At 35.9% G+C, this 58,196-nt stretch overlaps 3 protein-coding genes and 4 long non-coding RNA genes across 11 annotated transcripts; 5 read left to right on the plus strand and 2 right to left on the minus strand.

The window, feature by feature from the left end:
* Positions 1 to 14,804: 14,804 nt before the first annotated feature.
* Positions 14,805 to 18,652, plus strand: LOC141703730 (putative nucleoredoxin 1). The gene is made up of 2 exons (XM_074507160.1): positions 14,805 to 15,976; positions 16,700 to 18,652. Exons 1-2 carry the CDS (start codon positions 14,828 to 14,830, stop codon positions 17,705 to 17,707), a joined length of 2,157 nt encoding a protein of 718 aa, XP_074363261.1. The 5' UTR covers positions 14,805 to 14,827; the 3' UTR covers positions 17,708 to 18,652.
* Positions 18,653 to 20,833: 2,181 nt separating this feature from the next.
* LOC141703731 (uncharacterized) lies at positions 20,834 to 23,270 on the plus strand. 2 transcript variants are annotated; one of them, XR_012567657.1, is made up of 5 exons: positions 20,834 to 20,926; positions 21,351 to 21,552; positions 22,662 to 22,786; positions 22,873 to 23,037; positions 23,167 to 23,270. It is a non-coding gene; the product is annotated as an uncharacterized LOC141703731 (long non-coding RNA). The 2 variants fall into 2 exon arrangements; XR_012567656.1 differs by lacking the exons at positions 20,834 to 20,926; positions 21,351 to 21,552 and having other exon boundaries at positions 22,394 to 22,786.
* A 4,340-nt stretch (positions 23,271 to 27,610) lies between these two features.
* Positions 27,611 to 31,366, minus strand: LOC141703727 (uncharacterized). The gene is made up of 4 exons (XR_012567654.1): positions 31,210 to 31,366; positions 29,094 to 30,824; positions 27,954 to 28,395; positions 27,611 to 27,871 (listed from the first exon to the last, which is right to left on the minus strand). It is a non-coding gene; the product is annotated as an uncharacterized LOC141703727 (long non-coding RNA).
* Positions 31,367 to 33,206: 1,840 nt separating this feature from the next.
* LOC141703729 (uncharacterized) lies at positions 33,207 to 36,419 on the plus strand. 2 transcript variants are annotated; one of them, XM_074507159.1, is made up of 3 exons: positions 33,207 to 33,615; positions 34,441 to 34,934; positions 35,094 to 35,231. In XM_074507159.1, exons 1-2 carry the CDS (start codon positions 33,212 to 33,214, stop codon positions 34,811 to 34,813), a joined length of 777 nt encoding a protein of 258 aa, XP_074363260.1. In that variant the 5' UTR covers positions 33,207 to 33,211; the 3' UTR covers positions 34,814 to 34,934; positions 35,094 to 35,231. The 2 variants fall into 2 exon arrangements, 1 of the variants encoding a protein (XP_074363260.1); XR_012567655.1 differs by lacking the exon at positions 34,441 to 34,934 and adding an exon at positions 36,053 to 36,419 and having other exon boundaries at positions 33,249 to 33,615; positions 35,094 to 35,316.
* An 820-nt stretch (positions 36,420 to 37,239) lies between these two features.
* LOC141703725 (uncharacterized) lies at positions 37,240 to 40,879 on the minus strand. 2 transcript variants are annotated; one of them, XR_012567651.1, is made up of 4 exons: positions 40,763 to 40,879; positions 39,284 to 39,646; positions 38,658 to 38,859; positions 37,240 to 37,298 (listed from the first exon to the last, which is right to left on the minus strand). It is a non-coding gene; the product is annotated as an uncharacterized LOC141703725 (long non-coding RNA). The 2 variants fall into 2 exon arrangements; XR_012567650.1 differs by lacking the exon at positions 37,240 to 37,298 and adding an exon at positions 37,644 to 38,052.
* A 6,151-nt stretch (positions 40,880 to 47,030) lies between these two features.
* On the plus strand, positions 47,031 to 49,594 carry LOC141703728 (putative nucleoredoxin 1). The gene is made up of 2 exons (XM_074507158.1): positions 47,031 to 48,182; positions 48,905 to 49,594. Exons 1-2 carry the CDS (start codon positions 47,031 to 47,033, stop codon positions 49,592 to 49,594), a joined length of 1,842 nt encoding a protein of 613 aa, XP_074363259.1.
* Positions 49,595 to 52,731: 3,137 nt separating this feature from the next.
* LOC141703726 (uncharacterized) lies at positions 52,732 to 54,620 on the plus strand. Of its 2 annotated transcripts, none has more exons than XR_012567653.1 (3): positions 52,732 to 52,824; positions 53,249 to 53,450; positions 54,562 to 54,620. It is a non-coding gene; the product is annotated as an uncharacterized LOC141703726 (long non-coding RNA). The 2 variants fall into 2 exon arrangements; XR_012567652.1 differs by lacking the exon at positions 54,562 to 54,620 and adding an exon at positions 53,807 to 54,018.
* Positions 54,621 to 58,196: the final 3,576 nt, after the last annotated feature.

A 58,196-nucleotide genomic window follows, 5' to 3' on the forward strand; every position in this document is an offset into this window, starting at 1 on the left:
CCGACCCAATTAAATCGACTTGAATTTTTTTAACCCAACCCATAAAATATAATTTCGTTACCCAACCCTACCCGTCGTACATCGGTTTGGGTCGGGTTGGGTTGGTTTGGATGTGTTGAATGATCCGATAAAAAAAGTTCTAATACTATTTATTATCACTCATCTTGAAAATTTAGATAAAAATGAAATTTGTATAATTATAGTTAAAGTACTAATATTTAAATTTGATTAACATCATAATTTTAGTAATGTATATCATATCGTAAATTATATGCATAACTAAATGTTTTAACGATACATCTACAGATGAAAATGAATATGCAAACATAAATTGAACAAATAAAATTATTACCCAGGAAACTTAATATGATATTGGAGATGAGAAAATAATACACAACACATTTAAGATACTATAATAGTTACGTGAAAACATACGAGAAGAGGCGTAAATATATGTCAAACTTAAAAAATTATATAAAATTATGGAGAATATATTAATGAATCGGGTTGGGTTGGGTTATGGTAAAAATATTTGTAATCCGTACCCAACCCATTTATGTCGGGTTGATAAAAAACAATTCATCTATAATTCGGTTTACATTAGGTGGGGTTTTTCGGGTTGAAAAAGGGTTGAGTTGGGTGTCGTTGATCGGTTTGTTCAAACCCATGTGCAGCCAAATAAATAGGAAGTATACAGGCAGTAGAAGATAAACGACCTGAAGCCTATATTATTATATATATACACACAGCAAAGGAAGATTTGGGGCAAGACACACACAACAAGTAAAACCCAGAATAATACAGATATTAAAATTAAACTCAATCAATCAATCGATGGATCCTCCTGGGAAAGTGGATTTTGTGTAAACATGATGATGATGATGATGATGATGATGTTGTCGAGGAGGAGGGGAAGAATAAATCAAAATCATCAACCATCAACAACAAGAGGAAGAAGATGTGGAGTGATTTGGGCACCTCAATCCGTTGTGCCGTTGTGAAGAAGAAGAAGAGGAAGATGAACAATATGTCTAAACAAGAAGAAGAAGAGGAGAAGATATCTAATCTTTACGCTAAATCATCATCATCATCATCTAATAAGAGAAAGAGGAACCAATCATCATCATCTAATAAGAGAAAGAGGAACCATTTAACTTCTCTTAATAGGAACAAGAGGCGCAACAAAAAGATGTTCAACTATACGACTAGAGAACAACATCATAACAAATCATCATCATCATCCAGTAGTAAAAATAATGATGATGTGTATAAGGCCATCAGATATGTTAGAAAGAGAAAGATGAATTGTGACCAGGACACAATCCTATCCAAGAATAAGAGGAACAATCCGGGCAAAGCAAAAGCAACTCAAGAAGACAATGCAGGGGCCGAGATCTTATCTTCAAGTGCTGAGAGGTATTTATCGAAGGACCTTATATTCAACATACTCTCTCGCACTTGTGTCATTTCGCTGTTCAGATGTAAATATGTTTGTAAGTTATGGCATTCTATCATTTCAACACCTAAATTCCACATTGCTCACCACCTAATTTCTGTAAATAAATTACCCTCTATTATTATGATTACTTCTAGAGTAGACGATAATGAAGGCTGTCACGCTGCCACTATTCTCTACCCCGATTCTCTCAAACACTATTCGGTGAATATCCCCTTGATGCCCCCTTTTGATTTATTACAATTTGTAAGCTCTTCTAACGGTGTTGTTTGTGTTTTTCATAACTTTAAAGCTGATTTATATCTATTAAATCCCCTAACTAGGATGTATAAGAAACTCATGCTTCCACCTGCGGCTTTCACCATGACTGAGGAGAGGAGACATACAATATTCCACCCACCACCACGCACCCCTGTTATTGACAAACCGCACACACCCTTCACTGTTATCATCGACAACCCACGACCAGTCCTAAAAGCCTACAAATTTGAAGTTGGGTTTGGATTTGATTGTGTATCCTGTGACTTTAAGGTTTTATTTCTTGAATATCAGAAAATTGATAATAAACATGTGGGTTTGGAAGCAGCGCATTTGTATTCTTCAAATTCTGATTCCTGGAGGGTCATTAAGGTCGATACTGAGTTACCAAGTTTTCTCTATTACCCCCCATCCCCTGTTTTGAGGTCTGGTCCCGTTGTTGACGGGGTTTTGTATATGGAAGGTGTGGATTTCATTATAACTTTTGATTTGCATACCGAACTGTTTGGACTGATTTCGTACCCAAGCTTTGTTCATGCAAGGAAGTCCAACGTTTTGAATTTTGAGGGCTCCGTGGCTGTGGTCCTTAAAACTGTTCCTGACGGGTCACTTGTTGAAAAGGAGCTCAGTTTGTGGACACCAATAGCAGTTTCTGGTGAGGTGGTTTGGAACAAAATGTTCACTTTTGGCACTGGTTCGGAGGAGATAGATTGGTTGTTTCTCTACTCTGGTGCAAATCAGTTTTTTGGAAAAACTAGATTAGGAGAAATGTTGTACGACTACAGGAAGAAACAGACCAAGTACGTTGAATTTCCATCTCAAAGCTTCCTCCTAGGAGTTCTCAGCCACACGGAGAGCTTCCTCCCAGCTGAAGGACTCGAGGGATTCAATGAGAGTTGAATGCATAAATCACTTGATACTTTTGTTGAGTTGTGCTCTCGATGCACAATAATGAGTTTATGTTCCGACTTGTACACAGATTGAGGGCTTCTAAAGTGTTCCTTTTTGTTTCTTTTTCACTGTAAGATGGTGTATTTTTTAATCTAATTATGGGCAGGATTTATAAATTTGTCACTTGATTATAAAAGATTAGACATTGTGTAGATTGTGCTGGTTGCTTCATTTTTCTCACTACTGTTAATGTGATTTAATCATTCATTACTTCATTTGATTGTTGTAGAATACTTTCATGATGCAGTCGATGAGTCGAGTAGATACATTTCACGTTTCACAGCTAGAGAAGACAGTTGGTAACCACCTAGTTTCACTTACAATCCTTGAGCAACTAATGCGTGACTTGGAGCTGCTTGTAGTGTCAGAGGCTGTCTTGGACGTGTACGCAGCCAGCAAGACAATTCTCTACAAGCAATTTGGTCCAAGAATAACAGGACAAGGCTGATTAGGTAAGAAATCCTCGAGGGCCTGATTATCTAATTTGGCATTATGGGAATCATCCTATGCTTTTATTAATTTATCAGAGTGCATTGTGATTGATTGTTTTCCCTTCCTAAATGTAAAAGAGCTTTGTTTATTATTCAATTGGCGTACCTCTGTAATCAACACCAAATCTTACATTAGGGACCTTGTATTATTTTTCTAACATTTACACCAAATATGAATGCATTATGCTGCTTCTCATGAACACTGTCTGAAGGAAATACCCTATCCCTTTTATGCATTCTTTAATTTAAGAAATGTATATTGTCATTATAAATTTCCACCAGTTGCATGCTCAATTGGTAAAATCTAACCCCTCTGAATCTATGAAAATATAGTTAGCTAAGCAATCTGTCTTTGTGGGCTGGCATTTTACTCATGTAACAACCTAGATCAGCTATTAAATCGTAGAAAACACTACTCTGCTCAAATTTTTTGTTTCTATCTTGGCTATCAGTATATTTTAACTGGAATTTTTTTGGATAAGCGGACTTCTGTTAAGAATCTTGCTTCTAAGTCACATGTTACCAGATTTCATGGATTTTGCAATATATTTTTTCTGTTATAAAACAACGTTCTGATTTTGACTACTTCAATTATTATGTACTTTTGATGCTCATACTTGTGGCTTAAGATACTGTTTGAAATTAATAACAGTCTACATTCTTGACATACAATGCTGATCAGTCACTTTTATTGCAGTGTTGATATAAGTGAAGACAAAATTTCTGTATTTGACAATGGACCTGAGTGAAGAGAACTCTATTGTGAAATGGTAATATAGGGCGGGTTTTTTAATAGAGTAATAAAGTGTTACTTGAATGTTGATCATCAATTTCTTTCCTTGTGCCTTGACAGTGGAAAAAAAACGTAACTCTGTATTTGACATAGCATCGTGAATTGGCTTGTCCAAAGCTCAGTTTGATTAGTAGTTTTATCATCCAAAAATTTATTACAAAAGAATATCTGACTGCAGTTTGTGAGAGTTATTAACAATAGAGGTGAAAGACTAGCGAGTGAATGCAAATAGACGGTGCTCTTGGGAAATGCTCAATAGCTGAACATACTTCTGACTGAATGTACCTGTTTTAAGAAATAGGTCTCATGTCTCAAAGACCAATTCCTGGTCATGTTTTCTATCCTTCAGGAATTAAGTTGCATGAATATTTGTCCTGTCACCTTCACTTTCTATTATCAATTCATAGAATTCATGGAGGCCAGATCAACTCCTCCAAGATACTCCCTCCGTCCTAATTTATTTGTCTCTTTTGTACGTAATTTAAGGTGCATTGAACTCATAGATTTGAATTTCTATTCACAAAGCTTTAATAAAGGAGCTCACATTTTGGAGTTGGTTTAGAGTTACATGCTCACAATCTGGTGATTCCAAATATTGTCCAGCTGTTAACTCTACGTTTCTCCCACAGTTCATGTCACAACCCTGCATTACAAGAGTGTAACATATACATTGCATCGTGAGTTGAAATCAAGAACAAATTATCAGTTGGTGCCTCATCTAAGTTTCAGCAATATTTTAACAATTAATACACAATTTAGTACTAGCACTCACCACTTTTATCTCAAGTCATTCCAACATGGGCATACTTCTGAGCAAGCACAGAGCATTTGAAATCACATACACGTCATTAAATGCAACACTACATAATTTCAGTGTCTTCAAGTTCTCCATTGTTGAGGTTAGATAATTGTGAAAAGTTAAACCTGGATCCAAAAACTATGTATGTACATTATTAAATTAAAACACAAGAGACATATTTTAATTTAAGAAAAGGAAAGAAATCTAATTTGTTAAACTTTTATCCAGAGGCTGATGATATTGCCCTTAAGAGTTTCAATGCTAGGCATATCACCAAGAAGCCTGCGTAGGTTGAAGCTTTTCTTTATATCGGTACAAGGGTTGTAATCCTGAGCATAATGCTTAAACACTGACACAAGCAATACACCGAAATTATTGCCAAAATAACAGCCCAAGGAACGGTCTGATGCGAGTGATAAATACCAGACAATGAGCCTGAGAGTACGAGTAGAGCAACTACCAAAGAAATCAAGAAAAACAACTCGGGCCCAAAAACAAATTCCAGCAATAACAGAACCCAGCCAAAACCCCAGACAGAAGTCACACCACGAGAAACTTTGCACGAACAACTCCCCTATTCTGCAGACTTCGCTCGAAGTTACAACAGCACCACCACTTGAAACTACAGCATCACGACTTCGAAGCGAAACTCCACACTGAAAATGAGCAAAACCTCTCCAGCATTCGAAAAAAACCAGACCCTCTACACGACCTGCAACAGCACTACAGAACCCATCTAAACCTTCAGACCTAAAAACCTGCAAAATAAAACCCCCACTCCAGACAGAATCCACACCTCGGGCACTCCCCATGTCCCAAAACCACCCAAAACTCTGATCTACTACAACCCAGCATCGAAACCCCCAACCACCACACCAAAAACTCACTAGACCTACCCCTCGGACAAAGCTTTTAATTACATGAAAAGAGATGAAAAAAGGGAAAATATAGTATGTAGCCTGTGCTAACATATCAGCAAGCTAGAACACATAAACGGAGAAAACCATCAAATTCAGAATGGATGGCATGACAGATAGGTGCACCTCCACATGATACTCAAAAAGCTACTCACCCGTTAATGGTATGGATCCAGTATTGTAAACCTTATACGACAAATAACATCCAAAATAAGTTTAATAATAATGACACCACTATTGGTGGAATATTACCAAATATTGCACCTAAATTACAACTTAAGCAGTTCAGCAAAGCACATTTAAACCTAAAGAAATAGTATAAAGGGAAAATAAAAAGCAAAAATTGTTTATAATTACGCCTAAAAGAATTTAAATACACAATTGGGCTAAATTTAAGATCTCACGACAGCCTATTATAACTTCCTTTTTTATATGTAGACACATATTGTCAAACGTTTCTCTGTTAAAACAAATATGAAGCCACATGAAAGTACAGAAGTATTTATATCAATTTACAGGAAAAAAAACATAGCCACGACCTCTTTTGGGTTGTACTTGTTGACCTATGCACTGCACAGTTTCAGAAGGTCACATCCATGTGCAGTAATTTAAAGGTATTAATATTTTCATGTAAGGGAACTTTGAGCAACCTGAAGTTTTGAATCAAAATTTTTTTTGCCTAAAATCCACACATATTATTTGGAAGAGAGATAATAGAGCTAAATATATGATTTATGCTTTAAACAATCAATTTTAAATCGATCAGAGATTCAAGGAAAATATATAGTTACCTGGGAGGCTGCCATATCAGATGCCTAAGATCCTCCTTCATAGATTTCGTTACAGCTGCAGAGCCAAGTCGAGCACACAACCATTGGTCGCTACTTTCATATAACGCATAGGATATTTCAATTTAGTTCTTTGCTTTTTCCTTTAATTTCGTCTGTTTTTACAATACAACACCACCAAATCTGAGGGATCTGATAGGAAGCCTGGAAAAATGTGAATGAATAAACTTAATGTGGCTGTTGAATTCAATAGCATGCCTTTATGCATAACGCATTGTGGTCACAATTAGCGGCCTGAATACTTAACTAAAAAGAGATGTTCATAGGCATCCTACATAAATCAGAAAATATCTAAAAACAGAGAAGAACAAAGACGTACAAAATTAAAGATAAATTAATTATGTCATGCATCTTATAATGAACAAACAAAGCTCGGAAGAAAGTGATTATATATTTAAGGTCCAAAGAGAGTATGAGAGCTCAACATAAACTTCCATAAGATGGATAATCCGCAAAACCCAATTTATATGGAGCTCAATATAAACCTAAACCCCCACAGGATTAATATGTAAACTTAAAGATAAAATAAACACTGAAAGTAAGCATAATGATACCATGGCTATGGTACCTGGCCACTTCCTGAGAATTCCAAGGGCTGCCTGCCCATTTCCTAAGAACTGCAAGGACCTGCATACCCTCAAAATATATGCATAAAAAATTGTACACACATACACATACATTAATTCATTGAAAAGAATTTTAAAGTAATTATACATAAAATTTGCACGATAAAATCAATTGTGTTTGAAACGGAGGGCATTTCCATTGTTTTTTTCCTTCAATATAGACCTAAACCCCCACAGGATTAATATGTAAACTTAAAGATAAAATAAACACTGAAAGTAAGTATAATGATACCATGGCTATGGTACCTGGCCACTTCCTGGGAATTCCAAGGGCTGCCTGCCCATTTCCTAAGAACTGCAACGGCCTGCATACCCTCAAAACAGATGAATCAAAAACTGTACAGGTATACACATACATTAATTCATTGAAAATAATTTTAAAGTAATTATACATAAAATTTGCACGATAAAATCAATTGTGTTTAAAACGGAGGGCATTTCCATTGTTTTTTTCCTTCGCTCTACAACTTGATTTGAATCTGATCGAGTTTGGGAGAGAGAAAGCAAAGAGTCCGAAACCAACATATATCCTATATGAAAATGGTTTTCATTTTCTTTTAATGCACTATATTGCTTTAAACTTTTCCGGCAGCCAAAAAATTCCTGTGCCAAGATAACTTAATTGTAAGTGGATCATCCAGGAACATGGAGTATCACTGATAGCAGGTTTAGTAAAGCTTTTTTCAATGTCAACTTGCCTCCTACAGAAGGTCTGCAATTATGTTTCATGTTGGTTTGTTCATATTCAATTGCTTATTACCTTGTCATCACGTAATTCAAACTGTGGTCCAAATGACCCTCTTTCTGATTTTGTATACACATGTGGAAATAATGGAACATGAGATTAAAGGAATTTGGAAACTTGCAGCTTGGATCAAGATATTTCATGACACAATCTTTAGTATATTAATATTTCTTCTTATTTATGCCTAAACTCTTAAAAATCTTTTATTTGTATTATCTCAAAATTTTATAAATTTACATATTTGATTTGCGGCATACATGACTAAGAGGATCCATACTGTAGCTTCTTAATCCTTTAATATTGGATCAAAGATAAATTTTTTCTTTGTTTAATATCAAGTTAACCCTTATTCTATTAGTTCAAGAATGGCTTTGTTTGAGGAGTCTGCGTAGAATGGCGTTGGTCTTATGGCTCGTGACAGCAATAAGAAGTTGCAGATTTTCCGACATCAGAGTATCATTGTCATGCAATCAAAATTTGTATATGAAACGAAATTAAATCCTTCATATGTATTTGCCAAATAATGCTCTTCTTATGTATACAGTGTTTAATAGCAAGGCCAAAGAAAAAAGCTCTAAACAGAAAACTACCAATTTAAGCGCAACTAAGCAAGCATTCCTGATAATTTGTAATGGAAGGAGCAGTAAACACAAAAATTGAGCAGAAGATACAAACCTAGAATTCTGAATCAATTTTTTGTCCTCTTCTTGCTTCTCCAGCCTACAACCCAGAATTTTTTGATGCGAGTGATTAATAACAAATAATGAGCCTGAGAGTACGAGTAGAGCAACTACCATGGCCCCCATACTCGAAAGCATCAGTGGGCACCGTCCGACTTTGTCTAGCAAAAATGTTGATATCAGAGCAAAAATAGTTTTGCAGATTCCAATACCTATGGTGGCGAGTAGCTTGTGGTCATCTCTCTTTATCCCAGCCTTCTCAAAAATTCGAGGACTGTACAAAACAACAGCATCAACACCTATGACCAAGTATTACAGCTAAAACCATTTAGAATCTGTCAAGCTCGAATAAGTGTGTCATATCTTTTGTAACCCCATAACTTGAGTTTGTCCAATAGATCCTTATTTAAAATCACTTTGCACTCCCATTTAAAATTTATGCATGCCTTCAAGGGAAATCCCCCTAATCATGAGCTCTGAAAATTAAGTAAAAAAACGAACCAAGATATGCATGAATATCTTTATATTAGTATAAAATTAAAGCAAAAAGAGCTCAGTTTGTGCTACCCTGTTTTGGTTTTTGTAAAGGATTTTTTTTTGGGTAAATGAGGTCGAGCCTCGTAAAATCTAATAGACTAAAAGAATATACAAAGAGTTTGAACTAGCCACAAAGAAGACTTGAAACAAAACTCCAAGAATTCTAAGGACTAGCTTGAGAAAGAGAAAAACACTAACTTAAAAATAAAGCTAGTCTAAGCAAATAGACCAGCAAATTAAACAAGCAAAAGGCAGCATTCCAAAAGAGACCATGACATTCCAAATTAAACACCAGGAGAAAATTGCCAACTCCCAGCCAATAGATGAAATCCACGCAGCACTACCTATGCCTCCCATCCAAGAAGAGAAAAACATGCACACTCCAAACACCAACCACACACCAATCACCAACACAAAAAACAGTCCATGAGCTCGACAAATCCAGGAAAATGCAGACAGAAAAAATCTCTATCTGCTCCCAAGGACCATGTAAATCAAACGCAGCACAGCAAAAACATAAACCTGCCATACTCCAGCAAATTCTCTACACGCAGCTCGAGACGTGAAGCACAAAAACCCAAGACCCCTGAACTGCTATAATCCAGAAATTGAAAAAAGCAACAGCAGAACCCGAAGCAAAATCTTGCAGAAAAATGAAATCCCACAAAAAACATTGCACCAAATCCTCCCAGACTCGAGACAAAAATCTGCAGCAAATTGAAACCCCAGGATCGAACCACCCCCGAAAACAGAAAGCAACCTGCAGACCCATCTGCATAGCTTCAACATATAACACACACAAAACCAGAGAAACAGACCCTGATTCTGCAGACCCCACAGCAGCACTAAACAATACCTACGGCTTTCAAATTGCTCAGAAACCTCCAAAAACCGCAACTTAAAACTACAGCAGCTCAGCTCGAAGCGAGAAACCACAAAGAAATCAAGAAAAACAACTCGGGTCCAAAAACAGATTCAAAGAAAATATATAGTTACCTGGGAGGCTGCCATATCAGATGCCCAAAATCCTCCTTCATAGATTTCATTACAGCTGCAGAGACAAGTCAAGCACACAACCATTGGTCGCTACTTTCATATAAACGCATATACAAAAACCAGAATCCAGAATTACTTTCATCATCATTGTACACAGTACATATACAAAAACCAGAATCCAGAATTACTTTCATTATCATTATGTCATGTAGCAGTCTTCTGGGTCTGGCCCTTTATTTACACATTCTAATTTACATTTAATATTAATGTACTCTCTCACATGCAGCGAGACCTCGTTTTCCATATCTCCATCCTGATAAAAGGGAAATACCATATTTTGTCCAAGTTCAGGGTCTTTTTTTCATTCTAACAATCGATCCGTCCTGATCAAATGCAATAAGTCCACAATTTGTCAGAACATCGGGCCAAACACGGTTTATATACTTTCTTGCTTCTGAGCCCTGATCAAGATGAGCATGCATAAACCATGGGAAAGATGCTACAATCTTCTTATCACGATTAATATAGACCCCCCTATAGATGTGGATAACTTCGAACTCATCGTCGGTGCCCTTCATCCTAATATACCTTGCTTTCATCTCCCTCCAAAACTGTTGAATGTACCGGGGACGTTCTGAAATAAGATTATAATTCTCTTGCCAATATATTGTGAAAATCGAACTCGGGACCCATTTGTGTGCATAAAGACAGTGTCCAGATCCCAGAACATCTCCAGCTTTAATTTTTTTAACATTTCAAGCTCTAAATTGACAGCACTGCGAAAGCTGAACGAGTATGCTGGAGCACCATAACTCAACAATATATGAGTGCCCAACAGTTCGATGAATTTTCCATGAGGTCCAATAATCACCATCCTTGCTGGTACTGGCACTCCGAGCTCTTGGGGTTGTTGGAATATCCTCTGCAACTTCTTACTACAATTTGTGTCGTTAAAAGGAAGTGCCAACCAAGGCATTGTCTTAATTCCATTCAAGAAAGAATCTTCAACCATGCGACCACATGTATCCTCATGATGCTCGCACCAGCCGTGTGTGTATATAAGAACAATCTCAAACTCTTTCGAGTTTTCTGACAACTCTTGATAAAGCTTCTTAAGTGCCCCTGTGGTGTGTAATTCATCATGTTTATCTAGACATGGACAAAAATATAAGCCCACTGCCTTATGATCAAGACCATCGAGGGGTACCTGCCAAATTAAGTAGCATTTGTAAAGAAAGAAACCGATGTTAGTAAAAGTATGTATAGTTGAATGTACATATGAAAAAACTAGTAATACAAAACAGCATACTTGTCAAGGCGTAAAGAAGAACAAAGACAATAGCGAACTGCCTGGATGCCTAGGAGGTAAGGTGCCCTCCTAGTCGTCCATTAGGGGAATTAGGCGTTTTACTATATATATAGGCGTATATATTAGATATTTATGTGCATACATTTTAATTGATTCTAACAATAATTACATTATTAATTTAAAGATTAGTCTATTTGATTGAAACAAATATATTTTACTAACTTTTGTTTGTTTAATTTTGAGACTCTTGTTAGAAGTATGATGGTTCAATACTTAATTGTACAACTTTATAAATTTAACCACTTAAAGACGAAAATAGGTAAAATCAAATCATATATTAAAAAAAGCACACATTTACGTATATTTGATTGCCTAAATCTCCTAATGTATGCCTAGGCGTCGCTCACCTAGACTCCTCCTAATTCGCCTAACCTAGTAGAATCAAGACGGTTGATTTCAGCCTAGACGACGACTAAGCAACATCTTAATAACTATGCAAAACAGACAAATATCTTTATTTTTTGTTAAGAAAACAGACAAAACAAATTTGTCTGTTTTCTTAACAACAAAACAGACAAATTTCTAATATCGTTAAAATCAAAAAATGGTGATTTAGCATGCATACCTGGTCTCCATTGTTGTTGACGAGATAATCACGTTCAGGAGTGGCCAATAGTTTTTGAATGGAAAGAGGCTGCTGCATAAGTAGATTATCTTCCAAATTGATGGATTGTATTCTTTCGTTGGTAAAAGGATAAGCAGCAGCTCCGTACCTGAGAAACAAAGGGTCGGCATCATATTGCAAAACAAAACCTGTTGGGTCAATGATTACAGAACAAGGCATTCTGTGATAATTGTTAAACAGGTTTTCAAGGCATTTCCTGCATTCTAAATCTGAAAACGGAATGGCAGGCCATGGCATTGTGGAAAACATTTTCATAAAAATTTGATGAGGATCGGGAGAAAAATGATCATTAATTGCAACAAGGACGATCTCGAAATCACCTTTGGGCTGTAACTTATTATGTATATCCACCAAGTGTTTTGACACTGTGCCCAAATCGTCGTAATAAGCTGCGAGTGTCATAAAATATAAAACAACAAACTTGCCTGACAGATCCTTGGCCTTAACCCGCTGTTGGTTGGATTTGATAAGAAAATTCCTTTTTTTGGTGAATAAAAGGGCCGACAAATCGACTGTATCACCAATTTTAATAATGTTGCAACTAGTATTGTGCACCTTGTCTGTTTTTGCTTTGCCCGGATTGTTCCTCTTATTCTTGGATAGGATTGTGTCCTGGTCACAATTCATCTTTCTCTTTCTAACATATCGGATGGCCTTATACACATCATCATTATTTTTACTACTGGATGATGATGATGATTTGTTATGATGTTGTTCTCTAGTCGTATAGTTGAGCATCTTTTTGTTGCGCCTCTTGTTCCTATTAAGAGAAGTTAAATGGTTCCTTTTTCTCTTATTAGATGATGATGATGATGATTGGTTCCTCTTTCTCTTATTAGATGATGATGATGATGATTTAGCGTAAAGATTAGATATCTTCTCCTCTTCTTCTTCTTGTTTAGACATATTGTTCATCTTCCTCTTCTTCTTCTTCACAACGGCACAACGGATTGAGGTCCCCAAATCACTCCACATCTTCCTCTTGTTGTTGATGGGTGATGATTTTGATTTATTCTTCCCCTCCTCCTCGACAACATCATCATCATCATCATCATGTTTACACAAAATCCACTTTCCAGCAGGAGGATCCATCGATTGATTGAGTTTAATTTTGATATCTGAATTATTCTGGGTTTTACTTGTTGTGTGTGTCTTGCCCCAAATCTTCCTTTGATGTGTATATATATATATATATATAGGCTTCAGGTCGTTTATCTTCTACTGCCTGTATACTTCCTATTGGGCCGCCCAACCCTTTTTCGGGCTTTGTTTCCAAATGCGTGATTTGAATATGTGACCGGGAGCACAATTTTTCATCTATTTAACCAATTGAGTCCACCCTTCCGGCTCGATTCATTTTTCAAAATTTTTGAAAATATAAATAAATTACACCACTAAGTAGTAAAAGTTAGATTTTTCATTAAGAGTGATAAGATATTTGATGTTTATTTATAAACAAACATAAATTATTTATTGCATAATTTAATTAAAAATATATTTTTATTCAGATATTTGTGTAATGTCAAACGGTACAATATGTGTTATATTTCGAAGTAATTCTTTTTAAAACAATATTTGTTTTCTAGTTATATTTTAAATTTGGTTTATATTAAAGTAGTCTCATTATATCCTTATAATATAATAAACTAGAAAATTACATGTGTCTCGCACGATCATTATGCTAGTATATATTTTTATATATATCCATAATTTTATATAATTTTTTAAGTTTGACATATATTTACGCCTCTTCTCGTATGTTTTCACGTAATTACTACAGTATCTTAAATATGTTGTGTATTATTTTCTCATCTCCAATATCATATTAAGTTTCGTGAGTAATAATTTTATTTGTTTGCATATTCATTTTCATTTACAGATGTATGGTTAAATCATTTAGTTATGCATATAATTTACGATATGATATACATTACTAAAATTATGATGTTAATCAAATTTAAATATTAGTACTATAATTATAATTATACAAATTTTATTTTTATCTAAATTTTCAAAATGAGTGATAATAAATATTATTGGAACTTTTTTTATCGGATCGTTCAACACATCCAAACCAACCCAACCCGACCCAAACCGATGTACGACGGGTAGGGTTGGGTAACGAAATTATATTTTATGGGTTGGGTTAAAAAAATTCAAGTCGATTTAACTGGGTCGCGTTGTAAAATCGCCTCTAACCCGGCCAACCCGACCCATGTGCACCTCTACTTCCTATTGGGTCGGGCAACCCTTTTTCGGGCTTTGTTTCCAAATATTTATTTATTTAGTTTTCAAAAATATTATTTTATTTAGTTTTAAAACTAAATAAAATAATATTTTTTTAAAACTAAATAAAATAATATTTTTATTGTATTCATAAATAAAAATATGGTGTTTGAATAATAGTAGAATAATATAATTATATTTTATTTATGATCGTACTAAGACCAGTCCCCCCTTATAATTAATTTTCTTCTTCTACTATTATTCAAACACCTATATATCATATCATATCACCTATATAATATATAATATTTTTGAAAACTAAATAAATAAATATTTGGAAACAAAGCCCGAAAAAGGGTTGGGCGGCCCAATAGGAAGTATACAGGCAGTAGAAGATAAACGACCTGAAGCCTATATATATACACACAGCAAAGGAAGATTTGTGGCAAGACACACACAACAAGTAAAACCCAGAATAATTCAGATATCAAAATTAAACTCAATCAATCGATGGATCCTCCTGCTGGAAAGTGGATTTTGTGTAAACATGATGATGATGATGATGTTGTCGAGGAGGAGGGGAAGAATAAATCAAAATCATCACCCATCAACAACAAGAGGAAGATGTGGAGTGATTTGGGGACCTCAATCCGTTGTGCCGTTGTGAAGAAGAAGAAGAGGAAGATGAACAATATGTCTAAACAAGAAGAAGAAGAGGAGAAGATATCTAATCTTTACACTAAATCATCATCATCATCATCTAATAAGAGAAAGAGGAACCAATCATCATCATCATCATCTAATAAGAGAAAGAGGAACCATTTAACTTCTCTTAATAGGAACAAGAGGCGCAACAAAAAGATGCTCAACTATACGACTAGAGAACAACATCATAACAAATCATCATCATCATCCAGTAGTAAAAATAATGATGATGTGTATAAGGCCATCCGATATGTTAGAAAGAGAAAGATGAATTGTGACCAGGACACAATCCTATCCAAGAATAAGAGGAACAATCCGGGCAAAGCAAAAACAGACAAGGTGCACAATACTAGTTGCAACATTATTAAAATTGGTGATACAGTCGATTTGTCGGCCCTTTTATTCACCAAAAAAAGGAATTTTCTTATCAAATCCAACCAACAGCGGGTTAAGGCCAAGGATCTGTCAGGCAAGTTTGTTGTTTTATATTTTATGACACTCGCAGCTTATTACGACGATTTGGGCACAGTGTCAAAACACTTGGTGGATATACATAATAAGTTACAGCCCAAAGGTGATTTCGAGATCGTCCTTGTTGCAATTAATGATCATTTTTCTCCCGATCCTCATCAAATTTTTATGAAAATGTTTTCCACAATGCCATGGCCTGCCATTCCGTTTTCAGATTTAGAATGCAGGAAATGCCTTGAAAACCTGTTTAACAATTATCACAGAATGCCTTGTTCTGTAATCATTGACCCAACAGGTTTTGTTTTGCAATATGATGCCGACCCTTTGTTTCTCAGGTACGGAGCTGCTGCTTATCCTTTTACCAACGAAAGAATACAATCCATCAATTCGGAAGATAATTTACTTATGCAGCAGCCTCTTTCCATTCAAAAACTCTTGGCCACTCCTGAACGTGATTATCTCGTCAACAACAATGGAGACCAGGTATGCATGCTAAATCACCATTTTTTGATTTTAACGATATTAGAAATTTGTCTGTTTTGTTGTTAAGAAAACAGACAAATTTGTCTGTTTTCTTAACAAAAAATAAAGATATTTGTCTGTTTTGCATAGTTATTAAGACGTTGCTTAGTCGTCGTCTAGGCTGAAATCAACCGTCTTGATTCTACTAGGTTAGGCGAATTAGGCAGAGTCTAGGTGAGCGACACCTAGGCGTACATTAGGAGATTTAGGCAATCAGCTATACGTAAATGTGTGCTTTTTTTTAATATATGATTTGATTTTGCCTATTTTCGTCTTTAAGTGGTTAAATTTATAAAGTTGTACAATCAAGTATTGAACCATCATACTTCTAACAAGAGTCTCAAAATTAAACAAACAAAAGTTAGTAAAATCTATTTGTTTCAATCAAATAGACTAATCTTTAAATTAATAATGTAATTATTGTTAGAATCAATTAAAATGTATGCACATAAATATCTAATATATACGCCTATATATATAGAAAAACGCCTAATTCCCCTAATGGACGACTAGGAGGGCACCTTACCTCCTAGGCATCCACGCAGTTCGCTATTGTCTTTGTTCTTCTGTATGCCTTGACAAGTATGCTGTTTTGTATTACTAGTTTTTTCATATGTACATTCAACTATACATACTTTTACTAACATCGGTTTCTTTCTTTACAAATGCTACTTAATTTGGCAGGTACCCCTCGATGGTCTTGATCATAAGGCAGTGGGCTTATATTTTTGTCCATGTCTAGATGAACATGATGAATTACACACCACAGGGACACTTAAGAAGCTTTATCAAGAGTTGTCAGAAAACTCGAAAGAGTTTGAGATTGTTCTTATATACACACACGGCTGGTGCGAGCATCATGATGATACATGTGGTCGCATGGTTGAAGATTCTTTCTTGAATGAAATTAAGACAATGCCTTGGTTGGCACTTCCTTTTAACGACACAAATTGTAGTAAGAAGTTGCAGAGGATTTTCCAACAACCCCAAGAGCTCGGAGTGCCAGTACCGGCAAGGATGGTGATTATTGGACCTCATGGAAAATTCATCGAACTGTTGGGCACTCATATATTGTTGAGTTATGGTGCTCCAGCATACCCGTTCAGCTTTCGCAGTGCTGTCAATTTAGAGCTTGAAATGTTAAAAAAATTAAAGCTGGAGATGTTCTGGGATCTGGACACTGTCTTTATGCACACAAATGGGTCCCGAGTTCGATTTTCACAATATATTGGCAAGAGAATCATAATCTTATTTCAGAACGTCCCTGGTACATTTAACAGTTTTTGGAGGGAGATGAAAGCAAGGTATATTAGGATGAAGGGCACCGACGATGAGTTCGAAGTTATCCACATCTATAGGGGGGTCTATATTAATCGTGATAAGAAGATTGTAGCATCTTTCCCATGGTTTATGCATGCTCATCTTGATCAGGGCTCAGAAGCAAGGAAGTATATAAACCGTGTTTGGCCCGATGTTCTGACAAATTGTGGACTTATTGCATTTGATCAGGAAGGATCGATTGTTAGAATGAAAAAAGACCCTGAACTTGGACAAAATATGGTATTTCCCTTTTATCAGGATGGAGATATGGAAAACGAGGTCTCGCTGCATGTGAGAGAGTACATTAATATTAAATGTAAATTAGAATGTGTAAATGAAGGGCCAGACCCAGAAGACTGCTACATGACATAATGATAATGAAAGTAATTCTGGATTCTGGTTTTTGTATATGTACTGTGTACAATGATGATGAAAGTAATTCTGGATTCTGGTTTTTGTATATGCGTTTATATGAAAGTAGCGACCAATGGTTGTGTGCTTGACTTGTCTCTGCAGCTGTAATGAAATCTATGAAGGAGGATTTTGGGCATCTGATATGGCAGCCTCCCAGGTAACTATATATTTTCTTTGAATCTGTTTTTGGGCCCGAGTTGTTTTTCTTGATTTCTTTGTGGTTTCTCGCTTCGAGCTGAGCTGCTGTAGTTTTAAGTTGCGGTTTTCGGAGGTTTCTGAGCAATTTGAAAGCCGTAGGTATTGTTTAGTGCTGCTGTGGGGTCTGCAGAATCAGGGTCTGTTTCTCTGGTTTTGTGTGTGTTATCTGTTGAAGCTATGCAGATGGGTCTGCAGGTTGCTTTCTGTTTTCGGGGGGTGGTTCGATCCTGGGGTTTCAATTTGCTGCAGATTTTTGTCTCGAGTCTGGGAGGATTTGGTGCAATGTTTTTTGTGGGATTTCATTTTTCTGCAAGATTTTGCTTCGGGTTCTGCTGTTGCTTTGTTCAATTTCTGGATTATAGCAGTTCAGGGGTCTTGGGTTTTTGTGCTTCACGTCTCGAGCTGCGTGTAGAGAATTTGCTGGAGTATGGCAGGTTTATGTTTTTGCTGTGCTGCGTTTGATTTACATGGTCCTTGGGAGCAGATAGAGATTTTTTCTGTCTGCATTTTCCTGGATTTGTCGAGCTCATGGACTGTTTTTTGTGTTGGTGATTGGTGTGTGGTTGGTGTTTGGAGTGTGCATGTTTTTCTCTTCTTGGATGGGAGGCATAGGTAGTGCTGCGTGGATTTCATCTATTGGCTGGGAGTTGGCAATTTTCTCCTGGTGTTTAATTTGGAATGTCATGGTCTCTTTTGGAATGCTGCCTTTTGCTTGTTTAATTTGCTGGTCTATTTGCTTAGACTAGCTTTATTTGTTAAGTTAGTGTTTTTCTCTTTCTCAAGCTAGTCCTTAGAATTCTTGGAGTTTTGTTTCAAGTCTTCTTTGTGGCTAGTTCAAACTCTTTGTATATTCTTTTAGTCTATTAGATTTTACGAGGCTCGACCTCATTTACCCAAAAAAAAATCCTTTACAAAAACCAAAACAGGGTAGCACAAACTGAGCTGTTTTTGCTTTGATTTTATACTAATATAAAGATATTCATGCATATCTTGGTTCGTTTTTTTACTTAATTTTCAGAGCTCATGATTAGGGGGATTTCCCTTGAAGGCATGCATAAATTTTAAATGGGAGTGCAAAGTGATTTTAAATAAGGATCTATTGGACAAACTCAAGTTATGGGGTTACAAAAGATATGACACACTTATTCGAGCTTGACAGATTCTAAATGGTTTTAGCTGTAATACTTGGTCATAGGTGTTGATGCTGTTGTTTTGTACAGTCCTCGAATTTTTGAGAAGGCTGGGATAAAGAGAGATGACCACAAGCTACTCGCCACCATAGGTATTGGAATCTGCAAAACTATTTTTGCTCTGATATCAACATTTTTGCTAGACAAAGTCGGACGGCGCTCACTGATGCTTTCGAGTATGGGGGCCATGGTAGTTGCTCTACTCGTACTCTCAGGCTCATTATTTGTTATTAATCACTCGCATCAAAAAATTCTGGGTTGTAGGCTGGAGAAGCAAGAAGAGGACAAAAAATTGATTCAGAATTCTAGGTTTGTATCTTCTGCTCAATTTTTGTGTTTACTGCTCCTTCCATTACAAATTATCAGGAATGCTTGCTTAGTTGCGCTTAAATTGGTAGTTTTCTGTTTAGAGCTTTTTTCTTTGGCCTTGCTATTAAACACTGTATACATAAGAAGAGCATTATTTGGCAAATACATATGAAGGATTTAATTTCGTTTCATATACAAATTTTGATTGCATGACAATGATACTCTGATGTCGGAAAATCTGCAACTTCTTATTGCTGTCACGAGCCATAAGACCAACGCCATTCTACGCAGACTCCTCAAACAAAGCCATTCTTGAACTAATAGAATAAGGGTTAACTTGATATTAAACAAAGAAAAAATTTATCTTTGATCCAATATTAAAGGATTAAGAAGCTACAGTATGGATCCTCTTAGTCATGTATGCCGCAAATCAAATATGTAAATTTATAAAATTTTGAGATAATACAAATAAAAGATTTTTAAGAGTTTAGGCATAAATAAGAAGAAATATTAAATATACTAAAGATTGTGTCATGAAATATCTTGATCCAAGCTGCAAGTTTCCAAATTCCTTTAATCTCATGTTCCATTATTTCCCACATGTGTATACAAAATCAGAAAGAGGGTCATTTGGACCACAGTTTGAATTACGTGATGACAAGGTAATAAGCAATTGAATATGAACAAACCAACATGAAACATAATTGCAGACCTTCTGTAGGAGGCAAGTTGACATTGAAAAAAGCTTTACTAAACCTGCTATCAGTGATGCTCCATGTTCCTGGATGATCCACTTACAATTAAGTTATCTTGGCACAGGAATTTTTTGGCTGCCGGAAAAGTTTAAAGCAATATAGTGCATTAAAAGAAAATGAAAACCATTTTCATATAGGATATATGTTGGTTTCGGACTCTTTGCTTTCTCTCTCCCAAACTCGATCAGATTCAAATCAAGTTGTAGAGCGAAGGAAAAAAACAATGGAAATGCCCTCCGTTTTAAACACAATTGATTTTATCGTGCAAATTTTATGTATAATTACTTTAAAATTATTTTCAATGAATTAATGTATGTGTATACCTGTACAGTTTTTGATGCATCTGTTTTGAGGGTATGCAGGCCGTTGCAATTCTTAGGAAATGGGCAGGCAGCCCTTGGAATTCCCAGGAAGTGGCCAGGTACCATAGCCATGGTATCATTATACTTACTTTCAGTGTTTATTTTATCTTTAAGTTTACATATTAATCCTGTGGGGGTTTAGGTTTATATTGAAGGAAAAAAACAATGGAAATGCCCTCCGTTTCAAACACAATTGATTTTATCGTGCAAATTTTATGTATAATTACTTTAAAATTCTTTTCAATGAATTAATGTATGTGTATACGTGTACAATTTTTTATGCATATATTTTGAGGGTATGCAGGTCCTTGCAGTTCTTAGGAAATGGGCAGGCAGCCCTTGGAATTCTCAGGAAGTGGCCAGGTACCATAGCCATGGTATCATTATGCTTACTTTCAGTGTTTATTTTATCTTTAAGTTTACATATTAATCCTGTGGGGGTTTAGGTTTATATTGAGCTCCATATAAATTGGGTTTTGCGGATTATCCATCTTATGGAAGTTTATGTTGAGCTCTCATACTCTCTTTGGACCTTAAATATATAATCACTTTCTTCCGAGCTTTGTTTGTTCATTATAAGATGCATGACATAATTAATTTATCTTTAATTTTGTACGTCTTTGTTCTTCTCTGTTTTTAGATATTTTCTGATTTATGTAGGATGCCTATGAACATCTCTTTTTAGTTAAGTATTCAGGCCGCTAATTGTGACCACAATGCGTTATGCATAAAGGCATGCTATTGAATTCAACAGCCACATTAAGTTTATTCATTCACATTTTTCCAGGCTTCCTATCAGATCCCTCAGATTTGGTGGTGTTGTATTGTAAAAACAGACGAAATTAAAGGAAAAAGCAAAGAACTAAATTGAAATATCCTATGCGTTTATATGAAAGTAGCGACCAATGGTTGTGTGCTCGACTTGGCTCTGCAGCTGTAACGAAATCTATGAAGGAGGATCTTAGGCATCTGATATGGCAGCCTCCCAGGTAACTATATATTTTCCTTGAATCTCTGATCGATTTAAAATTGATTGTTTAAAGCATAAATCATATATTTAGCTCTATTATCTCTCTTCCAAATAATATGTGTCTACATATAAAAAAGGAAGTTATAATAGGCTGTCGTGAGATCTTAAATTTAGCCCAATTGTGTATCTAAATTCTTTTAGGCGTAATTATAAACAATTTTTGCTTTTTATTTTCCCTTTATACTATTTCTTTAGGTTTAAATGTGCTTTGCTGAACTGCTTAAGTTGTAATTTAGGTGCAATATTTGGTAATATTCCACCAATAGTGGTGTCATTATTATTAAACTTATTTTGGATGTTATTTGTCGTATAAGGTTTACAATACTGGATCCATACCATTAACGGGTGAGTAGCTTTTTGAGTATCATGTGGAGGTGCACCTATCTGTCATGCCATCCATTCTGAATTTGATGGTTTTCTCCGTTTATGTGTTCTAGCTTGCTGATATGTTAGCACAGGCTACATACTATATTTTCCCTTTTTTCATCTCTTTTCATGTAATTAAAAGCTTTGTCCGAGGGGTAGGTCTAGTGAGTTTTTGGTGTTGTGGTTGGGGGTTTCGATGCTGGGTTGTAGTAGATCAGAGTTTTGGGTGGTTTTGGGACATGGGGAGTGCCCGAGGTGTGGATTCTGTCTGGAGTGGGGGTTTTATTTTGCAGGTTTTTAGGTCTGAAGGTTTAGATGGGTTCTGTAGTGCTGTTGCAGGTCGTGTAGAGGGTCTGATTTTTTTCGAATGCTGGAGAGGTTTTGCTCGTTTTCAGTGTGGAGTTTCGCTTCGAAGTCGTGATGCTGTAGTTTCAAGTGGTGGTGCTGTTGTAACTTCGAGCGAAGTCTGCAGAATAGGGGAGTTGTTCGTGCAAAGTTTCTCGTGGTGTGACTTCTGTCTGGGGTTTTGGCTGGGTTTTGTTATTGCTGGAATTTGTTTTTGGGCCCGAGTTGTTTTTCTTGATTTCTTTGGTAGTTGCTCTACTCGTACTCTCAGGCTCATTGTCTGTTATTTATCACTCGCATCAGACCGTTCCTTGGGCTGTTATTTTGGCAATAATTTCGGTGTATTGCTTGTGTCAGTGTTTAAGCATTATGCTCAGGATTACAACCCTTGTACCGATATAAAGAAAAGCTTCAACCTACGCAGGCTTCTTGGTGATATGCCTAGCATTGAAACTCTTAAGGGCAATATCATCAGCCTCTGGGTAAAAGTTTAACAAATTAGATTTCTTTCCTTTTCTTAAATTAAAATATGTCTCTTGTGTTTTAATTTAATAATGTACATACATAGTTTTTGGATCCAGGTTTAACTTTTCACAATTATCTAACCTCAACAATGGAGAACTTGAAGACACTGAAATTATGTAGTGTTGCATTTAATGACGTGTATGTGATTTCAAATGCTCTGTGCTTGCTCAGAAGTATGCCCATGTTGGAATGACTTGAGATAAAAGTGGTGAGTGCTAGTACTAAATTGTGTATTAATTGTTAAAATATTGCTGAAACTTAGATGAGGCACCAACTGATAATTTGTTCTTGATTTCAACTCACGATGCAATGTATATGTTACACTCTTGTAATGCAGGGTTGTGACATGAACTGTGGGAGAAACGTAGAGTTAACAGCTGGACAATATTTGGAATCACCAGATTGTGAGCATGTAACTCTAAACCAACTCCAAAATGTGAGCTCCTTTTATTAAAGCTTTGTGAATAGAAATTCAAATCTATGAGTTCAATGCACCTTAAATTACGTACAAAAGAGACAAATAAATTAGGACGGAGGGAGTATCTTGGAGGAGTTGATCTGGCCTCTATGAATTCTATGAATTGATAATAGAAAGTGAAGGTGACAGGACAAATATTCATGCAACTTAATTCTAGAAGGATAGAAAACATGACCAGGAATTGGTCTTTGAGACATGAGACCTATTTCTTAAAACAGGTACATTCAGTCAGAAGTATGTTCAGCTATTGAGCATTTCCCAAGAGCACCGTCTATTTGCATTCACTCGCTAGTCTTTCACCTCTATTGTTAATAACTCTCACAAACTGCAGTCAGATATTCTTTTTGTAATAAATTTTTGGATGATAAAACTACTAATCAAACTGAGCTTTGGACAAGCCAATTCACGATGCTATGTCAAATACAGAGTTACGTTTTTTTTCCACTGTCAAGGCAAAAGGAAAGAAATTGATGATCAACATTCAAGTAACACTTTATTACTCTATTAAAAAACCCGCCATATATTACCATTTCACAATAGAGTTCTCTTCACTCAGGTCCATTGTCAAATACAGAAATTTTGTCTTCACTTATATCAACACTGCAATAAAAGTGACTGATCAGCATTGTATGTCAAGAATGTAGACTGTTATTAATTTCAAACAGTATCTTAAGCCACAAGTATGAGCATCAAAAGTACATAATAATTGAAGTAGTCAAAATCAGAACGTTGTTTTATAACAGAAAAAATATATTGCAAAATCCATGAAATCTGGTAACATGTGACTTAGAAGCAAGATTCTTAACAGAAGTCCGCTTATCCAAAAAAATTCCAGTTAAAATATACTGATAGCCAAGATAGAAACAAAAAATTTGAGCAGAGTAGTGTTTTCTACGATTTAATAGCTGATCTAGGTTGTTACATGAGTAAAATGCCAGCCCACAAAGACAGATTGCTTAGCTAACTATATTTTCATAGATTCAGAGGGGTTAGATTTTACCAATTGAGCATGCAACTGGTGGAAATTTATAATGACAATATACATTTCTTAAATTAAAGAATGCATAAAAGGGATAGGGTATTTCCTTCAGACAGTGTTCATGAGAAGCAGCATAATGCATTCATATTTGGTGTAAATGTTAGAAAAATAATACAAGGTCCCTAATGTAAGATTTGGTGTTGATTACAGAGGTACGCCAATTGAATAATAAACAAAGCTCTTTTACATTTAGGAAGGGAAAACAATCAATCACAATGCACTCTGATAAATTAATAAAAGCATAGGATGATTCCCATAATGCCAAATTAGATAATCAGGCCCTCGAGGATTTCTTACCTAATCAGCCTTGTCCTGTTATTCTTGGACCAAATTGCTTGTAGAGAATTGTCTTGCTGGCTGCGTACACGTCCAAGACAGCCTCTGACACTACAAGCAGCTCCAAGTCACGCATTAGTTGCTCAAGGATTGTAAGTGAAACTAGGTGGTTACCAACTGTCTTCTCTAGCTGTGAAACGTGAAATGTATCTACTCGACTCATCGACTGCATCATGAAAGTATTCTACAACAATCAAATGAAGTAATGAATGATTAAATCACATTAACAGTAGTGAGAAAAATGAAGCAACCAGCACAATCTACACAATGTCTAATCTTTTATAATAAGTGACAAATTTATAAATCCTGCCCATAATTAGATTAAAAAATAGACCATCTTACAGTGAAAAAGAAACAAAAAGGAACACGTAGGAGGAATCCCTCGAGTCCTTCAGCTGGGAGGAAGCTCTCCGTGTGGCTGAGAACTCGTAGGAGGAAGCTTTGAGATGGAAATTCAACGTACTTGGTCTGTTTCTTCCTGTAGTCGTACAACATTTCTCCTAATCTAGTTTTTCCAAAAAACTGATTTGCACCAGAGTAGAGAAACAACCAATCTATCTCCTCCGAACCAATGCCAAAAGTGAACATTTTGTTCCAAACCACCTCACCAGAAACTGCTATTGGTGTCCACAAACTGAGCTCCTTTTCAACAAGTGACCCGTCAGGAACAGTTTTAAGGACCACAGCCACGGAGCCCTCAAAATTCAAAACGTTGGACTTCCTTGCATGAACAAAGCTTGGGTACGAAATCAGTCCAAACAGTTCGGTATGCAAATCAAAAGTTATAATGAAATCCACACCTTCCATATACAAAACCCCGTCAACAACGGGACCAGACCTCAAAACAGGGGATGGGGGGTAATAGAGAAAACTTGGTAACTCAGTATCGACCTTAATGACCCTCCAGGAATCAGAATTTGAAGAATACAAATGCGCTGCTTCCAAACCCACATGTTTATTATCAATTTTCTGATATTCAAGAAATAAAACCTTAAAGTCACAGGATACACAATCAAATCCAAACCCAACTTCAAATTTGTAGGCTTTTAGGACTGGTCGTGGGTTGTCGATGATAACAGTGAAGGGTGTGTGCGGTTTGTCAATAACAGGGGTGCGTGGTGGTGGGTGGAATATTGTATGTCTCCTCTCCTCAGTCATGGTGAAAGCCGCAGGTGGAAGCATGAGTTTCTTAGACATCCTAGTTAGGGGATTTAATAGATATAAATCAGCTTTAAAGTTATGAAAAACACAAACAACACCGTTAGAAGAGCTTACAAATTGTAATAAATCAAAAGGGGGCATCAAGGGGATATTCACCGAATAGTGTTTGAGAGAATCGGGGTAGAGAATAGTGGCAGCGTGACAGCCTTCATTATCGTCTACTCTAGAAGTAATCATAATAATAGAGGGTAATTTATTTACAGAAATTAGGTGGTGAGCAATGTGGAATTTAGGTGTTGAAATGATAGAATGCCATAACTTACAAACAGATTTACATCTGAACAGCGAAATGACACAAGTGCGAGAGAGTATGTTGAATATAAGGTCCTTCGATAAATACCTCTCAGCACTTGAAGATAAGATCTCGGCCCCTGCATTGTCTTCTTGAGTTGCTTTTGCTTTGCCCGGATTGTTCCTCTTATTCTTGGATAGGATTGTGTCCTGGTCACAATTCATCTTTCTCTTTCTAACATATATGATGGCCTTATACACATCATCATTATTTTTACTACTGGATGATGATGATGATTTGTTATGATGTTGTTCTCTAGTAGTATAGTTGAGCATCTTTTTGTTGTGCCTCTTGTTCCTATTAAGAGAAGTTAAATGGTTCCTCTTTCTCTTATTAGATGATGATGATGATGATTGGTTCCTCTTTCTCTTATTAGATGATGATGATGATGATGATGATTTAGCGGAAAGATTAGATATCTTCTCCTCTTCTTCTTCTTGTTTAGACATATTGTTCATCTTCCTCTTCTTCTTCTTCACAACGGCACAACGGATTGAGGTCCCCAAATCACTCCACATCTTCCTCTTGTTGTTGATGGGTGATGATTTTGATTTATTCTTCCCCTCCTCCTCGACAACATCATCATCATCATCATCATCATGTTTACACAAAATCCACTTTCCAGCAGGAGGATCCATCGATTGATTGAGTTTAATTTTGATATCTGAATTATTCTGGGTTTTACTTGTTGTGTGTGTCTTGCCCAAATCTTCCTTTGCTGTGTGTATATATAGGCTTCAGGTCGTTTATCTTCTACTGCCTGTATACTTCCTATTGGGCCGCCCAACCCTTTTTCGGGCTTTGTTTCCAAATATTTATTTTATTTTGTTTTCAAAAATATTATTTTATTTAGTTTTAAAACTAAATAACCTCTTAGTAATAGCTTATGTGGCACTCATTTTATCAATTGATGCAATCCAATGATGATAGGTAAAATAAAATCTTTAGGAAAAAATATAGATAAGTGGTTATGAATGGTTATATATAGCCGATGTCTAAAAACTGGTAATAAAAAAATATAGATAAATTTATAGTGAATATCTTTAAAATTTATACATATATTTTGTTATCTATATTTTAAATAATTATTATAGTCAACAAATTTAGTTAATCTCGTTGGATAATCGGAGATGTTCCGTCGGTTTAATTGTAGTTTTTACAATTGTATTGTTTACAAAAACAATAGTAACAGGGCTTGTTTGGGCCGGTTTTACCTATTTAATTACCAAACCCGTTTATTGCGGCATAAATATTAAATCATTAATCTCAAAAAAAATATTAAATTCAACCCTATTAACTATGTGATGGGTTGGGCCGGGTTGGGTTAATCGGGTTGAAAGAAATAAAGCTGTCAAAATTACATATAACTAATGTTCATTGTAAAATACAAAAATTAAAAAATTAAAAGCAGGAAATTAAGTACTGAATCCAGAATATTACATCATCCATAAATAGTTCGGAATCCAGAATATTACATCATCCATAAATAGTTTAAGCAATCCCAAATATTACATCACCCATCAATAGTACGTCCCGAAGCATACTACAAAACAGTCTAAAATTTAAACAAAATAGGCTGAATAGTGACAATCAGTGATCAATGAGATTAATAACATTGGCTCTACTATTGCACTTCTCATTTGATCCAACACTGCCTTTCTTTTTTCCAATAGTATCTACAAAATATACAATATTTGAAATTTCAGAAAACATGTTATAAAATCTACTTCAAGAAATGTATCGAAAAGTGTTTTTCACCTTCTTCAACTTCAAGAAATTCGTAGGATTGAGTTTTATCCAAATAAGTATTAGATTTAATTCCACCATGACTACCCTTCAACCAACTTTGAGTACAAATGAGCGCCTTCACCATTTTTGGACTTAAAGAACTCCGAAAAGCATCCAGTATTCGTCCACTTGTACTAAATGCAGATTCCGAAGCAACAGTCGAAACTGGAATAGCAAGAATATCTCGAGCAATCAAAGATAAAGTTGGGTACGTGCTAGTATTGTCTTTCCACCAATTAAGAATGTTGAACTTATCGGTCATAGGGTCTAGAGGTTCTTCAGAATAGTAGATGTCAAGATCACTCTTTTTCTCCGTTGTTCCCATTTGCTGCTGCTGCATATAATTCTCCAACAACCTTCTCTTCCGTGTTTCTTTGCCAACAGTTTAAACTGGAGAAGGACCTCCACTGTCCTGTTACACGTTAACATTTACAAGTCAAACATGTATGTTATACTACTAATCTGGAAGTACAGAACATGACTGAACCTAGATAATAAACATATTCACTAGCAGCAATAAGTATATCACAGTCAATACAGAAACATGATCACTGTCCAAAAGAAGATGGCATCTAAAAACTGTTAAGGTGTTGTTGGGCAACACTGTCAAATGTCTAGCAAAGAGTGAGTCATGTAGTTCACAAGATAGCTATTTACATTCTTCAAACTAGAAGAGTTGGTGATCAGAAAAACAATTTTCCTGCTGGAGTGGTGTGGTTAGCATCTCCAGACTCCAATATTAGTATATGGGGCTCTATTTCATTATTTTCTATTAATTAGTACATAACTTCAAATTCCAGGAAGTCAAAGGCTAAAACTGTAAACTAATACTTGCCAAAATACAGCAAGTAACAATATTTGTAAACTAACTTCCCTGTGTTTGTGGTCATGACTCGTGACTAGGCATTTGAAATATATTAGTTTTCCATCATGTTCAGTTCTTTCAATCATCTGCATACTGACCAACACCAATTTATACCAAGCTATTATCTTCTTCTAAAGTACATAAATCAACACTACAGAAATCTACTGACTAGGCTAAAACTGCTTGATCAACACTACAGAAATCAGAAAACAGATTATAAAGTACAGTGCAGCCAGAAAACTAACCTTAGTACAACCATCTCTAACTCTAGTACTATAACAAACATGTAAGCCGTGCAAAATCGACTCCACCTTCACAACAATCCTAGCAACCGTCTCAGCATCATATACAGATTCAAAACAGTACTTCAAGTACCTCATTTTGTACCCGGGATCGAGTACAACAGCCAAGAACAACATTGGATTTATATTATCCGCATTTTCCCAATATTTGTCGTATTTTCTCTTCATGCTAACAGCCATGGTAGACAATAAAGGATGATCTTGATCTACTAACTCGGCCAGCATAGTGTGAATCTCACATATTTCATGATAAAAGTTATTTGAAGTTTGGTGCAAAGTGCCACTAAACTTCAACGTAACTTCATAAAAGGTAGACAAAAATTTCACAAAAACAGTTGCTGACTCCCAATCATTAGACGATGGAGGTCCAATCATTTTTTTACCGTTCTCTTTTTCCATAAAGTAGCTCAAAAATTTGTCGTCCTCCTCTTCATACCTTGTAAATGCTTTTTCAAACTTCAGAGCCGCATCCAGCTCATATACGTGCTATTCCACCTTGTAGGCACGTCTGAGACCAGTCCCCCCTTATAATCAATTCTCTTCTTCTCCACACAACATCTGAATTTAAGTAGCCTTGCTGTAGATGAACGAATGTATCTCACGGAATTACGGATTGCAACTATTGAGTCATGCAACTTTGTTAGTCCGTCATTGACAATTAAGTTTATGATGTGAGCACCACGTCGAACATGGAGATGTTCACCATCAAGAACAACACATTTCCATGCATTGACCCTTCTCCTTACAAAACCAATTGCTACATCATTGGCTGATGCGTTGTCAAGTGTAACAGAAAATACTTTTTCAACCCCCCATTCAAGCAAACAGCCCTCAATCACCTTTCCAATGGTCTCACCTTTATGGTTTGAAACTTGACAAAAGTTGATTATCTGTTTTTATAGCTTCCAATCAGAATCTATGTAGTGTGCAGTGAGACACATGTAGGACATTTGAGTTCGGGATGTCCAACAATCGGTTGTTAGACTCACCTTTTGTCCAGCGGCTGTCAAATCTTTCATCAATTTAGATTTCTCATTACAAAACAGCGTGTAAATGTCCCGAATAACAGTCATTCGACTTGGGACCACAAACCTAGGTTGCAGCTCATTGATCAAATTCTTAAAACCTTCCCCCTCCACAACATTGAAGGCCTGTTCATCCTTCACCACAAACTTCGCCAAGGCATTCCGACATCTTACTTTTTTAAATGTTGCTACCAACAAACTGCCCTTTCCTTCAAATCTACGTTTAAAGCTAAGCACCTTTTGCTTCCTATCAGCCATATTTTTTGGATAATTCTTGCATTTCTTTAAGTGAGCCCACAAACTACTTGTTCCAACTCTTGTACTATGACAAGCATAGTTCGCTCCACAATAGTTACATGTGCATCTTGGACCCTTATGATTTCCACCCTTTATTTTGGTAAAATGATCCCACACATCAGAAGTTCTGGTAGGTTTTCTCTTGGTTGTAAGTGGGTCAACATCATCAGTCTCCCTTTTAGGGGATTTAAGTTCACCATTAGTAATCGAGGGTTCATCAGGGGGTTAAGTTTTGATCAGAGTTTGGGGTTAGGAAAGTGTTTGGGTTTTGGGTGGTGTTTAAGATCACTGGAGGAATTTGTTGAGTGGAATCAGATATCGGGGGCGGGAATGTTGTTTCCATATTTTTGTCCTAAATCCAAACAAATAAATAAATATATATCAAAACAAAGATTGAGCACTCAGTCAAGACTTTATAAATTAATCTATTAAAAACAAATAAATAAGTTAAATCAAGAAACAAATCAAATCATACCAAAGATTTAAAATAAACAAATCAAATCAAGTTTAAAATGAATATCACTACCTATTAAATCATCACAAGTCATTCATTTAGTTACAATCACCACATCCACAGGTCATTTAAGTTACCAAAGATTAAGATTAGCCAAAATACTAATTGAGGATTATCAAAGATTTGACAAATAAATCATACAACTCTCAAATAAAACAAATCAATACTTACAGCAAATCAATATGAATAAAACAAAATATTGAAGAGATTAAAAGAATCTTACAAATTAATTGAAGATTTGGAGCCAATGAGATAGAACTGAAGTGACGAGTGAGGACTGAGGAGTGAGGAGCGGCTGTATAATATGAAATGTAATATTATACAGACTAACTAGGGTTTAGTTGGGGGAAGTTCTGAAGTAATATTGTAAATGGGTCGGGGTCAGGGAATCAGGGAGTGTAAAATATTTAAAATGGGTTGGGCCTAGTTATATAACCGGGTTGGGTTAGTTTAGGTTTTTAAAAGGATAAAATCTTACCCAACCCATTATAAACGGGTTAAATAAAAAATAACCCAATTAATCCACGGTTTTAAACGGTTCAGTTTAAACGGCTCATTTCAGGATTGGGTTGGGTCGGGTCGGGTTTGACGGGTTACGTAATCCATGAGCGGCCCTAATAGGTAGTGCCGCAGTTGTTGCAAAAAATTCTTGTGTGGAAATTGATTTGCACGCATATCAAATTAACCTTCACCTTTATTCACAATCCTTATGTTAACTGCCTAAGGTTAATATTAATTAATCATAATTAATAATTAATAAATTACGGGATTATTAAAAAATATTTGTCATGCTAAAAGATGACATAACATAAGCGTAAGAAATTTTTTATTTAAAAATTTGATATTATACTGTCAAAACAATCTCAAGCATTAATGTTCTATAATTAAAAGTAGACGATTAAAAATAATATCTTATTAGAATAAGTATTTAAAGTATGTCCTTAGTACGATCATAAATCAAATATAATTATATTATTCTACTATTATTCAAACACCATATTTTTATTTATGAATACAATAAAAATATTATTTTATTTAGTTTTAAAAAAATATTATTTTATTTAGTTTTAAAACTAAATAAAATAATATTTTTGAAAACTAAATAAATAAATATTTGGAAACAAAGCCCGAAAAAGGGTTGGCCGGCCAAATAGGAAATAGGGGTGCACATCGGTCGGGTTGGCCGGGTTAAAGGCGATTTTACAACCCGACCCAATTAAATCGACTTGAATTTTTTTAACCCAACCCATAAAATATAATTTCGTTACCCAACCCTACCCGTCGTACATCGGTTTGGGTCGGGTTGGGTTGGTTTGGATGTGTTGAATGATCCGATAAAAAAAGTTCTAATACTATTTATTATCACTCATCTTGAAAATTTAGATAAAAATGAAATTTGTATAATTATAGTTAAAGTACTAATATTTAAATTTGATTAACATCATAATTTTAGTAATGTATATCATATCGTAAATTATATGCATAACTAAATGTTTTAACGATACATCTACAGATGAAAATGAATATGCAAACATAAATTGAACAAATAAAATTATTACCCAGGAAACTTAATATGATATTGGAGATGAGAAAATAATACACAACACATTTAAGATACTATAATAGTTACGTGAAAACATACGAGAAGAGGCGTAAATATATGTCAAACTTAAAAAATTATATAAAATTATGGAGAATATATTAATGAATCGGGTTGGGTTGGGTTATGGTAAAAATATTTGTAATCCGTACCCAACCCATTTATGTCGGGTTGATAAAAAACAATTCATCTATAATTCGGTTTACATTAGGTGGGGTTTTTCGGGTTGAAAAAGGGTTGAGTTGGGTGTCGTTGATCGGTTTGTTCAAACCCATGTGCAGCCAAATAGGAAGTATACAGGCAGTAGAAGATAAACGACCTGAAGCCTATATATATATATATATATACACACAGCAAAGGAAGATTTGGGGCAAGACACACACAACAAGTAAAACCCAGAATAATACAGATATTAAAATTAAACTCAATCAATCAATCGATGGATCCTCCTGCTGGAAAGTGGATTTTGTGTAAACATGATGATGATGATGATGATGATGATGTTGTCGAGGAGGAGGGGAAGAATAAATCAAAATCATCAACCATCAACAACAAGAGGAAGAAGATGTGGAGTGATTTGGGCACCTCAATCCGTTGTGCCGTTGTGAAGAAGAAGAAGAGGAAGATGAACAATATGTCTAAACAAGAAGAAGAAGAGGAGAAGATATCTAATCTTTACGCTAAATCATCATCATCATCATCTAATAAGAGAAAGAGGAACCAATCATCATCATCATCATCTAATAAGAGAAAGAGGAACCATTTAACTTCTCTTAATAGGAACAAGAGGCGCAACAAAAAGATGTTCAACTATACGACTAGAGAACAACATCATAACAAATCATCATCATCATCCAGTAGTAAAAATAATGATGATGTGTATAAGGCCATCAGATATGTTAGAAAGAGAAAGATGAATTGTGACCAGGACACAATCCTATCCAAGAATAAGAGGAACAATCCGGGCAAAGCAAAAGCAACTCAAGAAGACAATGCAGGGGCCGAGATCTTATCTTCAAGTGCTGAGAGGTATTTATCGAAGGACCTTATATTCAACATACTCTCTCGCACTTGTGTCATTTCGCTGTTCAGATGTAAATATGTTTGTAAGTTATGGCATTCTATCATTTCAACACCTAAATTCCACATTGCTCACCACCTAATTTCTGTAAATAAATTACCCTCTATTATTATGATTACTTCTAGAGTAGACGATAATGAAGGCTGTCACGCTGCCACTATTCTCTACCCCGATTCTCTCAAACACTATTCGGTGAATATCCCCTTGATGCCCCCTTTTGATTTATTACAATTTGTAAGCTCTTCTAACGGTGTTGTTTGTGTTTTTCATAACTTTAAAGCTGATTTATATCTATTAAATCCCCTAACTAGGATGTATAAGAAACTCATGCTTCCACCTGCGGCTTTCACCATGACTGAGGAGAGGAGACATACAATATTCCACCCACCACCACGCACCCCTGTTATTGACAAACCGCACACACCCTTCACTGTTATCATCGACAACCCACGACCAGTCCTAAAAGCCTACAAATTTGAAGTTGGGTTTGGATTTGATTGTGTATCCTGTGACTTTAAGGTTTTATTTCTTGAATATCAGAAAATTGATAATAAACATGTGGGTTTGGAAGCAGCGCATTTGTATTCTTCAAATTCTGATTCCTGGAGGGTCATTAAGGTCGATACTGAGTTACCAAGTTTTCTCTATTACCCCCCATCCCCTGTTTTGAGGTCTGGTCCCGTTGTTGACGGGGTTTTGTATATGGAAGGTGTGGATTTCATTATAACTTTTGATTTGCATACCGAACTGTTTGGACTGATTTCGTACCCAAGCTTTGTTCATGCAAGGAAGTCCAACGTTTTGAATTTTGAGGGCTCCGTGGCTGTGGTCCTTAAAACTGTTCCTGACGGGTCACTTGTTGAAAAGGAGCTCAGTTTGTGGACACCAATAGCAGTTTCTGGTGAGGTGGTTTGGAACAAAATGTTCACTTTTGGCACTGGTTCGGAGGAGATAGATTGGTTGTTTCTCTACTCTGGTGCAAATCAGTTTTTTGGAAAAACTAGATTAGGAGAAATGTTGTACGACTACAGGAAGAAACAGACCAAGTACGTTGAATTTCCATCTCAAAGCTTCCTCCTAGGAGTTCTCAGCCACACGGAGAGCTTCCTCCCAGCTGAAGGACTCGAGGGATTCAATGAGAGTTGAATGCATAAATCACTTGATACTTTTGTTGAGTTGTGCTCTCGATGCACAATAATGAGTTTATGTTCCGACTTGTACACAGATTGAGGGCTTCTAAAGTGTTCCTTTTTGTTTCTTTTTCACTGTAAGATGGTGTATTTTTTAATCTAATTATGGGCAGGATTTATAAATTTGTCACTTGATTATAAAAGATTAGACATTGTGTAGATTGTGCTGGTTGCTTCATTTTTCTCACTACTGTTAATGTGATTTAATCATTCATTACTTCATTTGATTGTTGTAGAATACTTTCATGATGCAGTCGATGAGTCGAGTAGATACATTTCACGTTTCACAGCTAGAGAAGACAGTTGGTAACCACCTAGTTTCACTTACAATCCTTGAGCAACTAATGCGTGACTTGGAGCTGCTTGTAGTGTCAGAGGCTGTCTTGGACGTGTACGCAGCCAGCAAGACAATTCTCTACAAGCAATTTGGTCCAAGAATAACAGGACAAGGCTGATTAGGTAAGAAATCCTCGAGGGCCTGATTATCTAATTTGGCATTATGGGAATCATCCTATGCTTTTATTAATTTATCAGAGTGCATTGTGATTGATTGTTTTCCCTTCCTAAATGTAAAAGAGCTTTGTTTATTATTCAATTGGCGTACCTCTGTAATCAACACCAAATCTTACATTAGGGACCTTGTATTATTTTTCTAACATTTACACCAAATATGAATGCATTATGCTGCTTCTCATGAACACTGTCTGAAGGAAATACCCTATCCCTTTTATGCATTCTTTAATTTAAGAAATGTATATTGTCATTATAAATTTCCACCAGTTGCATGCTCAATTGGTAAAATCTAACCCCTCTGAATCTATGAAAATATAGTTAGCTAAGCAATCTGTCTTTGTGGGCTGGCATTTTACTCATGTAACAACCTAGATCAGCTATTAAATCGTAGAAAACACTACTCTGCTCAAATTTTTTGTTTCTATCTTGGCTATCAGTATATTTTAACTGGAATTTTTTTGGATAAGCGGACTTCTGTTAAGAATCTTGCTTCTAAGTCACATGTTACCAGATTTCATGGATTTTGCAATATATTTTTTCTGTTATAAAACAACGTTCTGATTTTGACTACTTCAATTATTATGTACTTTTGATGCTCATACTTGTGGCTTAAGATACTGTTTGAAATTAATAACAGTCTACATTCTTGACATACAATGCTGATCAGTCACTTTTATTGCAGTGTTGATATAAGTGAAGACAAAATTTCTGTATTTGACAATGGACCTGAGTGAAGAGAACTCTATTGTGAAATGGTAATATATGGCGGGTTTTTTAATAGAGTAATAAAGTGTTACTTGAATGTTGATCATCAATTTCTTTCCTTGTGCCTTGACAGTGGAAAAAAAACGTAACTCTGTATTTGACATAGCATCGTGAATTGGCTTGTCCAAAGCTCAGTTTGATTAGTAGTTTTATCATCCAAAAATTTATTACAAAAAGAATATCTGACTGCAGTTTGTGAGAGTTATTAACAATAGAGGTGAAAGACTAGCGAGTGAATGCAAATAGACGGTGCTCTTGGGAAATGCTCAATAGCTGAACATACTTCTGACTGAATGTACCTGTTTTAAGAAATAGGTCTCATGTCTCAAAGACCAATTCCTGGTCATGTTTTCTATCCTTCAGGAATTAAGTTGCATGAATATTTGTCCTGTCACCTTCACTTTCTATTATCAATTCATAGAATTCATGGAGGCCAGATCAACTCCTCCAAGATACTCCCTCCGTCCTAATTTATTTGTCTCTTTTGTACGTAATTTAAGGTGCATTGAACTCATAGATTTGAATTTCTATTCACAAAGCTTTAATAAAAGGAGCTCACATTTTGGAGTTGGTTTAGAGTTACATGCTCACAATCTGGTGATTCCAAATATTGTCCAGCTGTTAACTCTACGTTTCTCCCACAGTTCATGTCACAACCCTGCATTACAAGAGTGTAACATATACATTGCATCGTGAGTTGAAATCAAGAACAAATTATCAGTTGGTGCCTCATCTAAGTTTCAGCAATATTTTAACAATTAATACACAATTTAGTACTAGCACTCACCACTTTTATCTCAAGTCATTCCAACATGGGCATACTTCTGAGCAAGCACAGAGCATTTGAAATCACATACACGTCATTAAATGCAACACTACATAATTTCAGTGTCTTCAAGTTCTCCATTGTTGAGGTTAGATAATTGTGAAAAGTTAAACCTGGATCCAAAAACTATGTATGTACATTATTAAATTAAAACACAAGAGACATATTTTAATTTAAGAAAAGGAAAGAAATCTAATTTGTTAAACTTTTATCCAGAGGCTGATGATATTGCCCTTAAGAGTTTCAATGCTAGGCATATCACCAAGAAGCCTGCGTAGGTTGAAGCTTTTCTTTATATCGGTACAAGGGTTGTAATCCTGAGCATAATGCTTAAACACTGACACAAGCAATACACCGAAATTATTGCCAAAATAACAGCCCAAGGAACGGTCTGATGCGAGTGATAAATACCAGACAATGAGCCTGAGAGTACGAGTAGAGCAACTACCAAAGAAATCAAGAAAAACAACTCGGGCCCAAAAACAAATTCCAGCAATAACAGAACCCAGCCAAAACCCCAGACAGAAGTCACACCACGAGAAACTTTGCACGAACAACTCCCCTATTCTGCAGACTTCGCTCGAAGTTACAACAGCACCACCACTTGAAACTACAGCATCACGACTTCGAAGCGAAACTCCACACTGAAAATGAGCAAAACCTCTCCAGCATTCGAAAAAAACCAGACCCTCTACACGACCTGCAACAGCACTACAGAACCCATCTAAACCTTCAGACCTAAAAACCTGCAAAATAAAACCCCCACTCCAGACAGAATCCACACCTCGGGCACTCCCCATGTCCCAAAACCACCCAAAACTCTGATCTACTACAACCCAGCATCGAAACCCCCAACCACCACACCAAAAACTCACTAGACCTACCCCTCGGACAAAGCTTTTAATTACATGAAAAGAGATGAAAAAAGGGAAAATATAGTATGTAGCCTGTGCTAACATATCAGCAAGCTAGAACACATAAACGGAGAAAACCATCAAATTCAGAATGGATGGCATGACAGATAGGTGCACCTCCACATGATACTCAAAAAGCTACTCACCCGTTAATGGTATGGATCCAGTATTGTAAACCTTATACGACAAATAACATCCAAAATAAGTTTAATAATAATGACACCACTATTGGTGGAATATTACCAAATATTGCACCTAAATTACAACTTAAGCAGTTCAGCAAAGCACATTTAAACCTAAAGAAATAGTATAAAGGGAAAATAAAAAGCAAAAATTGTTTATAATTACGCCTAAAAGAATTTAAATACACAATTGGGCTAAATTTAAGATCTCACGACAGCCTATTATAACTTCCTTTTTTATATGTAGACACATATTGTCAAACGTTTCTCTGTTAAAACAAATATGAAGCCACATGAAAGTACAGAAGTATTTATATCAATTTACAGGAAAAAAACATAGCCACGACCTCTTTTGGGTTGTACTTGTTGACCTATGCACTGCACAGTTTCAGAAGGTCACATCCATGTGCAGTAAATTTAAAGGTATTAATATTTTCATGTAAGGGAACTTTGAGCAACCTGAAGTTTTGAATCAAAATTTTTTTTGCCTAAAATCCACACATATTATTTGGAAGAGAGATAATAGAGCTAAATATATGATTTATGCTTTAAACAATCAATTTTAAATCGATCAGAGATTCAAGGAAAATATATAGTTACCTGGGAGGCTGCCATATCAGATGCCTAAGATCCTCCTTCATAGATTTCGTTACAGCTGCAGAGCCAAGTCGAGCACACAACCATTGGTCGCTACTTTCATATAAACGCATAGGATATTTCAATTTAGTTCTTTGCTTTTTCCTTTAATTTCGTCTGTTTTTACAATACAACACCACCAAATCTGAGGGATCTGATAGGAAGCCTGGAAAAATGTGAATGAATAAACTTAATGTGGCTGTTGAATTCAATAGCATGCCTTTATGCATAACGCATTGTGGTCACAATTAGCGGCCTGAATACTTAACTAAAAAGAGATGTTCATAGGCATCCTACATAAATCAGAAAATATCTAAAAACAGAGAAGAACAAAGACGTACAAAATTAAAGATAAATTAATTATGTCATGCATCTTATAATGAACAAACAAAGCTCGGAAGAAAGTGATTATATATTTAAGGTCCAAAGAGAGTATGAGAGCTCAACATAAACTTCCATAAGATGGATAATCCGCAAAACCCAATTTATATGGAGCTCAATATAAACCTAAACCCCCACAGGATTAATATGTAAACTTAAAGATAAAATAAACACTGAAAGTAAGCATAATGATACCATGGCTATGGTACCTGGCCACTTCCTGAGAATTCCAAGGGCTGCCTGCCCATTTCCTAAGAACTGCAAGGACCTGCATACCCTCAAAATATATGCATAAAAAATTGTACACACATACACATACATTAATTCATTGAAAAGAATTTTAAAGTAATTATACATAAAATTTGCACGATAAAATCAATTGTGTTTGAAACGGAGGGCATTTCCATTGTTTTTTTCCTTCAATATAGACCTAAACCCCCACAGGATTAATATGTAAACTTAAAGATAAAATAAACACTGAAAGTAAGTATAATGATACCATGGCTATGGTACCTGGCCACTTCCTGGGAATTCCAAGGGCTGCCTGCCCATTTCCTAAGAACTGCAACGGCCTGCATACCCTCAAAACAGATGAATCAAAAACTGTACAGGTATACACATACATTAATTCATTGAAAATAATTTTAAAGTAATTATACATAAAATTTGCACGATAAAATCAATTGTGTTTAAAACGGAGGGCATTTCCATTGTTTTTTTCCTTCGCTCTACAACTTGATTTGAATCTGATCGAGTTTGGGAGAGAGAAAGCAAAGAGTCCGAAACCAACATATATCCTATATGAAAATGGTTTTCATTTTCTTTTAATGCACTATATTGCTTTAAACTTTTCCGGCAGCCAAAAAATTCCTGTGCCAAGATAACTTAATTGTAAGTGGATCATCCAGGAACATGGAGTATCACTGATAGCAGGTTTAGTAAAGCTTTTTTCAATGTCAACTTGCCTCCTACAGAAGGTCTGCAATTATGTTTCATGTTGGTTTGTTCATATTCAATTGCTTATTACCTTGTCATCACGTAATTCAAACTGTGGTCCAAATGACCCTCTTTCTGATTTTGTATACACATGTGGAAATAATGGAACATGAGATTAAAGGAATTTGGAAACTTGCAGCTTGGATCAAGATATTTCATGACACAATCTTTAGTATATTTAATATTTCTTCTTATTTATGCCTAAACTCTTAAAAATCTTTTATTTGTATTATCTCAAAATTTTATAAATTTACATATTTGATTTGCGGCATACATGACTAAGAGGATCCATACTGTAGCTTCTTAATCCTTTAATATTGGATCAAAGATAAATTTTTTCTTTGTTTAATATCAAGTTAACCCTTATTCTATTAGTTCAAGAATGGCTTTGTTTGAGGAGTCTGCGTAGAATGGCGTTGGTCTTATGGCTCGTGACAGCAATAAGAAGTTGCAGATTTTCCGACATCAGAGTATCATTGTCATGCAATCAAAATTTGTATATGAAACGAAATTAAATCCTTCATATGTATTTGCCAAATAATGCTCTTCTTATGTATACAGTGTTTAATAGCAAGGCCAAAGAAAAAAGCTCTAAACAGAAAACTACCAATTTAAGCGCAACTAAGCAAGCATTCCTGATAATTTGTAATGGAAGGAGCAGTAAACACAAAAATTGAGCAGAAGATACAAACCTAGAATTCTGAATCAATTTTTTGTCCTCTTCTTGCTTCTCCAGCCTACAACCCAGAATTTTTTGATGCGAGTGATTAATAACAAATAATGAGCCTGAGAGTACGAGTAGAGCAACTACCATGGCCCCCATACTCGAAAGCATCAGTGGGCACCGTCCGACTTTGTCTAGCAAAAATGTTGATATCAGAGCAAAAATAGTTTTGCAGATTCCAATACCTATGGTGGCGAGTAGCTTGTGGTCATCTCTCTTTATCCCAGCCTTCTCAAAAATTCGAGGACTGTACAAAACAACAGCATCAACACCTATGACCAAGTATTACAGCTAAAACCATTTAGAATCTGTCAAGCTCGAATAAGTGTGTCATATCTTTTGTAACCCCATAACTTGAGTTTGTCCAATAGATCCTTATTTAAAATCACTTTGCACTCCCATTTAAAATTTATGCATGCCTTCAAGGGAAATCCCCCTAATCATGAGCTCTGAAAATTAAGTAAAAAAACGAACCAAGATATGCATGAATATCTTTATATTAGTATAAAATTAAAGCAAAAAGAGCTCAGTTTGTGCTACCCTGTTTTGGTTTTTGTAAAGGATTTTTTTTTTGGGTAAATGAGGTCGAGCCTCGTAAAATCTAATAGACTAAAAGAATATACAAAGAGTTTGAACTAGCCACAAAGAAGACTTGAAACAAAACTCCAAGAATTCTAAGGACTAGCTTGAGAAAGAGAAAAACACTAACTTAAAAAATAAAGCTAGTCTAAGCAAATAGACCAGCAAATTAAACAAGCAAAAGGCAGCATTCCAAAAGAGACCATGACATTCCAAATTAAACACCAGGAGAAAATTGCCAACTCCCAGCCAATAGATGAAATCCACGCAGCACTACCTATGCCTCCCATCCAAGAAGAGAAAAACATGCACACTCCAAACACCAACCACACACCAATCACCAACACAAAAAACAGTCCATGAGCTCGACAAATCCAGGAAAATGCAGACAGAAAAAATCTCTATCTGCTCCCAAGGACCATGTAAATCAAACGCAGCACAGCAAAAACATAAACCTGCCATACTCCAGCAAATTCTCTACACGCAGCTCGAGACGTGAAGCACAAAAACCCAAGACCCCTGAACTGCTATAATCCAGAAATTGAAAAAAGCAACAGCAGAACCCGAAGCAAAATCTTGCAGAAAAATGAAATCCCACAAAAAACATTGCACCAAATCCTCCCAGACTCGAGACAAAAATCTGCAGCAAATTGAAACCCCAGGATCGAACCACCCCCCGAAAACAGAAAGCAACCTGCAGACCCATCTGCATAGCTTCAACAGATAACACACACAAAACCAGAGAAACAGACCCTGATTCTGCAGACCCCACAGCAGCACTAAACAATACCTACGGCTTTCAAATTGCTCAGAAACCTCCAAAAACCGCAACTTAAAACTACAGCAGCTCAGCTCGAAGCGAGAAACCACAAAGAAATCAAGAAAAACAACTCGGGTCCAAAAACAGATTCAAAGAAAATATATAGTTACCTGGGAGGCTGCCATATCAGATGCCCAAAATCCTCCTTCATAGATTTCATTACAGCTGCAGAGACAAGTCAAGCACACAACCATTGGTCGCTACTTTCATATAAACGCATATACAAAAACCAGAATCCAGAATTACTTTCATCATCATTGTACACAGTACATATACAAAAACCAGAATCCAGAATTACTTTCATTATCATTATGTCATGTAGCAGTCTTCTGGGTCTGGCCCTTTATTTACACATTCTAATTTACATTTAATATTAATGTACTCTCTCACATGCAGCGAGACCTCGTTTTCCATATCTCCATCCTGATAAAAGGGAAATACCATATTTTGTCCAAGTTCAGGGTCTTTTTTCATTCTAACAATCGATCCGTCCTGATCAAATGCAATAAGTCCACAATTTGTCAGAACATCGGGCCAAACACGGTTTATATACTTTCTTGCTTCTGAGCCCTGATCAAGATGAGCATGCATAAACCATGGGAAAGATGCTACAATCTTCTTATCACGATTAATATAGACCCCCCTATAGATGTGGATAACTTCGAACTCATCGTCGGTGCCCTTCATCCTAATATACCTTGCTTTCATCTCCCTCCAAAAACTGTTGAATGTACCGGGGACGTTCTGAAATAAGATTATAATTCTCTTGCCAATATATTGTGAAAATCGAACTCGGGACCCATTTGTGTGCATAAAGACAGTGTCCAGATCCCAGAACATCTCCAGCTTTAATTTTTTTAACATTTCAAGCTCTAAATTGACAGCACTGCGAAAGCTGAACGAGTATGCTGGAGCACCATAACTCAACAATATATGAGTGCCCAACAGTTCGATGAATTTTCCATGAGGTCCAATAATCACCATCCTTGCTGGTACTGGCACTCCGAGCTCTTGGGGTTGTTGGAATATCCTCTGCAACTTCTTACTACAATTTGTGTCGTTAAAAGGAAGTGCCAACCAAGGCATTGTCTTAATTCCATTCAAGAAAGAATCTTCAACCATGCGACCACATGTATCCTCATGATGCTCGCACCAGCCGTGTGTGTATATAAGAACAATCTCAAACTCTTTCGAGTTTTCTGACAACTCTTGATAAAGCTTCTTAAGTGCCCCTGTGGTGTGTAATTCATCATGTTTATCTAGACATGGACAAAAATATAAGCCCACTGCCTTATGATCAAGACCATCGAGGGGTACCTGCCAAATTAAGTAGCATTTGTAAAGAAAGAAACCGATGTTAGTAAAAGTATGTATAGTTGAATGTACATATGAAAAAACTAGTAATACAAAACAGCATACTTGTCAAGGCGTAAAGAAGAACAAAGACAATAGCGAACTGCCTGGATGCCTAGGAGGTAAGGTGCCCTCCTAGTCGTCCATTAGGGGAATTAGGCGTTTTACTATATATATAGGCGTATATATTAGATATTTATGTGCATACATTTTAATTGATTCTAACAATAATTACATTATTAATTTAAAGATTAGTCTATTTGATTGAAACAAATATATTTTACTAACTTTTGTTTGTTTAATTTTGAGACTCTTGTTAGAAGTATGATGGTTCAATACTTAATTGTACAACTTTATAAATTTAACCACTTAAAGACGAAAATAGGTAAAATCAAATCATATATTAAAAAAAGCACACATTTACGTATATTTGATTGCCTAAATCTCCTAATGTATGCCTAGGCGTCGCTCACCTAGACTCCTCCTAATTCGCCTAACCTAGTAGAATCAAGACGGTTGATTTCAGCCTAGACGACGACTAAGCAACATCTTAATAACTATGCAAAACAGACAAATATCTTTATTTTTTGTTAAGAAAACAGACAAAACAAATTTGTCTGTTTTCTTAACAACAAAACAGACAAATTTCTAATATCGTTAAAATCAAAAAATGGTGATTTAGCATGCATACCTGGTCTCCATTGTTGTTGACGAGATAATCACGTTCAGGAGTGGCCAATAGTTTTTGAATGGAAAGAGGCTGCTGCATAAGTAGATTATCTTCCAAATTGATGGATTGTATTCTTTCGTTGGTAAAAGGATAAGCAGCAGCTCCGTACCTGAGAAACAAAGGGTCGGCATCATATTGCAAAACAAAACCTGTTGGGTCAATGATTACAGAACAAGGCATTCTGTGATAATTGTTAAACAGGTTTTCAAGGCATTTCCTGCATTCTAAATCTGAAAACGGAATGGCAGGCCATGGCATTGTGGAAAACATTTTCATAAAAATTTGATGAGGATCGGGAGAAAAATGATCATTAATTGCAACAAGGACGATCTCGAAATCACCTTTGGGCTGTAACTTATTATGTATATCCACCAAGTGTTTTGACACTGTGCCCAAATCGTCGTAATAAGCTGCGAGTGTCATAAAATATAAAACAACAAACTTGCCTGACAGATCCTTGGCCTTAACCCGCTGTTGGTTGGATTTGATAAGAAAATTCCTTTTTTTGGTGAATAAAAGGGCCGACAAATCGACTGTATCACCAATTTTAATAATGTTGCAACTAGTATTGTGCACCTTGTCTGTTTTTGCTTTGCCCGGATTGTTCCTCTTATTCTTGGATAGGATTGTGTCCTGGTCACAATTCATCTTTCTCTTTCTAACATATCGGATGGCCTTATACACATCATCATTATTTTTACTACTGGATGATGATGATGATTTGTTATGATGTTGTTCTCTAGTCGTATAGTTGAGCATCTTTTTGTTGCGCCTCTTGTTCCTATTAAGAGAAGTTAAATGGTTCCTTTTTCTCTTATTAGATGATGATGATGATGATTGGTTCCTCTTTCTCTTATTAGATGATGATGATGATGATTTAGCGTAAAGATTAGATATCTTCTCCTCTTCTTCTTCTTGTTTAGACATATTGTTCATCTTCCTCTTCTTCTTCTTCACAACGGCACAACGGATTGAGGTCCCCAAATCACTCCACATCTTCCTCTTGTTGTTGATGGGTGATGATTTTGATTTATTCTTCCCCTCCTCCTCGACAACATCATCATCATCATCATCATGTTTACACAAAATCCACTTTCCAGCAGGAGGATCCATCGATTGATTGAGTTTAATTTTGATATCTGAATTATTCTGGGTTTTACTTGTTGTGTGTGTCTTGCCCCAAATCTTCCTTTGATGTGTATATATATATATATAGGCTTCAGGTCGTTTATCTTCTACTGCCTGTATACTTCCTATTGGGCCGCCCAACCCTTTTTCGGGCTTTGTTTCCAAATGCGTGATTTGAATATGTGACCGGGAGCACAATTTTTCATCTATTTAACCAATTGAGTCCACCCTTCCGGCTCGATTCATTTTTCAAAATTTTTGAAAATATAAATAAATTACACCACTAAGTAGTAAAAGTTAGATTTTTCATTAAGAGTGATAAGATATTTGATGTTTATTTATAAACAAACATAAATTATTTATTGCATAATTTAATTAAAAATATATTTTTATTCAGATATTTGTGTAATGTCAAACGGTACAATATGTGTTATATTTCGAAGTAATTCTTTTTAAAACAATATTTGTTTTCTAGTTTATATTTTAAATTTGGTTTATATTAAAGTAGTCTCATTATATCCTTATAATATAATAAACTAGAAAATTACATGTGTCTCGCACGATCATTATGCTAGTATATATTTTTATATATATCCATAATTTTATATAATTTTTTAAGTTTGACATATATTTACGCCTCTTCTCGTATGTTTTCACGTAATTACTACAGTATCTTAAATATGTTGTGTATTATTTTCTCATCTCCAATATCATATTAAGTTTCGTGAGTAATAATTTTATTTGTTTGCATATTCATTTTCATTTACAGATGTATGGTTAAATCATTTAGTTATGCATATAATTTACGATATGATATACATTACTAAAATTATGATGTTAATCAAATTTAAATATTAGTACTATAATTATAATTATACAAATTTTATTTTTATCTAAATTTTCAAAATGAGTGATAATAAATATTATTGGAACTTTTTTTATCGGATCGTTCAACACATCCAAACCAACCCAACCCGACCCAAACCGATGTACGACGGGTAGGGTTGGGTAACGAAATTATATTTTATGGGTTGGGTTAAAAAAATTCAAGTCGATTTAACTGGGTCGCGTTGTAAAATCGCCTCTAACCCGGCCAACCCGACCCATGTGCACCTCTACTTCCTATTGGGTCGGGCAACCCTTTTTCGGGCTTTGTTTCCAAATATTTATTTATTTAGTTTTCAAAAATATTATTTTATTTAGTTTTAAAACTAAATAAAATAATATTTTTTTAAAACTAAATAAAATAATATTTTTATTGTATTCATAAATAAAAATATGGTGTTTGAATAATAGTAGAATAATATAATTATATTTTATTTATGATCGTACTAAGACCAGTCCCCCCTTATAATTAATTTTCTTCTTCTACTATTATTCAAACACCTATATATCATATCATATCACCTATATAATATATAATATTTTTGAAAACTAAATAAATAAATATTTGGAAACAAAGCCCGAAAAAGGGTTGGGCGGCCCAATAGGAAGTATACAGGCAGTAGAAGATAAACGACCTGAAGCCTATATATATACACACAGCAAAGGAAGATTTGTGGCAAGACACACACAACAAGTAAAACCCAGAATAATTCAGATATCAAAATTAAACTCAATCAATCGATGGATCCTCCTGCTGGAAAGTGGATTTTGTGTAAACATGATGATGATGATGATGATGTTGTCGAGGAGGAGGGGAAGAATAAATCAAAATCATCACCCATCAACAACAAGAGGAAGATGTGGAGTGATTTGGGGACCTCAATCCGTTGTGCCGTTGTGAAGAAGAAGAAGAGGAAGATGAACAATATGTCTAAACAAGAAGAAGAAGAGGAGAAGATATCTAATCTTTACACTAAATCATCATCATCATCATCTAATAAGAGAAAGAGGAACCAATCATCATCATCATCATCTAATAAGAGAAAGAGGAACCATTTAACTTCTCTTAATAGGAACAAGAGGCGCAACAAAAAGATGCTCAACTATACGACTAGAGAACAACATCATAACAAATCATCATCATCATCCAGTAGTAAAAATAATGATGATGTGTATAAGGCCATCCGATATGTTAGAAAGAGAAAGATGAATTGTGACCAGGACACAATCCTATCCAAGAATAAGAGGAACAATCCGGGCAAAGCAAAAACAGACAAGGTGCACAATACTAGTTGCAACATTATTAAAATTGGTGATACAGTCGATTTGTCGGCCCTTTTATTCACCAAAAAAAGGAATTTTCTTATCAAATCCAACCAACAGCGGGTTAAGGCCAAGGATCTGTCAGGCAAGTTTGTTGTTTTATATTTTATGACACTCGCAGCTTATTACGACGATTTGGGCACAGTGTCAAAACACTTGGTGGATATACATAATAAGTTACAGCCCAAAGGTGATTTCGAGATCGTCCTTGTTGCAATTAATGATCATTTTTCTCCCGATCCTCATCAAATTTTTATGAAAATGTTTTCCACAATGCCATGGCCTGCCATTCCGTTTTCAGATTTAGAATGCAGGAAATGCCTTGAAAACCTGTTTAACAATTATCACAGAATGCCTTGTTCTGTAATCATTGACCCAACAGGTTTTGTTTTGCAATATGATGCCGACCCTTTGTTTCTCAGGTACGGAGCTGCTGCTTATCCTTTTACCAACGAAAGAATACAATCCATCAATTCGGAAGATAATTTACTTATGCAGCAGCCTCTTTCCATTCAAAAACTCTTGGCCACTCCTGAACGTGATTATCTCGTCAACAACAATGGAGACCAGGTATGCATGCTAAATCACCATTTTTTGATTTTAACGATATTAGAAATTTGTCTGTTTTGTTGTTAAGAAAACAGACAAATTTGTCTGTTTTCTTAACAAAAAATAAAGATATTTGTCTGTTTTGCATAGTTATTAAGACGTTGCTTAGTCGTCGTCTAGGCTGAAATCAACCGTCTTGATTCTACTAGGTTAGGCGAATTAGGCAGAGTCTAGGTGAGCGACACCTAGGCGTACATTAGGAGATTTAGGCAATCAGCTATACGTAAATGTGTGCTTTTTTTAATATATGATTTGATTTTGCCTATTTTCGTCTTTAAGTGGTTAAATTTATAAAGTTGTACAATCAAGTATTGAACCATCATACTTCTAACAAGAGTCTCAAAATTAAACAAACAAAAGTTAGTAAAATCTATTTGTTTCAATCAAATAGACTAATCTTTAAATTAATAATGTAATTATTGTTAGAATCAATTAAAATGTATGCACATAAATATCTAATATATACGCCTATATATATAGAAAAACGCCTAATTCCCCTAATGGACGACTAGGAGGGCACCTTACCTCCTAGGCATCCACGCAGTTCGCTATTGTCTTTGTTCTTCTGTATGCCTTGACAAGTATGCTGTTTTGTATTACTAGTTTTTTCATATGTACATTCAACTATACATACTTTTACTAACATCGGTTTCTTTCTTTACAAATGCTACTTAATTTGGCAGGTACCCCTCGATGGTCTTGATCATAAGGCAGTGGGCTTATATTTTTGTCCATGTCTAGATGAACATGATGAATTACACACCACAGGGACACTTAAGAAGCTTTATCAAGAGTTGTCAGAAAACTCGAAAGAGTTTGAGATTGTTCTTATATACACACACGGCTGGTGCGAGCATCATGATGATACATGTGGTCGCATGGTTGAAGATTCTTTCTTGAATGAAATTAAGACAATGCCTTGGTTGGCACTTCCTTTTAACGACACAAATTGTAGTAAGAAGTTGCAGAGGATTTTCCAACAACCCCAAGAGCTCGGAGTGCCAGTACCGGCAAGGATGGTGATTATTGGACCTCATGGAAAATTCATCGAACTGTTGGGCACTCATATATTGTTGAGTTATGGTGCTCCAGCATACCCGTTCAGCTTTCGCAGTGCTGTCAATTTAGAGCTTGAAATGTTAAAAAAATTAAAGCTGGAGATGTTCTGGGATCTGGACACTGTCTTTATGCACACAAATGGGTCCCGAGTTCGATTTTCACAATATATTGGCAAGAGAATCATAATCTTATTTCAGAACGTCCCTGGTACATTTAACAGTTTTTGGAGGGAGATGAAAGCAAGGTATATTAGGATGAAGGGCACCGACGATGAGTTCGAAGTTATCCACATCTATAGGGGGGGTCTATATTAATCGTGATAAGAAGATTGTAGCATCTTTCCCATGGTTTATGCATGCTCATCTTGATCAGGGCTCAGAAGCAAGGAAGTATATAAACCGTGTTTGGCCCGATGTTCTGACAAATTGTGGACTTATTGCATTTGATCAGGAAGGATCGATTGTTAGAATGAAAAAAGACCCTGAACTTGGACAAAATATGGTATTTCCCTTTTATCAGGATGGAGATATGGAAAACGAGGTCTCGCTGCATGTGAGAGAGTACATTAATATTAAATGTAAATTAGAATGTGTAAATGAAGGGCCAGACCCAGAAGACTGCTACATGACATAATGATAATGAAAGTAATTCTGGATTCTGGTTTTTGTATATGTACTGTGTACAATGATGATGAAAGTAATTCTGGATTCTGGTTTTTGTATATGCGTTTATATGAAAGTAGCGACCAATGGTTGTGTGCTTGACTTGTCTCTGCAGCTGTAATGAAATCTATGAAGGAGGATTTTGGGCATCTGATATGGCAGCCTCCCAGGTAACTATATATTTTCTTTGAATCTGTTTTTGGGCCCGAGTTGTTTTTCTTGATTTCTTTGTGGTTTCTCGCTTCGAGCTGAGCTGCTGTAGTTTTAAGTTGCGGTTTTCGGAGGTTTCTGAGCAATTTGAAAGCCGTAGGTATTGTTTAGTGCTGCTGTGGGGTCTGCAGAATCAGGGTCTGTTTCTCTGGTTTTGTGTGTGTTATCTGTTGAAGCTATGCAGATGGGTCTGCAGGTTGCTTTCTGTTTTCGGGGGGTGGTTCGATCCTGGGGTTTCAATTTGCTGCAGATTTTTGTCTCGAGTCTGGGAGGATTTGGTGCAATGTTTTTTGTGGGATTTCATTTTTCTGCAAGATTTTGCTTCGGGTTCTGCTGTTGCTTTGTTCAATTTCTGGATTATAGCAGTTCAGGGGTCTTGGGTTTTTGTGCTTCACGTCTCGAGCTGCGTGTAGAGAATTTGCTGGAGTATGGCAGGTTTATGTTTTTGCTGTGCTGCGTTTGATTTACATGGTCCTTGGGAGCAGATAGAGATTTTTTCTGTCTGCATTTTCCTGGATTTGTCGAGCTCATGGACTGTTTTTTGTGTTGGTGATTGGTGTGTGGTTGGTGTTTGGAGTGTGCATGTTTTTCTCTTCTTGGATGGGAGGCATAGGTAGTGCTGCGTGGATTTCATCTATTGGCTGGGAGTTGGCAATTTTCTCCTGGTGTTTAATTTGGAATGTCATGGTCTCTTTTGGAATGCTGCCTTTTGCTTGTTTAATTTGCTGGTCTATTTGCTTAGACTAGCTTTATTTTTTAAGTTAGTGTTTTTCTCTTTCTCAAGCTAGTCCTTAGAATTCTTGGAGTTTTGTTTCAAGTCTTCTTTGTGGCTAGTTCAAACTCTTTGTATATTCTTTTAGTCTATTAGATTTTACGAGGCTCGACCTCATTTACCCAAAAAAAAAATCCTTTACAAAAACCAAAACAGGGTAGCACAAACTGAGCTGTTTTTGCTTTGATTTTATACTAATATAAAGATATTCATGCATATCTTGGTTCGTTTTTTTACTTAATTTTCAGAGCTCATGATTAGGGGGATTTCCCTTGAAGGCATGCATAAATTTTAAATGGGAGTGCAAAGTGATTTTAAATAAGGATCTATTGGACAAACTCAAGTTATGGGGTTACAAAAGATATGACACACTTATTCGAGCTTGACAGATTCTAAATGGTTTTAGCTGTAATACTTGGTCATAGGTGTTGATGCTGTTGTTTTGTACAGTCCTCGAATTTTTGAGAAGGCTGGGATAAAGAGAGATGACCACAAGCTACTCGCCACCATAGGTATTGGAATCTGCAAAACTATTTTTGCTCTGATATCAACATTTTTGCTAGACAAAGTCGGACGGCGCTCACTGATGCTTTCGAGTATGGGGGCCATGGTAGTTGCTCTACTCGTACTCTCAGGCTCATTATTTGTTATTAATCACTCGCATCAAAAAATTCTGGGTTGTAGGCTGGAGAAGCAAGAAGAGGACAAAAAATTGATTCAGAATTCTAGGTTTGTATCTTCTGCTCAATTTTTGTGTTTACTGCTCCTTCCATTACAAATTATCAGGAATGCTTGCTTAGTTGCGCTTAAATTGGTAGTTTTCTGTTTAGAGCTTTTTCTTTGGCCTTGCTATTAAACACTGTATACATAAGAAGAGCATTATTTGGCAAATACATATGAAGGATTTAATTTCGTTTCATATACAAATTTTGATTGCATGACAATGATACTCTGATGTCGGAAAATCTGCAACTTCTTATTGCTGTCACGAGCCATAAGACCAACGCCATTCTACGCAGACTCCTCAAACAAAGCCATTCTTGAACTAATAGAATAAGGGTTAACTTGATATTAAACAAAGAAAAAATTTATCTTTGATCCAATATTAAAGGATTAAGAAGCTACAGTATGGATCCTCTTAGTCATGTATGCCGCAAATCAAATATGTAAATTTATAAAATTTTGAGATAATACAAATAAAAGATTTTAAGAGTTAGGCATAATAAGAAGAAATATTAATATACTAAAGATTGTGTCATGAAATATCTTGATCCAAGCTGCAAGTTTCCAAATTCCTTTAATCTCATGTTCCATTATTTCCCACATGTGTATACAAAATCAGAAAGAGGGTCATTTGGACCACAGTTTGAATTACGTGATGACAAGGTAATAAGCAATTGAATATGAACAAACCAACATGAAACATAATTGCAGACCTTCTGTAGGAGGCAAGTTGACATTGAAAAAAGCTTTACTAAACCTGCTATCAGTGATGCTCCATGTTCCTGGATGATCCACTTACAATTAAGTTATCTTGGCACAGGAATTTTTTGGCTGCCGGAAAAGTTTAAAGCAATATAGTGCATTAAAAGAAAATGAAAACCATTTTCATATAGGATATATGTTGGTTTCGGACTCTTTGCTTTCTCTCTCCCAAACTCGATCAGATTCAAATCAAGTTGTAGAGCGAAGGAAAAAAACAATGGAAATGCCCTCCGTTTTAAACACAATTGATTTTATCGTGCAAATTTTATGTATAATTACTTTAAAATTCTTTTCAATGAATTAATGTATGTGTATACGTGTACAATTTTTTATGCATATATTTTGAGGGTATGCAGGTCCTTGCAGTTCTTAGGAAATGGGCAGGCAGCCCTTGGAATTCTCAGGAAGTGGCCAGGTACCATAGCCATGGTATCATTATGCTTACTTTCAGTGTTTATTTTATCTTTAAGTTTACATATTAATCCTGTGGGGGTTTAGGTTTATATTGAGCTCCATATAAATTGGGTTTTGCGGATTATCCATCTTATGGAAGTTTATGTTGAGCTCTCATACTCTCTTTGGACCTTAAATATATAATCACTTTCTTCCGAGCTTTGTTTGTTCATTATAAGATGCATGACATAATTAATTTATCTTTAATTTTGTACGTCTTTGTTCTTCTCTGTTTTTAGATATTTTCTGATTTATGTAGGATGCCTATGAACATCTCTTTTTAGTTAAGTATTCAGGCCGCTAATTGTGACCACAATGCGTTATGCATAAAGGCATGCTATTGAATTCAACAGCCACATTAAGTTTATTCATTCACATTTTTCCAGGCTTCCTATCAGATCCCTCAGATTTGGTGGTGTTGTATTGTAAAAACAGACGAAATTAAAGGAAAAAGCAAAGAACTAAATTGAAATATCCTATGCGTTTATATGAAAGTAGCGACCAATGGTTGTGTGCTCGACTTGGCTCTGCAGCTGTAACGAAATCTATGAAGGAGGATCTTAGGCATCTGATATGGCAGCCTCCCAGGTAACTATATATTTTCCTTGAATCTCTGATCGATTTAAAATTGATTGTTTAAAGCATAAATCATATATTTAGCTCTATTATCTCTCTTCCAAATAATATGTGTCTACATATAAAAAAGGAAGTTATAATAGGCTGTCGTGAGATCTTAAATTTAGCCCAATTGTGTATCTAAATTCTTTTAGGCGTAATTATAAACAATTTTTTGCTTTTTATTTTCCCTTTATACTATTTCTTTAGGTTTAAATGTGCTTTGCTGAACTGCTTAAGTTGTAATTTAGGTGCAATATTTGGTAATATTCCACCAATAGTGGTGTCATTATTATTAAACTTATTTTGGATGTTATTTGTCGTATAAGGTTTACAATACTGGATCCATACCATTAACGGGTGAGTAGCTTTTTGAGTATCATGTGGAGGTGCACCTATCTGTCATGCCATCCATTCTGAATTTGATGGTTTTCTCCGTTTATGTGTTCTAGCTTGCTGATATGTTAGCACAGGCTACATACTATATTTTCCCTTTTTTCATCTCTTTTCATGTAATTAAAAGCTTTGTCCGAGGGGTAGGTCTAGTGAGTTTTTGGTGTTGTGGTTGGGGGGTTTCGATGCTGGGTTGTAGTAGATCAGAGTTTTGGGTGGTTTTGGGACATGGGGAGTGCCCGAGGTGTGGATTCTGTCTGGAGTGGGGGTTTTATTTTGCAGGTTTTTAGGTCTGAAGGTTTAGATGGTTCTGTAGTGCTGTTGCAGGTCGTGTAGAGGGTCTGATTTTTTTCGAATGCTGGAGAGGTTTTGCTCGTTTTCAGTGTGGAGTTTCGCTTCGAAGTCGTGATGCTGTAGTTTCAAGTGGTGGTGCTGTTGTAACTTCGAGCGAAGTCTGCAGAATAGGGGAGTTGTTCGTGCAAAGTTTCTCGTGGTTGACTTCTGTCTGGGGTTTTGGCTGGGTTTTGGTTATTGCTGGAATTTGTTTTTGGGCCCGAGTTGTTTTTCTTGATTTCTTTGGTAGTTGCTCTACTCGTACTCTCAGGCTCATTGTCTGTTATTTATCACCTCGCATCAGACCGTTCCTTGGGCTGTTATTTTGGCAATAATTTCGGTGTATTGCTTGTGTCAGTGTTTAAGCATTATGCTCAGGATTACAACCCTTGTACCGATATAAAGAAAAGCTTCAACCTACGCAGGCTTCTTGGTGATATGCCTAGCATTGAAACTCTTAAGGGCAATATCATCAGCCTCTGGGTAAAAGTTTAACAAATTAGATTTCTTTCCTTTTCTTAAATTAAAATATGTCTCTTGTGTTTTAATTTAATAATGTACATACATATTTTTTGGATCCAGGTTTAACTTTTCACAATTATCTAAACCTCAACAATGGAGAACTTGAAGACACTGAAATTATGTAGTGTTGCATTTAATGACGTGTATGTGATTTCAAATGCTCTGTGCTTGCTCAGAAGTATGCCCATGTTGGAATGACTTGAGATAAAAGTGGTGAGTGCTAGTACTAAATTGTGTATTAATTGTTAAAATATTGCTGAAACTTAGATGAGGCACCAACTGATAATTTGTTCTTGATTTCAACTCACGATGCAATGTATAGTTTACACTCTTGTAATGCAGGGTTGTGACATGAACTGTGGGAGAAACGTAGAGTTAACCAGCTGGACAATATTTGGAATCACCAGATTGTGAGCATGTAACTCTAAACCAACTCCAAAATGTGAGCTCCTTTTATTAAAGCTTTGTGAATAGAAATTCAAATCTATGAGTTCAATGCACCTTAAATTACGTACAAAAGAGACAAATAAATTAGGACGGAGGGAGTATCTTGGAGGAGTTGATCTGGCCTCTATGAATTCTATGAATTGATAATAGAAAGTGAAGGTGACAGGACAAATATTCATGCAACTTAATTCTAGAAGGATAGAAAACATGACCAGGAATTGGTCTTTGAGACATGAGACCTATTTCTTAAAACAGGTACATTCAGTCAGAAGTATGTTCAGCTATTGAGCATTTCCCAAGAGCACCGTCTATTTGCATTCACTCGCTAGTCTTTCACCTCTATTGTTAATAACTCTCACAAACTGCAGTCAGATATCTTTTTGTAATAAATTTTTGGATGATAAAACTACTAATCAAACTGAGCTTTGGACAAGCCAATTCACGATGCTATGTCAAATACAGAGTTACGTTTTTTTTCCACTGTCAAGGCAAAAGGAAAGAAATTGATGATCAACATTCAAGTAACACTTTATTACTCTATTAAAAAACCCGCCATATATTACCATTTCACAATAGAGTTCTCTTCACTCAGGTCCATTGTCAAATACAGAAATTTTGTCTTCACTTATATCAACACTGCAATAAAAGTGACTGATCAGCATTGTATGTCAAGAATGTAGACTGTTATTAATTTCAAACAGTATCTTAAGCCACAAGTATGAGCATCAAAAGTACATAATAATTGAAGTAGTCAAAATCAGAACGTTGTTTTATAACAGAAAAAATATATTGCAAAATCCATGAAATCTGGTAACATGTGACTTAGAAGCAAGATTCTTAACAGAAGTCCGCTTATCCAAAAAAATTCCAGTTAAAATATACTGATAGCCAAGATAGAAACAAAAAATTTGAGCAGAGTAGTGTTTTCTACGATTTAATAGCTGATCTAGGTTGTTACATGAGTAAAATGCCAGCCCACAAAGACAGATTGCTTAGCTAACTTTTCATAGATTCAGAGGGGTTAGATTTTACCAATTGAGCATGCAACTGGTGGAAATTTATAATGACAATATACATTTCTTAAATTAAAGAATGCATAAAAGGGATAGGGTATTTCCTTCAGACAGTGTTCATGAGAAGCAGCATAATGCATTCATATTTGGTGTAAATGTTAGAAAAATAATACAAGGTCCCTAATGTAAGATTTGGTGTTGATTACAGAGGTACGCCAATTGAATAATAAACAAAGCTCTTTTACATTTAGGAAGGGAAAACAATCAATCACAATGCACTCTGATAAATTAATAAAAGCATAGGATGATTCCCATAATGCCAAATTAGATAATCAGGCCCTCGAGGATTTCTTACCTAATCAGCCTTGTCCTGTTATTCTTGGACCAAATTGCTTGTAGAGAATTGTCTTGCTGGCTGCGTACACGTCCAAGACAGCCTCTGACACTACAAGCAGCTCCAAGTCACGCATTAGTTGCTCAAGGATTGTAAGTGAAACTAGGTGGTTACCAACTGTCTTCTCTAGCTGTGAAACGTGAAATGTATCTACTCGACTCATCGACTGCATCATGAAAGTATTCTACAACAATCAAATGAAGTAATGAATGATTAAATCACATTAACAGTAGTGAGAAAAATGAAGCAACCAGCACAATCTACACAATGTCTAATCTTTTATAATAAGTGACAAATTTATAAATCCTGCCCATAATTAGATTAAAAAATAGACCATCTTACAGTGAAAAAGAAACAAAAAGGAACACGTAGGAGGAATCCCTCGAGTCCTTCAGCTGGGAGGAAGCTCTCCGTGTGGCTGAGAACTCGTAGGAGGAAGCTTTGAGATGGAAATTCAACGTACTTGGTCTGTTTCTTCCTGTAGTCGTACAACATTTCTCCTAATCTAGTTTTTCCAAAAAACTGATTTGCACCAGAGTAGAGAAAAAACCAATCTATCTCCTGAACCAATGCCAAAAGTGAACATTTTGTTCCAAACCACCTCACCAGAAACTGCTATTGGTGTCCACAAACTGAGCTCCTTTTCAACAAGTGACCCGTCAGGAACAGTTTTAAGGACCACAGCCACGGAGCCCTCAAAATTCAAAACGTTGGACTTCCTTGCATGAACAAAGCTTGGGTACGAAATCAGTCCAAACAGTTCGGTATGCAAATCAAAAGTTATAATGAAATCCACACCTTCCATATACAAAACCCCGTCAACAACGGGACCAGACCTCAAAACAGGGGATGGGGGGTAATAGAGAAAACTTGGTAACTCAGTATCGACCTTAATGACCCTCCAGGAATCAGAATTTGAAGAATACAAATGCGCTGCTTCCAAACCCACATGTTTATTATCAATTTTCTGATATTCAAGAAATAAAACCTTAAAGTCACAGGATACACAATCAAATCCAAACCCAACTTCAAATTTGTAGGCTTTTAGGACTGGTCGTGGGTTGTCGATGATAACAGTGAAGGGTGTGTGCGGTTTGTCAATAACAGGGGTGCGTGGTGGTGGGTGGAATATTGTATGTCTCCTCTCCTCAGTCATGGTGAAAGCCGCAGGTGGAAGCATGAGTTTCTTAGACATCCTAGTTAGGGGATTTAATAGATATAAATCAGCTTTAAAGTTATGAAAAACACAAACAACACCGTTAGAAGAGCTTACAAATTGTAATAAATCAAAAGGGGGCATCAAGGGGATATTCACCGAATAGTGTTTGAGAGAATCGGGGTAGAGAATAGTGGCAGCGTGACAGCCTTCATTATCGTCTACTCTAGAAGTAATCATAATAATAGAGGGTAATTTATTTACAGAAATTAGGTGGTGAGCAATGTGGAATTAGGTGTTGAAATGATAGAATGCCATAACTTACAAACAGATTTACATCTGAACAGCGAAATGACACAAGTGCGAGAGAGTATGTTGAATATAAGGTCCTTCGATAATACCTCTCAGCACTTGAAGATAAGATCTCGGCCCCTGCGTTTCTTGAGTGGCTTGTGCTTTGC

Source organism: Apium graveolens, unplaced genomic scaffold (genome assembly GCF_009905375.1).
Source record: "Apium graveolens cultivar Ventura unplaced genomic scaffold, ASM990537v1 ctg7043, whole genome shotgun sequence".
Lineage (NCBI taxonomy): Eukaryota > Viridiplantae > Streptophyta > Magnoliopsida > Apiales > Apiaceae > Apium > Apium graveolens.

Coding starts and splice junctions, on each gene's coding strand:
- LOC141703730 (XM_074507160.1), top strand. CDS start 14,828: ATGGATCCTCCTGCTGGAAAGTGGATTTTGTGTAAACATGATGATGAT. Junction 15,977..16,699: donor TCAACAACAATGGAGACCAG/GTATGCATGCTA, acceptor TTAATTTGGCAG/GTACCCCTCGATGGTCTTGA.
- LOC141703729 (XM_074507159.1), top strand. CDS start 33,212: ATGAACAATATGTCTAAACAAGAAGAAGAAGAGGAGAAGATATCTAAT. Junction 33,616..34,440: donor TTATCTTCAAGTGCTGAGAG/GTATTTATCGAA, acceptor TTCGTACCCAAG/CTTTGTTCATGCAAGGAAGT.
- LOC141703728 (XM_074507158.1), top strand. CDS start 47,031: ATGGATCCTCCTGCTGGAAAGTGGATTTTGTGTAAACATGATGATGAT. Junction 48,183..48,904: donor TCAACAACAATGGAGACCAG/GTATGCATGCTA, acceptor TTAATTTGGCAG/GTACCCCTCGATGGTCTTGA.